This window comes from Equus przewalskii, chromosome 2, assembly GCF_037783145.1.
Source record: "Equus przewalskii isolate Varuska chromosome 2, EquPr2, whole genome shotgun sequence".
Taxonomy (NCBI): Eukaryota; Metazoa; Chordata; class Mammalia; order Perissodactyla; family Equidae; genus Equus; species Equus przewalskii.
Genome location: NC_091832.1, coordinates 92,506,000 through 92,578,088, shown reverse-complemented (window position 1 = coordinate 92,578,088; position 72,089 = coordinate 92,506,000). Strand labels below are relative to the sequence as shown.

At 38.1% G+C, this 72,089-nt stretch overlaps 1 long non-coding RNA gene across 11 annotated transcripts; it reads left to right on the top strand.

Annotated features, from left to right (window-relative positions):
* Window positions 1-21,194: 21,194 nt before the first annotated feature.
* On the top strand, window positions 21,195-43,531 carry LOC103549005 (uncharacterized). Of its 11 annotated transcripts, XR_011532032.1 has the most exons (9): window positions 21,210-21,382; window positions 24,768-24,933; window positions 25,129-25,308; window positions 27,083-27,204; window positions 31,050-31,234; window positions 35,380-35,486; window positions 36,503-36,746; window positions 37,624-37,730; window positions 43,357-43,530. It is a non-coding gene; the product is annotated as an uncharacterized lncRNA (long non-coding RNA). The 11 variants fall into 11 exon arrangements; XR_011532024.1 differs by lacking the exon at window positions 35,380-35,486; XR_011532028.1 differs by lacking the exons at window positions 25,129-25,308; window positions 27,083-27,204.
* The last annotated feature ends 28,558 nt before the right edge of the window (window positions 43,532-72,089 follow it).

Sequence of the window (72,089 nt, the reverse complement as noted above, 5' to 3'; positions counted from 1 at the left end):
CAGAAGAGGAAGAAGCCAACATAGTGTTTTATTAGCTTATGATATTATGAGATAAATGACACTGGACATTCCCTCCAATGTCTTTTGGGTGCCTGAGTTCAGATAGACAGAATTATTATTGATCTACTTATTTCTTGCTTTTCCATTACAAAATAGAATGACATGTGGGTTCCAGGAGGACAACACATCTGACAACACTGACTATAGACAGAAACAAGGAATCTGAAAAGAACACAAATAGACCCTCGTAAATAGAGTCAACTGATCTTTGACAAAGAAGCAAGGCAATAAAATGGAGCAAAGATAGTCTCTTCAACAAATTGTGTTGGAACAACTGGACATCTACACACACAAAAATGAATGTAGGGGCCAGCCCCGTGGCCGAGTGGTTAAGTTACACATTCTGCTTTGACAGCCCATGGTTTCCATGGTTCAGATCCTGGACATGGACATGAAACCACTCATCAGGCCATGTTGAGGCAGCCTCCCACATAGCACAAACAGAAGGACCTACAGCTAGAATGTACAACTATGTACTGGGAGGGGCTTTGGGGAGAAGCAGAAAAAAAAGAAGATTGGCAACAGATGTTAGCTCAGATGCCAATATTTAAAAAAAGAAAATGAATGTAGACACTGATCTTACATCCTTCACAAAAATTAACCCAAAATGGGGCTGGTCCCACACCATATTGGTTAAATTCAGTGCACTCCACTTCAGCAGTCTGGGTTCACGGGTTCAGATCCTAGGCATGGACCTATGCCACTCATCAACCATGCTGTGGAGTGACCTAATATAAATTAGAGGAGGATTGGCACAGATGTCAAGTCAGGGCTGGTCTTCCTCAAGCAAAGAAAGAGGAAGATTGGCAATGGATGTTAGCTCAGGGCAAATCTTCCTCAGCAACAACAACAACAAAATCAACCCAAAATGGGTCATAGACCTAAATGTAAAATTAAAAACTATAAAACTCCTAGAAGATAATATAGGAAGATATCTAGATGACGTTGGGTATGATGACTTTTTAGATACAACACCAAAGACATAATCCATGAAAGAAAGAACTGATAATGTAGACTTCGTTAAAATTAAAAGTTCTGCTCTCTAAAAGACAATGTCAAGAAAATTAGAAGACAAGCCACAGACTAGGAGAAAATATTTACAAAAGATGTATCTGATAAAGGACTGTTATCCAAAGTATGCAAAGAACACTTAAAACTCAGCAATAAGAAAACAAACCACCTGATAAAAATGGGGCAAAGACCTTAACAGACACTTCACCAAAGAAGATATGCAGATGGGAAATAAACACATGAAAAGATGTTCCACATCATTTGTCATCAGGGAAATGCAAATTAAAACAAGACACCACTACACATCTATTAGAATGGCCAAAATCCAGAACACTCACACCACCAAATGCTGGCAAGGTTGTGGAGCAACGGGAACTCTCATACACTGCTGACAGGAATGCAAAATCTTACAGCTACTTTGGAAGATAGTTGGCAATTTCTTAAAAACTAAACATACTCTTACCACAGGATCCAGCAATCATGAGCCTTGGTATTTACCCAAAGGAGTTGAAAACTTAAGTCTACACAAAACCCTGCACAAGGATGTTTATGGCAGCTTTATTCACAATTGCCCAAACTTGGAAGCAACCAAGATGCCCTTCAGTAGGTGAATGGATAAAAGCACTAAAAAAAAATGAGCTATCAAGGTATGAAAAGACATGGAGGAAGCTTAAATGCATATTACTAAGTGAAAGAAGCCAATCTGAAAGGCTACAAACTGTATGATTCCAACTATATGACATTCTAGAAAAGACAAAACTATGGAGACAACATAAAGATCAGTGGTTGCCAGGGCAGGAAGGGGAGAGGAATAGGCAGAGCACAGAGATTTTTAGGGCAGTGGAAACACTCTGTATGATACAGTAATGATGTGCACATGTCTTTATACCTTTTTCCAAACCTGTAGAATGTCCAACCCCAAGAGTCAACCCTAATGTAAACTATGGACTTTGGGTGATTGTGATGTGCCCATGTGGGTTCTTCCTTGTTAAAAAATGTACCACTCTGGTGAGTGATGTGGATAATGGGAGAAAGTGTGCATGTATAGGGACAGGAGGTATATGGGAAATCACTGAACCTTCCTCTCAATCTTATTGTAAACCTACAACTGTTTTTAAAAATAAAGTCTTTAATAAGAAAAAGAACATAAACATGACCAATCTACTCAGTTTGGTATACGGTTAACAAACTTACTACATATTTTAAACTCTCTTTATTAGACATTAGTGTTAGTATTTACCAAAATTTTTAAAAATAAAACTAATTAGAGGCTGGCCCAGTGGCATAGTGGTTGAGTTCCTACACTCTGCTTTGGCGGGTTTGGATCCCAGGTATGGACCTACACACTGTTCATCAAGCCATGCTGTGGCAGCACCCCACATACAAAATGGAGAAAGATTGGCACAGACGTTAGCACAGGGACACTATTCCTCAAGCAAAAAGAGGAAGATTGGTAACAGATGTTTTAACTCAGGGCCAATCTTCCTCACCAAAAACTAAAAATAAAATAAAACTAGTTGCTTTTTTTTTTAAATGAAATGACTGATAAATTATATTTAAATATGTAATATGAATGAAGAGGTCATGCAGGGCAGTGTCTTATTGAACCTATTTTCTTGACTTCCTATTCTAATTATCTCATCAGTTTTCACGCCACCCACTGATTTTTTGAATGCTATACATAGATAAGGCTGAATGCCATCTAGCGTCAGCACTGTTTGCAAAAGCCAAGATTGACCTGACAGTTTTGAGTCACCAGGGCAGAGACAGGGAGATTGTCTCAAGCCAACAAAACTAGAAAACTCATTGACGCATAACTCAATGTTCCTGAATGGAAAAGCCAACATAGGCTAGACTCCAACAGGGAACATGTGGATGAAAGACAGTGAGGCTTTCTTTCCGGCACCAAAATAGCCAGTTGATTCAGTCAACGAAGTGGTGGGAAAAGCCAATTGTTATCGTTCTCTTGATCTGGGACAGAGTTTAGTCAGTCAAAGCAATCAATCCTGTTAGTCCACACACTAAATGGCGAAAAGTGCAGAGTCAATTATTAGGGATTTTATATCAAAAACAAAACAAATTTTTGTTCTATAATGGATATTTGACATGTGCAAATATTTTTGGCCTGATCTATTCTAAAATATACAATAGTTCTCCAATTAAACTAGAATAAGATGCAATTAAACTCACCAGTGATCATATCTTACTCTCATCTAAATGAACTATGTTGGTTTTATACCCCTTTTTGTTTTTTTGAGGAAGATTAGCCCTGAGCTAACTACTGCCAATCCTCCTCTTTTTGCTGAGGAAGACTGGCCCCGAGCTAACATCCATGCCCATCTTCCTCTACTTTATTTGTGGGACATGTACCACAGCATGGCTTTTTGCCAAGCAGTGCCATGTGTGCACCCAGGATCCTAACTGGCGAACCCCAGGCCACTGAGAAGCAGAACGTGCAAACTTAACTGCTGTGCCACCGGGCCAGCCCCTATCCCCTCTTTCTATCACACACACACACACACACACACACACACACACACACTAGTCATCAACTGTGTCAGCCTGAGGAAAAATAAATCATTCAAACGGATTTTGTCAGTTCAACAAATTTTTATTCAACATCTCCATCAGGGACACTTACCTTCCTTTTGAGGGTTTTGATCCACTTTCAGAATCTCAAGAAATTTGATGGACCCTTTTCCTAGAAAAATGATGTATATACACACTCTCAAATGCATAAAATATCACATATCAATTGTAGGCACTTTGGAGATTCTCTGAATCATTAAGCCCAGGTTAAGAACACCCGTCTCATGTACCTGGAACTGAGCTAGACACTGAAGCCCTGAAGCAAGGAAGACACAGAGTCCCATGTATAAAATGATATGATGGGGGAGTAAGAGCTTGATAACCCCGAAACACAAAGTAGAAGGGGAAGGCAGAAGACAAACAGTGGGCAGGAGTCAGGGCATCGAAGGCTTTATATGTCATGCGGAGGAATTGAGACAGGAAGCTCTAGCCAGGTGTTTCTTACTGTGATCAAAGGACATTTGCAGAGAATGACCTTGGGTGATTTGCTGAATTAGAATCAGCAAGGGGCCCAGGGATATGCATTTTGAGGGTGCCATTCAGATTATGCTGATGCTTATTAAATTTTAGAACCATTTCACTGGGCTGGGGCAAGGGACGTGGTTGGTGAGAAGAAGGTAACAGCAGCACAAAGGGATCTCAGGGGGCTGGAGACCTTGATCTAATTTTTATTTTAGAGCACGCTGCAGGCTGCGGAGGACGGGTTTAACGAGGCCGGTTAGAAGGTTACTATTGTGGTCATCCTAAGGAGAGATGCTGTGACGTGAATTAAAGCAGGAGCTGTGAGGAAAGCACAGATGTGGAAGATTCTCGGGAACTAAAAATTGACAGACTGCATCACTAAGAAATGGAGAGAGGAAATCAATGACCACTCAGTTTTCAGGCTTGAGAGACTAGCTAGATGACAGGATTGCATGAAGAGCAGATTTAGGAGGAAAAATTTAAAAAATTAAAAGCTGAGATTTGGGTTTTGAGATGAGGATTAAGGAATATCTGGGTGGAGAAAACACACAGATCTGGATTTTGGTGGAGGTGTCAGTGCATGAAAGGCTTCAGATACCTGACTTGACAAGTCTTTTCTCCTGGGACCGTTCCTTCTGAGGAGGACACTCCAATCTCCTCTCTGGGCAGCAGGCATTCTGGGAACCTGGTTGGGGAGGTGGTAGGGATTTTGTCAGTCACTTAGTCTCCCCATGTTCAGTCCAGATCTCACCCCACCTTCCATTTTGCTTGGGTCCTCCAGTGTGGAACTGCTCTGGCTCAATTCTCTGGTGGTGACTCCTGAGCCTTTCCATTACTCAGCTTTCTTCTTGTCACCATTCTCTGTGCCAGCATTGCCTTCCTCATCTCTGGTGAGTCAGCTTCCACACCTCCATCACCTGTCCATCTTCATGTAGTATGGTTTATGTGCCAGCTGTCTCCTAGTTCCACAGAACAAAGTGTGTCTGTTTTTGTGTTCCATCTTCATTGTTATTTAGGAGGTGGTTTCTAGAAGGAAGCGTGGAGGGAGAGAGAAAGATCTTTACAATCTTAAATTTAATTAGAGTTGTCCTTAAAACACCATGGATAATTATTTCATTAGTAAAATAACATGAATATTTGTTTCATTGACTCAGCAATCCTATTTCTAGGAATCTATCCCAAAGAAATTCTCATTTTAAGTGCAGAATGATGTACGTACATTGATGATTATTTCATCACTGTTTGGAAAAGAGAGAAGAAAGCCAAAAAAGGAGAAAGAAGCAATTGTGACAACCACCAAAAAGGGAGCGATTAAGTGAATTATGAAACACTCATACCATGTGATGCTATATAGCAGATAAAAAGAATGAGGGGAACTTAAAAATTCAAGCTTAAGAAGCTACATTTTGTGAATTCTTCTTGCCTGAAATTTACCACCTAAAGAATAATTATTAATTCCTTAATATCTCAACCAATAAAAGACTCAGCCAGAGGGGAGCAAGAGGCCACTTATGCCCAGAAGTTCCAGCTTGACAAGTAGGAAAACAAGAAATAAGACCAGAGCCCAGTTGCTGAAACCCAGAAAGTCTGGTAATATTGAAAAAAACCAAAAATACTGTTTTGAGAATTAGGGTATAAAAGTATAATTAAATCAAGAGAAAGTCAAAGTTAATATCAAGCATCTGTAGATATTGCGCTACCAGATAGCAAATCATACTAAAATACTCTACTAATTAAGACTGTATGGTATCATGTAGAAATACAAAAACAAGCCAATATAATATAGTTTAGAAGCATACCCACATTTACAAGGGGCTTTTAGCTACAAAATTCATAGTAAAGTTGATATTTCAAATTAGTGGGGGAAATGGGCTATTCAGTAAATGGCATAGGGAAAATTAGTTATTGGTAAGGAAAATAAGTTCAGATCTCAGTCCCACAACTAGGGCTGCAGTATTGCATGCAGCATTTACAAACTGCAGATGGATTAAAGAATTAAATTTACGTGTGCATTTGTTAGAGGAAAATGCAGAGGACTATTTTATAATTTTGGAATGTAAAAGGCCTCTCTAAGCAAGCCATAAAACAGAAAAGTCCTTAAGGAAAAACTGACAATTTTGAGTTGATGAAAATTAAAAGCCTTTTCATTTTGTTGATTGTTTCCTTTGCTGTACAGAAGCTTTTTAGTTTGATGTAGTCCCACTTGTCTATTTTTTTGCTTTTGCTGCCTGTACTTTGGTGTCTTGTCCAAGAAATCATTGCCAAGATCAATATAATGAAACTTTTCCCCCATGCTTCTCTCTAGGAGTTTTATGGTTTCAGGTCTTACATTTAAGTCTTTAATTCTTTTTGAATTAATTTTTGTGTATGGTGTAAGGTAAGGGTCCAGTTTCAATGTTTTGCATATGGATATCCAGTTTTCCCAGCACCGTATCTTGAAGACACTATCACTAGCATCATTTCTTCATCATATATTCTTGGCACCTTTGTCGGTCGTCAGCTGACAGTATATGTTTATTTCTGGACTCTCTATTCTGTTCCATTGGTCTATATGTCTGCTTTTATGCCAGAACCATATTGTTTTGATTACTGTAGTTTTATGATATATTGTGAAATCAGGAAGTATGATGCTTCCAGCTTTGTTCTTCCTGCTCAAAATTGCTTTGGCCATTTAGAGTCTTTTGCAGTTCAATATGAATTCTAAGATTGGGTTTTTCATTTCTATAATGTCATTGAGATTTTGCTAGGGATTGCATGCATATGTGTTGTTCACTTTGAGTAGTACAGACATTTTAACAATATTAATTCTTCTCATCCATGATCATGGAATGTCTTTCCATTTACTTGTGTCTGCTTTAATTTCTTTCATGTTTTGTAGTTTTCAGTGTACAAGTCTTTCACTTCCTTGGTTAAGTTTATTCCAAAGTAATTTAAGTTTTCTATGCTATTGTAAATGGCATTGTTTTCCTAATTTCCTTTTTTGGATAGTTTGTTGGTGGTGTATAGATAGGCAACTGAAAAGCTTCTACACAGCAAAGGAAGCAATCAAGAGAAAGAAAAGGCAACCTACAGAACAAGAGAAAATATTTCTAAACCACATATCTAATAAAAGATTAATATCCAAAATATATAGGGAACTCCTATAACTCAATAGCAAAAAAATAACCAAATAACCCAAATAAAACATGGGCAAAGGACTTGAATAGATATTTTTCCAAAGAAGACGCACAAATGGTCAACAGGTACATGAAAATGTGCTTAACATTACTAATCATCAGAGAAATGAAAATCAAAACCACAATGAGATATCGCCTCACACCTTTTAGAATGGCTATTATCAAAAAAAGAAGGGATAACAAGTTTTGCGTAGATTTGGAGAAAGGGAACTCTAGTACATTGTTCATAGGAATGTAAATTGGTGCAGCCACTATGGAAAACAGCATGGATATTCCTCAAGAAATTGGAACTAGAACTATCATATGATCCAGCTATCCTACTTTTGGTTATATATCAAAAGGAATTGAAATCAGGATCTTAAAGAGATAATCTACATTTCCATGTTCACTGCAACATTATTCACAACAGCCAAGGTATGGAAGCAACCCAAATGTCCCTCTATGAATGAATGAATCAAGAAAATGCTTTATATAGTACAATGGAATGTTACTCAACCTTAAAAAAAGAAGGGTATGCCATTTGTGAGAGCACAGATGAATCTGGAGGACATAACGCTAACATGAAATAAGCCAGACACAGAAGCACAAATATACACGATACCGCTTAGATAAGGAATCTGCAATAATCAAACTCGTAGAAACACAGAGTTGAATGGTGGTTTTCAGGGGCTGGGAGCAGGGGAAAACAGGGAGGTATTAGTTAAAGGGTATGAAGTTTCAGTTACACAAGATGAACAAATCCTAGAGATGTACTGTACAGCATAGTGCCTATGGTTAACAACACTGTATTGTACTCTTAAAAATGTGCTAAGAGAATAAATCTTATGTTGTGTTCTTATCACTAATAATGAAAATGATAATAAAGAAGGCATATAAAAACTTTTAGAGTGATGGATATGTTGATGACATCAATTGTGATGGTTTCACAGGTGTATAATCTCCAAACTCATCCAGTTGTATACATTAAATATGTACAGCTTTTTGTATGCAATCCTATCTCAATAAAGTAGTTTTAAAAAAGTAAAGGTAACTTTACAACAAAAGACTCAAAAAACAAAGTTGGAGACGAGAGACAGAGAGAAAACACCCATAGCATATTCTACAAAGGCTTCATATGTGCAATATGTAAAAATGACTTGCCTATCAGTTAAGGAAAGTCGAACAACCCACTAGAAAATAAACATGGCAAATGAACAGGTAATTCCCAGAAGAACCACAAATGAGTGATGAACTTGTGAAAGGACACCACTTCCCTGGTAGTCAGGCAACTATAATGTTTTAAAATACAATATCATGTTTCCATTGTGGTAAGAACACTTAACACAAGATCTGACCCCTTAACAAAATCTTCAGTGAGCAATACAGTATTGTTAACTATTGGCGCAATGTTGTACAGCACATCTCTAGAACTTATTCATCTTGCAAAACTGAAATTTTATACCCATTGAGCAGCAACTCCCCATTTTTCTTCTCTTAGATTGGCAACAGTTAAAAAGACATATTAAGTGTGGGTGAGGAAGGCAAATACAGGTATTTTTGTACACTTTTGGGAAGAGTACACATAAATTAATGAAATCTTCCTGGAAGGCAATTTCAAGGATGAAACTCAAAGCATTTACATCCAAAGTGGCACAGGCCCTGGCTCATCAAAACAGGTGCCAGCTGTAACCAGTTGATAATGTTCTGCCAGTACACTCTTCCCAATACCTACCAGCTGAGTATCAACTCCAGCAAAAGTTATCCAGTCTTAACGTGTGCATGCCCTTTGACCTAGCAATTCCATTTCTAGAAATCTATCCCAAAGAAATTCTCTTTTACGTGCACAAAGATATATGTACATTCATGTTGATTTTGTCATTGTTTTAAATGGCTAAAAAAATGGAAGTGATTTTAATGATCACCAAAAATGGAGTGGCTAAATGAATTATGACACATTCACGCCATGGAATACTATGCAGCTACTAAAAAGAATGAGGTGAACCTAAATGGACCAATATAGAAACTTATGTTACAAGAGTAAGCGAAAAAAAGCAAGTTGCAAGTCATAGAACAACTTGTATATTTAATCCCATGTATTTTTAAAATATGTATATGTTTGTATGTGTAAGTATACATGCAGCATGATGTATGTGAACACATATTAATGTGTAGGAAAGAGGATGCCAGCATATGTAACACTAGCTATTGCAGTTGCCTCTAGGAAAGAATATAGGAAAGAAGGATACAAGACAGAAGAGGGTAATAGCATTTTGCTTTGTGTGCCCTGTATTGAAGTTTGTATCATCTGCAAAGAGAATACATATATTATAATTTTTTAAAGATATAAAAATATATATAGGAGGCCCTCAAAATACTAGGCGCATTCTTCAAAATCACTGCATGACTGGGGCCAGCCCGGTGGCACAGCCGTTAAGTTCACACATTCCACTTTGGCATCCCAGGGTTCGCCGGTTCAGATCCCGGGTGCAGATATGGCACCGCTTGGTAAGCCATGCTGTGGCAGGCATCCCACATCAAAATAGAGGAAGATGGGCACAGATGTTAGTTCAGGGCCAGTCTTCCTCAGCAAAAAGAGGAAGATTGGTGGCAGATGTTAGCTCAGGGCTAATCTTCCTCAAAAAATCACTGCATGACTGAAATACCCATTCACCTTTAGAAATGAAAGTCAAAATGACTTCTCAACATATAAACGGAAATATTCAAAGTGTGCAGAATAAGCCACATCTCAAGGGCAGCATTCTAAATGGAATTTATTGGACCGCTTTTAAATTAGCTAATTCTGAGTTTTACATATTTGACCTCTGGGTTTTACCTAGTGTCCTTAAACTCTCTTGGATTCCTAATTTTGTGTTTTCCTTTAAGGAGAATTCCTAGAAGCACTTAGGAAAAACAGGCAATCTCCCCTGTTAAACATGAATAGTCTGAACCAAAAGCCCAAATGCATAATTGTCTCCATATTTTTTAGAGCAGAACATCATTTGCAATTGATATGCCTCTCCACAGTTATGGTATTTTATTTCATATTCTGGATCACTAACTCTACAAGGTGAATGGCCAGACTTCGAGTTATAAAATGTCTAAGCCTAACTCTTTAAAGTCTGTTACATCTACTGCACAATGTGCCATAAATGTGAAACTCGGTTCTTAAAACATTAAACAGAACTTAAAGATAACTGTCAGAAAAAAAACCTGTATGCAAGCAAATCTATCCCTAGTAGTCAAGAATACAAGCACTGAGAGGATATTTTATTGGGTAGCCTTAATCAGGAAGGGAAAAGCCATATAGGGGAGGGAGGGGTCCTTGCCCCAGGAAGCCTAGAGCTACAAATCCTTACCATCTCTAGCCTGGTGAGGTGACACGAAATGACCAGAGTCTCCAGTGCTGGCATATTCTGAAGAGCTGTATTCTTCACAATTAAACATGTTCTATCTAATTCACAGTAGGTGCTGGAACATATTTCTCAGTTATATTTATTAAATCTATCACTTTCAACATCACGTATTCACCAAATTAACACTTTTAGCAGAGTTTCATCAAGGAGTAAAAGAACCACGAGACTTCCATCTCAATCCTACATCATATTCTCACTCAGAATGCCTGGAGAACAGAACAGTAATTTGAATAAATGGAGTATATTTTCCTTAGGTAATTAGATTGTGCTTTCATTTAACTTGTCTGATGTATATTCTTCTTAGATGCCTATGAGACAAATGAACCATTGTTCTCAAGGTGACTAGAATATTCAATGAATTTGGGGAAACCTCATGAAGTGATAGTTCAAGTCTAAATACGAGACAAGCAAACCTCTGTTATCCTGGCAGTAATTTTGGCCCGTTGATTTCACCTGTAGTTTTAATTGTAAATTTGACTTTTTGGTGGATTTATTGTGTGAGATTACAGTTATTCAAATAAAGAAGTTCAAATGGTGTTAATGCAGTCATCTTTATGTCCTTTAGGGAAGAACTTTTTCACCATCATTAACTTTGACATGGATCCACAAGGCAGAGTCCAATACTTCTCTTTCCCAGGCCACTAAAAATCACAGAAAAGTCAAATAACTGCATATTTTAAAACTAGAAATATTTACAATTTAGGTCAAATTTTTATTTTTTTTATTGTTCTATCTTAATCCTTAAGAGACCTTGTATAGCATCTAAGCTCATCAAATCTTCTGAGAACAAAACGTACTATTGCTGAATGCCATAGAGAGGCCTTTTGTTTCCAGCGCAGTTTAAAACATGATGTTCCCAAAATCAAAACTGTGTCACACAGCAAACGTTCACACATTCTCAGCTGTTTCAGGTTATTTCTTTCAAGAGGTCATGGCTTTCAAGGCTCACAGGCAAAAGCGAGATGCTTATTTGGGTGGCCAAAGGGAGAGAGAGACAAGGTACATAGAAAACAAGGCATGAACTCTGCCTTATCCTAATTATTCAGAAGAGAGAAATAAAAAAGGACATATGCACTGCTACACTGCTAAATCAAGGATTATTCCGTTTCAGAGCTGGTCCGCATCTGACCCCTGGAGGTCTATATTTTGTCAGGTGTCTAGGCAACAAACCTGGCAGGTAGCTAGCAAAATCGGGGGAAGTGAAGACTTACTGTTTAACCCACATTCTTGACATAGATAGGAAAATATAGCTTAACCGAGGTTATTCAGTCAGCCCTTGGGAGAGCTGGTCCCCCATTTCTCCTTCACCCAATCTTTCCAGGCTATTGCTCTGATACGGCATCAAAGCCAGTAAAAGCACATTTGAAAATGAAAGGTCTATCACATTCCACGCTTCTTTTGAAACATCAAAAAGCCACATAAAGAAGCGGTAGGACTAGAAAAAGCTGACAAGGAGCAGGACAGTGCCTGTTAGGACGGCAGGAATAGCTGGAGGTGAACCAATGTGAGGTCTATGAAAAGGCAAGTGAGAGAACCAGAAATTTGCTGCTGACAAGATGAAACAGCCCACAGCTGTGTCATGCTAATAAAAAGTTAATTTCAACTTTCAGACACTCTTCATGGTACTTTACAGTTCAACGGCACCAAGCTCATCCATTGTGCTATTTCATCTGCAGAGGCCAGGTGTATTTACAAGCTCTCAGAATCCAAATAGAATTTGAGGAAACTATTTTATTCCTGGAAGATGTCCCTGGGGATAAGAACATTTGTGATCAGGTTGGACAGCTACCCCAGCATCCTTGTAAACTCCAGCCTCAGTCTTAAAATAAGTCCTGAAACAAACACGGGTGGATCAGGAGCCTTTCCATAGCCATAGTTCATGCCATCACTGTCAAATCTGGGGATAAGCAAAGTTGCAGCTGAAATAAAAATTTTTAAATTTCTTGATAAATCTGTGGCCACTCTCATGACCTACTTCTTTCAGGTTGGAACAGACAACTTACAAAACTGTTTTTAAAGGCATGTTGCTAAGTTCCCTACTAAGTTACCTGAGACCATAAATCCAAGTTGTTATAGACACACAGAAGCTGCCTCTAGGAATTTTGTACTTGGTGATGTTTAAGAAATACAAGTAGAAAACAAAAATCCAATCATTCCTTACATGCACATCTTCTCGATGCTATTGTGTCCTGACTTCAGAAAAAGTCATAGTGACTATGTCACTTTATAAAGTAGGGTAAGCATTACATTTCTTATTGAAAAACCATGTGATTTAGAAGTGCTACGTATTTGAAATTAAAAATTTTGGATGTAAGTCTCAGCTTTGTCCCTAATTGTTTCATTGTAAGCCAAATATTTAACTCTATCCCGAGCCACAATTTCCTGATGTATAAAATGAGATATAATAAAGACTCCCCCATCCTGCTCACCTTATAGGGATGTTTTGAGGAGCAAATCAGAAAACACTTTCCAAATAGTATAGAAAAGGATGCCATTATTAGACTTAGCAACATCTAGGAGTGTCTGACACTGAGTACATTCAACATACTTGTTGAATTAATGAAAAAATTAACTACTCATAATACTAAGTTAAGAAAATTTACCACTTGATTTTATTTCAATACACATTTTAATTAAATATCTTTATGGTTCATGGTTGCGATATCCTTAATATTCCATTGCATATCCCTGAAGATATTGATTATACTTATTTTAATATCTTCTGTTTGCTATATTAACTCTTTTTCTTTGGATATAGTCATGCACCACATAATGACCTTTCAGTCAATAATGGACTACATATACGATGGTGGTCCCATAAGATTAATACCATACAGTCTAGGTGTGTAGCAGGCTATACAATCTAGGTTTGCGTAAGCACTGTAGGGGAAGAAGAAATTTTTCTCTACCTTTCTAGATTCTTCTCGCTGGTCTTAGAGTTAAATGGACATGAGACAAACTAACAGGAGAAAAACCAACAAAAGTTTTCATGGGAGAAACCCAGGAAAATGAAATAATTCACCAAAATGGCTGAAGACCATTATGTTTGGCCACACAGAAACAAAAGAACACAGAGGGAAGCCCAACAAACAGGCTTTTCTAGATTCTTCCCCGTCCACCACCTAGTTCATGTTATGCTCAGGTGATAGCTTGCTTCCTGAGACAAGTTCTTTTGTCTGAATTCTTTTAGGCAGTTAAAGGGGAGATAAGAAAAACTTTGAGTCTTTTGTTTCTTAAAAGTAGTCAGCCTAAAATAATCCTCATGCTAAAGAGACATATTTTAGGGTGGCAAATTTTGTTCCCCTTCAGTACACTCCATGATGTTTGACAATGACAAAAAGCCTATCAACGCATTTCTCAGGACGTAGCCCCATCATTAAGTGATGCATGACTGTAGTAACTCTTCTGCTCATTGGATTTAGCATCTCACCTTTATAGAGACGCTTGTTTTCATATTTGGTGAGTCTTTGCTATTTGAACAGCTTTGTTTTTAAGAAAGCCAGTTCTATGGCCTCCTCACTCTGGCCTGCTCAAGATTATTGTGAAGGAACAGTGAGACGTGAGGGTTGGTGGGATATACTGATAGATTCCTTTCTGTGAAGATGATTCCCAGACCTCTTGGTCATGGTAACGACCGAGGATACTGTTCCACCTCTGCAGATCCAAAACACACAGTGACTTCATCTGCTGTGGGCACATAACTCTATCGAGCCATTCTAGAAAAAGCAAGGGTCAGGGAAGAGGCAACCAGCCCAGCTGCTCCAATTGATGCTACAGGCTGATTGTTTGAAGGCCGACTCCTGCCTGCTCTCTGTTGACTGTGAGCTGAGAGGACTGACAAATAGCTCCAACTCACACAGGAGTCTCCTCCTCATGTGTATTTGGTCTAGCTCTTTGAATCCATCTGCTTCCTATTTTTCAGAAATGCTTCAATTTCTCTTCCTCGGAGAAGAATTCATTCTTGTGTTTGATTCAGTGGAATGAGGGAAGTGCTGAGTGTAGTATGGACAGAAGAAATTAGCTGGGAAAAATTCCTATGCAGTTGGCTTGCTTATCACTCCCTCTGTCCATCAATCTGTCCATTTACCATGAACATAACACATGCTTTTGGTCAGAGATTCAAATAGTACAAAAAAGTGTCCAAAGAAAAGTAAATCTCCTTCCCAGCCTAGTCCCTCTGAGTTACTCCCCAGAGGTAATCACAGTCAGCAGTCTCTTATATACCTTTCCAGAACTTTTCCATGCAAATACATATCTATAGACACTGTTAAATAGCTTCCTTTTGTTTACCTTAACAATATATCTTGAAGGTCTGTGAAAATCAGCACGTCGATACACTTTTTAATGGCTATATAATAATTTATTATATGACTGTATCAAAATATTGTAGTCAATCTCTTGTTGATGGACATGTAGGTTGTTTCCTGTTCTTTTTTTTTTAACTACTATAAATAACACTGCAATGAACAATTTTTGTTCAGATCTCTCTGCACAGATGTGCAAATAGAACCAGAAGACAAATTCCTAGAAGTAGGACTTGCAAGATTTGCACATTTTAAATTGCACATTTCTATAATGTTGTCCAGTTGCATTCCAAAGAGGTTGTACTAATTTTTACCATTCCTGCACTGTATGTATTCCTGTCCCCTCACACCATGATCCACTGTGAATTTCTAAATTTTGTAACTATCACCAAGATGATAGGTAAAAACTTGTCTTGTGGTCTGAATTTGCATTTCTTCAATTCTGAATGACTGAAGATTTTCATATGCTTAAAACATATTCTTCTCTCTCAAATTCTTTTTAATATCCGTTGCCTATTTTGTGAGATCTGTTCGTATTTTTCTCATTGGTACTTAAGAACCTTATGTGTGTGTATATATATATAGAGAGAGAGAGAGAATATAGGTCTATATATAGTGCAGGTGTGATAAAAATTGTACCACCTTGTTGGAATACAATTGGACACATACAGACATTTTTTTCAGTTTTGTCTTTTGCATTTAATTACTGTATTTTTCTATAGAGAAGTTTTAATATTTTATAGCAAAATTTATCTCTATCACTAGTTTTTAAATGTCTACTTAGGTTGTTTCTTACTTGAGAAGGTCTTACTCACTTTAAGAAAAAAGTTTTCCATGATGCCTTATAAAACTTTTATGGTTTTACATTTTCTTTTTAAAGCATAGAGATCCAATATTTTTCCTAAATGACTAAAAAGTTGTCTCAATACCATTTATTAAATAATCTATCTTTCTTCACTGATTTAAAATGTCACCCCTATCATACACTAAATTCCCTGGAGTATTTGGACCTACTTAAGATTCTATTCTGTTCCATTGATCTGTCTGCCTATGCAGATCTTTTGGAAATGAGTACATTTAAGGAGCTATAATTTAGCATATTTGGGTATATTTCCAGGCTTCAGTTATTTGTATTCTACGGTATGTTTATTTGTCACCGTGTTCCTCTGGTTTGACTTCCTCAAGGGCAAAGATTATGGATTCTCCTCCCTCTGTAATTCCCTGAAACACTAGTCTCTGCCAAGTTTGACATTTCAGAAACTGAAATCGAGTCGTGTCTTTAGGTAGAATCAATGATAGTCTGAGTGGTTTGAGCAAATGAAGCCCCAGCTCAAAACATTCGACCCCTAAACACAACATATAAAACACTACAACAATTAATTTCTTTTATTAAAGGGGGTTTCCTGTTAAAATGCAAATATTTTTGCATGTTACTGAGAATAAGTTTATCATATTGTCCCCTTGGTCTAGGTTTTGATAGAAAGGCAACATGAACCAACATTTAGAGAACCATGCAATCTGGTAAGAATAGTACATATTCCATCTCATTTAATATCACCAAATAGCCTAGGAAATTGGTATCGTTAATCTCACTTTAGAAAGAGCAAATAGACTCAGAGAAGTAAGTTAACTTGCCAAGTTAGTTAGTGGCAAAGCCTGGATTCAAACCCAAGCCTGTCTGATTCTGAATGTGACTGATTCAAACCTCAGTTACTTGATTTGATATATATTCTAGAATGTTCCTCTGCTTTCCCATACTGCCTCTCAGAGACAGAATTCCCTGAGCAAGAATGTGAGATAATTTCCACTTCTTGTGCCAGCTCTGTGGTGGCTGCCTTGTGCACTGAATGGAGAATAATTTTTAGCTGCAACCACGCTCAGCAGGAAAGAGGATCATGATAAATGACCAATGTCTACCATGGAAGCTGGAGGCAGGAATAGAAGTCTGGAACATTGTATTTGCCACTACTGCCTGAAGCACAACACTAGGGACCAAAGAAATGTTTTACCAACTTCACAGTTGTGTTTAGGAAAAACCCTTAAAATGAGGCAATCAATCAACAAAATCTTACTCCCTAAATAAAGCCTAAGGAGCCAATGATAAAAATAAATTTGGGGAAATATAGTAAATAGAAGACAGCATTATATATGGTATCCAAAGTAGACCAGGCCAGCCAACTTGACATGCTAAATGTTTAGCCTCATTTTTTAATAATCAATTTGGCTCCACCAGTCATAGGAAGACCCACTTGAACTTCTACCTATGCTTCACCAAGGCCACTACCTCAAACCACTTTTCCCCAGCAGAAGAGAGAGAAGAAATTCTAGACTGGTAGATAAATGTCACAGCATCTAATTCACCTTGTTTATAGCTCCATTCTAGAACTGTATACCAAACCAAGTAACTGAGCTTTGAATCAAGCTCTGTCCAGATTTACGAGTTCTAAGAAGTGGGCCCCTGGATTTATGTGATCATCATAGCTCTAAGACCAACATACAGCCTCTCTGGAGGAGCCATCGTGGGTGGCCACCCAGCTCTGACTCCTCTTCCTTTCCCTTAGAAATCTGCAATTTTACTTAAGTATCCAGTCATCTTTCCAACTTTGTGTGGCTCAGGAAAGTTTAGCCCCACCCCAGCTCCTGACAGCTCACATGTAATCCATGCCTTTACTCAGCAACTAGCTTAGCAAGCTGATGTGACTGTGTTGAGACTCCTGAGATGCAGGCAGAGGTTTGCTCTAAGCATTTGAGGAAGTCCATCCTTGTTCCTCTGGGACTGTACCAGAGAATAGCTATTTCTTTATTCCAGCCAGTGTTCTGTGCTGACATGAGGTCCAGAATTGCCGCAGCCACATCTCTACCCAGGCATTGCTCAGAGGAGGGCAGAGCTAAAAGAATCACAAGGAAATGAATCAGGACTCAGCTCAGATGACCACAATAACTCTGAACTTTCAGTTACTGAGTCAACAAATATGTTTAAATCATAAGCCGTTACTTGGCTCCAAATGCTTCCTAGCTGACCTCACTCATCCACCTGCACCATGAGTCTCTGAGGTAGTCACTCTCTAGACTGTAGACGAAGTCTCCTTGAAACTATTTGCCTACTTCAAAGACAGTGTAGGAGTTAAGAGCACAGGTTCAAACCTTGACCCTGGCACTAATTTCCTTTGCGATTTCAGGCAAGTTACTTAAACTCTCTAAGCCTCAGTTTCTTCATCTGTAAAGTGAGGACAATAGTCACATCCAAGAATTGTATGAGAATTAATGAGATAAACCATGTAAAGTGCTTAGAACTGGGCCTGGCATGTAATTACTATCATTATTACATGAATTTCATCAATGCTTACTGCCTGATTTCCTTCTTCCCAAAAGCGGGACCCCATTCCACACTCCTTGCATCTACTTGGATCACCACCTGTAGTCTCCAACCCTGAATCCAATCTAAGGGTCTGTTTAGCCACTGCACCTGCGTCATTCTGAATTTGGACTGACCATTTCACATCCAGCTCTAGACATTGGAATTTTCCCGTCAAGGACTCCCAGAGACAACATGGCTAAGATAAGCTGGTAACCTAAAGAAATACGTCTAATGCTAGAAGAGTACATTTTGACCAGTTGTTCTTGCCATACACTACTTCTTAAGGGCCTATTCTTGTGGGTTAATGTGTGCCGAAAAATAAGTGACTAATTACTATTCATATTTGGCTTTGTTTCTCCTGCTCCAGTAGCCCTCTCTTCCCATTTGGCCTCAGCTGTTTCATTCACTTGGCATTACATTTTTTTTTCTTTGCTATGGAACCACTGTGAGCTGTAAAGCTGAATTTCAAAAGAGAATGGTCAGGGAAATTTTCAAAGACTACATCTTTCCAATTTCTTTTCTCCTAGAAAATGAAGTTTAACCGTCCTTCCACCGTTAAGTGTGGCAGTTGAGTTGATGGGACAACTCCTTTAAAAGCACATACCTATGGCTCTTTTCCATACTCTGGTATCAGCTTGCCTGCCACTTTTCGTGCAGCTTCCCTAGGAACTGCGCCATACACAGCTATCATTTTCTGCTTATAAAAAGAAAGTGAGAGATCAGGATTGTTAGACTCTATAAACACTTGAATGCTTGAGAAACGCAAAGCAATGAGCTATTTTACAGGGCTGCTGGAGACAGGGAGTGGAGAGAGGAGAAAAGAAATTATATCTTAAAACTCCAATGCATACCATTCTTACATGATATCTAAAGAGACAGGAATCAAGTTGAGCATTTGAATGTTAAAACAAAATAGACAATGCAATGACCTTCACAGCAAGATAGCTGTACTGCCCTGAATGGAAAAAGGAAGAAAAAGAAGAAACAGAGATAACATGAGACACAGGGAAAAGAGAAAGATGGATGGTCCAGGGAGGGTGCAGTTAAGATTCCTGTAGTTTTACGTGAAAATAATTCTGTTACACAAAGGAAGTTAGAAGAGAAATAGGAAAAAATCAGGCTGAACTTCCCAATCTATGATTCCCTGATGTAGAATATTTCTTTATCTGATTCTAGCAATTTCAAGTGGCTAATTCAATGCTGTATAATCTCAAAAAACGATTCATGGGGCCAAAGAAGCAACTTTGGAGAATCTAAACTCCCTGGTTGAAATTCAAGAATATTATTTTCTTATTTTTCTTCAGCCGCTCCACAGTTCCAAGGCAAATTAATAGAAAGTCAATGAGATTTCAATGTGTGGGCTGCATTGTTCTTTTTAAATGTGGTCTGTATAAACTTTCCCCATCTGCACAGATACAGAGAGGCCTGTTTTGGTGTGCTTTTTCAATTTTCTGCTCTTCTATGAAATGGAATGCTTCTGAGAAACTAGAGTGGTAAAGAACTTAGAGCAGGTGATAAAATCTCGTTTTTGTACTGTCACTCAACGACATTGCCCTGCTGAAGCTGCCCGGCAGTAATGGCCATTGAAATTATGCTGGCCCACCAGCCCTTGCACAGGAAGAAAACTAACTGGAGAATGTGGATTTTATTGAAAATCAAAAGTCAGCTGACAAGATGCTTTCTGAACTCACCCAGGAAACTCCTACTCAGAGTCATCGGACGTAACAATACTCAGAGAAAGATCTAGAATCTAAATTTCAGAGAATTGTTTAAGAAATACACACACATACCCACATCAGGATGAATTTTATAAAAGCATATGAAAGGCTGCAGGAAAAGTGGATTTAAAGATGGTATACCATAGCCATCAAACGCCTAATGCATTTTTAAGTTCTATCAATTCCTAATAACCATAATTGAGCCTGAAAGCATAAAGTAGAAAAATGAGTGAAAAAAAAGAATAACTTTAAGGTTGAAAGATAGTCCTTTTCTAAATAAATGTAAGGAGGTATGGATGCATATAAAGGCACATATAACGAGTGTGATTATATAAAATAGTAATTCCTCACTTGTATTCCACACCTACTCTGGGCTACTGTCTGTTCCTTGTGCTGCAGATACAGCTCTGAATGAGACAACATTTCTACTCCTAGAGAACTTAGTTTTTCACTGGAGAAAAACAAAAATAAACAAATGTATTTATATAGCTATTTTCAGTGTCTGTAAATGATCAAGATCAACAACTTCAGATGACACTTATACCAGCTGTATTAAGGAAGAAATGTAAAAACCTATTTGGATCATGACACATTTTCATAGACACCAAAAACATAGCTTCTTTAAAAGTAGTATGATTATATTTATGAAATATGTACTATTTATTTTTTTTGACTTTTCTAAGTTGATACTCAGAAGCCATCTTAAGACCAATGAGTGTCTGGACCAAAGATATGCCACTTTCAGCAGATCAAAGAATTTCCATCTCTGGTTCATCATTACGTTTAACATTTTCAGATTTCTATTTTCAAATAATCTTTTTAAGTAAGCAAATAAAATGCAATCTAATATTCAAATAATGGAACAAAAAACCATACAAAAAGACAAAACTGCTGAAAGTGAATTATTGTCTAGCACATGGATTTACTATGCAAGAGCTTGAATTTTTGTCAGCTGATATAGGTAAGCCCAAATTTAATGAATGAAAAATGATTTAGAAGGGTGAAAGTATATTTTAAGAAAAGGGTGGACTGTATGGAAGTTGAATTTAAGGAAGTCTCTATACCAAGTCTGTCACACATGCTGTGATGCTGTAATTAACAATAGAGACTTCCATTGGAAGAATGTCCTGGGACCCAACATTCCAGTCTCGCCCTCTCTGAGGTGGGAAAGACCAGGGTTTGAGACTCTGAATGAGGTCCAAATGAACCATTAACATAACATCTGCCCAAAGAAAGTTCCATTCAAAGGATAAGGAAGACCAGGCGCATTAGTCTTCTACCCAGAATCAAGGGATGAGAGAAGGAGGACCAGGTGATTTGTGCCATTTCTCTTTCCCTTCACATCCACACTTAATCACACAGGTAGGCTAGTGAGAACTGAAATAGGCTATGCATTTTTAACGTAGTCCACAGAAGCCATTCTGCACCAGTGCCCTTCAGTGAGTCCCTTAACCTCTGTGAGGCTCAGTTTCCTCATCTCTAAAATAAAGAAGAATGATTAAATGAAGTAGCTCATAAAAACAACACACTGTTATGCAGGGACATAGAAAACACTCAATGTGGGTTACTGAAAAAATAAGCTAGTATCATCCTTAACAGGTGACCAAAACTGCTGACCTTGGTAAAAGTAAAAGTTCAACTAACCCTTGATACCTCTATTACCAATCACTAAAGCAACAGAATAATCAAGAATCATTTTTAAACTAACATTAGAGTTTAAGAACAAATTCCTATAAAATACATTGAAGTGGATGTAATTAGTGAATATAGGAATTTAAAATGTCCTGTGGAATATAGAATTCAATTTGTGATAAATCAATCAGATTTATATTTTTGGTTTGGTTTTTGAAAACATATTAATTTCTCATATTATTTATGTTTATTTTCTTAATCGAATTTGTTTTAGCAGAGAAATGATTGGTTATGAATCTACGATTTTGTCTCTCTCTCTGTATATATATTTCAATCAGCTATAGAATAATATTTTAAAGTATATAAAATACAAATTTTCTATCCAAGAAATAATTGAACAACATCTCAATTGTTTTCTAAATTCAGTAATATTTTTCTTACCCCATTAGTCTCTTAGTAGTCATGTTTTCTACTTCCTAGTTTTCAAAGGCTCTTTGTGAGAAACTTTCTTGTTTTCTTTAAAGTGGGTTGAATAGAGTTCAAAATACAGAAATCATTGCTGCATTCCACATATGTCACCTTCTCACATACCATAAATATGTAAAAATCAATAATAATTTTATATCTGATTGCTGGTTCAATGCCATTTTTGTAGGAAAGAATCTCTTTTTGTGAATTCTAATATTCTTCTATTTTCTCTTGGGAAAATTAGCCAGTAACTTTGCGGTCATTTGTCCTCAATCAGATAAATATTACTCAGGGTTCTTTAAAAGTAAATGGAATTGAGGATAGGATACAGAAACATATTCTACCTCAGTTCCTCTTCAATAATGTTAGACTTAACAAGGCAAGATTAATTTGCTAAAGTCATATGTTTATTTTTAAGACAATGAATGAATGACATTTTAATAAGTAATATTTATTATTTAGTACTAAATATACAAACTGGTTAATTTATTAATACAATATACAAATGTATAATGTTTTAAAAAATCAGGAAGTTATTATCTATAAGGAACGCCATACACTGACCATCACCAGAACACAGTCTGTGCCTCTCAGAGCATCTCTCAGAGCCAGCCCTGTGTATGCCCGCACAGACTTCTTGAAAAAACCAGCCTTGGCAAGTTATGCTGCAATGACAAGCTGTCTCTGAAATCTCAGTGGCTTGAGACCAAGCCGACAAAGCTTTATACACAGCTCATGCTATGTGTCCATCATAGGCCAGCAGGGCCCTCTGCTCCTCATAGACTCTCAGGGATCCAAGCTGCTGGCTGCTCCATCTGAGCTTGTGCTTAAGCAATCACTGAAGCAGGAGGGAGAAAGAGCCTAGTCCATCAAGCATTCAGCAGTGAAGATTCTTCCTAAACGTCACAAACATCACTCCCTCTCACACTTCATTAGCCAAGGCAAGCCCATGGCATCACCCAAGTTCATGTGGGCAGGGGAGTGTGATTCCTCCAAGTGCCAAGGGTAACCAGACATATTTGGTGGGCGGCACTCATGGCTATCACAACCCCCACGCACCTTGTCATCAAGGAAAGACATGAGAAGGCAGGGGTTTTAACAACTGGCCCAACAAATGCCCAAACTCCTTTCAATGACATTCATCCTATTCCTTTCTAACTCAGACCAAGGAGGTAGAGGGGTGAACAGAGTAAGAGTTACTCTTTTCTCTCATAGTATCGTCTACTTGTGAATGCACATATGCAGCTTAAAATGATCTCCTCCTCCTCTTGTGTTTCCACAATATTGCTAAATGTGAACTTGGCTAGCTTCAAAACTTCCCAGAAAAATTAGGAAAGGTTAGCACAGACTTGCGAAAATTAGATGAAAATGTGTGGTCTCTAACATTTATTTAGATTCTATGCCAAATGTTATTCTTCGTGGCTTGTAGGTATCATGTCATCTACTCTTCATAGCAACTGTGTGAAGTATGTAAAATCTATGACCATCCCCATGCTTTGAATGAGGAATGTTAAGAATATTACAGAACTCATCAGTGAAAGAGGATGCAATCTGTCCCAGCTGTGGACTCAGTAGTCCACATTCCCAAGCAATACATGGCAGTGAATAACATTGGTAAAATGTTTTATTATAAATGCCATTTGAACTTGTGTATTTACATCGGTGCCAGGTTACAACAGTAATTCTGAGAAGAGGGTTCCGAAACAGCATTTCAGCACATTCCCCAATTAAAAAAAAATAGACCTGGCTTTTAACTTTGTTGGATTCCTTTTATAAATCAAATGGCGGGATATGTAAAGAGCATTTCTGGAGCTGCTCTATAATTATAGACTTTAAAATATTACCAAAAATGAATAAGACTGGAGTTTATGAGGAGTGTATTGAGAACATGACAATATTCACAGCTGCTGCATTTTATAACTGTGGAATGATGCTCAGGGAGGCCACGTAAATGTCGCCCCCTGGAGTTGTGCAGTGCACAGTGTGTGTGATCATATGCTTTCTATGGGAAATCTGCTGTCACCTGAATTCCTATTCCAAGATGTCATGTCTTGACAGGGAGTCCTATTTGGGTTTTGGTTTTCCAAATACCCGTGAAGAATTTAATACCTTAAATTCTTCTCCAAACTGATAGTAGAGAACATTTTCACAGTGATATGATAAGCATTACAAAACCCAGTCTTAAATAAGCACATCTTATGTTGTCATTCCTTTTGCTAGAATAGTCAGTGTCTGGGTCTGCATGTGTAAATTGTATTAAATGAACTGGGAATCTGCAAAAACAGTTAAATTTAAGGAACAATGCTTACTTGAGTAGAGAACAACAGCTATTCAACTTTACTATTTTAAGACTTTGGAGCAGTCTTATGTTACATTGTAGACTTTGCATGTTTATTGCTATCTATGGGGGAAAATCATAATTATTTTCCTACAAGAAAGAAACACCACTTCAGTCCATCACCTTCAATGGCTTCCTATCCCAATCTCCAGAAAACTGCTGGTTTATACCTCTCCTTGCACAGGACCCCATTACAGGCTCCGCAGGATCTCTCCACGACTGCTATTGCGTCTTAATTTTGTTTAATCATTTTTTTCAGTCCCTCAACCCGCTCTAGTGTCAGCAAGCTGCTGTTGCTCTTGAGAAGTCCTTTGTTACAAAATCCCGTGGCACGGCTTTCTACAGAGAATTGCCCCCTTTGAAGATTTGCCCCAGTGGTCGTCGTGTTAGCTGCTTCGGTGAAGAAATAAAAAGGCATGCCTTAGGTAAGAATTTTTGCAATGCTTTCAAACGGTATTTGTACACTTTAGTAGTCATCACAGACTCTCTGCTGACCTAAGAGATTTGCAGCTTTATAAAGGCCGTGGCAGATGCTAAGAATATTCGTCAATCCTTTTCTTCTTTTGAAATGAGCCCAGAAACGAATGACTTGTGGCAAATATTGATTTCTTTTCCCGAAGATCAACTATTACTTATGAAAGGACACCTAGACATGAATTCGAAAGGTTTACATTGTCAAACCAGGGAAGGAGGCAGAGAAGGAAGATTGTATCCCTACCTCGGAACGCAGGGGCTAAGGAGCAAGCCAGAAACGTAAAGCCCGTGGCATTTCCTATGAGAGTCTTCTCTGCAAGCCAAAGGTAAATAAATGAAGCAATTTAGGGCTGTGCCTCTCAAACTTAAACCTTAGGTGCATATGAATCACCGAGGATCTTGTTAAAATGCAGATTCTGACTCACTGGGTCTGAGTTGGGACCTGGGATTCTGCATTTCTGACCCGCCTTCTGACTGATGCTGATTCTGTTGGTCCAGAGCCCATACTTTGAGTATCAAAGGTTTAGGCCATTTGCTAGGCACAACTGACCATAGTGTCCTAAACAACAAACATCTGAGTTCTTTACAGAAAAAAAGGCAAAAGCAGGCACTGTTGCTGCATCTGCACGGCCTGCCTCAGAGAATAAAGCAGCATGAGGAGCCCCCCAGCGGCACTCTCGGCCCATAAAAAGCATACATCCACATGGAAAAAGGATTGAGGGAGGCAAGGGGTTGGTGCAATGAGCTCAGCAATCCCTCTGCTGAGTGATGGGGCACTGAGTCTGGTTTTCACATTACCAGCCTCAGTGATGTGGAACAGAGGATTACAAAAGGATAAGTTAAATGGCAATTGCAAGTGTATTGTTGTGGTCACCAGCACCTTTTCATCAATATTTTCCATTTCTCCAAAGCCATATGGAACAGTTAATCTATTTAGGTGATTTCTTAAGAGAAAATGAACAATGCACATTCCCAAGCAACAAGTGTAGGGAAAGCTAAAAATGATATTTTCTTTTATCCCAAAGCCTCCAAAATGTTCTCAAATCTTACTATTACCATAAAAATAAATGACAAAAGGGATGTGGTTCAGTTAGAAATCATTCTGCTATTGGCCATGTAGAGACACTTAAAATAAAACACACTGCCTTCTAGGCTTCAGCACCCTCTAGCCTTCAGTGTTAGGATAAAAGTCCAATATGAAAGCTTCTAATGATCTATGATTTGACAAGCTGGCTGTTTTAATAGAGATCGTGGCCAAAGAGTTAGAAAAAGAGGGATTTCAGATCCAAGACTAAAAATAGTAGATTTATGCTTAGATGGGTTTGGTCCTTTAGAGAATGCTCCATTGATCTCACTGAAATTCTTCCAGGTGAGTTACTTGCTCCGTCCAGGAGCAGTTGCCATCTAAAAAATAATAAGGCATTTCTAAGCTAACAGTTCTCTCTAGCTGAGTCAGAGACTGACCAAATTTACAAAGAAATATTTTTCACTGACTTTCCAAAGACATATATCAATATTATAAGTAAAAATGTGAAAGAAATTAAACACAAATGTTTAAGAGCCAAGAATAATTGCACCAAATCTACAATGGTAGGGGTTTGGGTTGGACCCTCATTAGAAAGCAATGACCAATCAAAACCTGGCCTCATGTATAATATGACTCCCCATGCAAGGTCAATCTAAGGGCAACCTTAGGAGGTGGCCACCTATAGGAAATGAAAGGGTTCTGGGGACTCTCCCTCTGTCCCAGTCCCAAAATACCTTTTGCCTAAAATTCCAAATTAGACACCCTATTCCTATTAATCCATCCATGGGAAGTAGCACATTAAATTGTTTTTGGTTCCTTGGTTTATTTGCATTGATTGGATTATTAGAACCTCTTCTCATTATCCAGCCATGAATAGACTTTGTTTTCATAAAGGGAGTAAGAGGAAGAGCACAGGAAAGGATAGGTCCAGAGCCAACTCAAGGCTGATATAGCCAAGTCGTGGAGGAGTGATGATAAGGGTATTTGGATATCTGGTGCCTGAATACTGAGCTGGGCCTTTGCCAAGGGCAAACTTCATGTTCTTTATATTTTTGCCTACCATGGGATGGAAGCAATCACAGAATGACAGGCCAAAGCTGGTGCTGCACACCTCAAGCTCAACGTACATGGAAACCAAAGAGTGGCTCTTTTCAATTAGAAACATAAAATGACTGATGTTAACCGACAAAATTTGGTAAGAGAACCTAACTGAATGTTGCTCACCTTATCTGTAGTCAAGGTATTCATAACAGACAGGAAACAAAGTTCCTAACACCCAGGATCACTTATACACACTTAAGAAACATGTTTTCCCCTCCGGCAGGAGAGCACTTCTGGTATTAAACAGCTGTTTTCACCTCCCCCTTAAAAATGGCTGTGATTCACCCGAGTTCAAGTTATCTTCTCAAAACCTGTCAGGAGTTGCTTGAGGCTGAAAAGCATGCATGTTGCTTTTTATGTAAATAGGAAAGTAGCGGTGTAGCGGAATGGGTGCCGCAGGTAAGGCTGTCACACGAAAATGACTTTAAACGGATGCCGGACACAACTTCTCCTGGTCTTCTGAGACTCTTTTTCTGCTTAACCACCTTGTTCCCCCCTCAGGTGTCCTTGGTGCAACTCTGAACACCCTGAGAATGCTTTTCAAACCAAATATGTTTCCACAAGTGTGGAATGGATGCTCTGTGACATAAAGAGATGAGCTTGAAAGAAAAGATGAAATTTGCACATGTTCCTTTGCAACCAGGACTTTCTAGTGAATTGCTTGATTCAGAAGATAATTCTCCCTGTTAGTGTTTGAAGCAATGTACTCAAGCAGCGAATGGGTCTGCTTCTGGCCATGATGCCGTCTTTGGGATGCAACCCTTGTCGAGTGGGGGTCAGATTGAACTTTGCTTCTCAACTGCCCTTGATCTTGCTTCATACTGGTTTGTTCTTCCAGAAAGAGAAGAGGCATAAGGCTTAGGCAGCCCAGCACAAATCAAAGGGAAAGAGAAATAGATTTTTATTTTTCTTCAGGTAACTGACTAACTGAAGTGTCTCCAAGGCTTTAGAATCATTTATTCACATATTACATATTCATACACACAAGTGTGCACAATCACATATCACCTTGAGACTTCCTAGGCATAGGAGATAAAAGAGTAAGCAAGACAAAGCCTCTGCCCTTGGGAAACTTACACAATAAAGAAACCAAAAAATCCTGCATACGTGCAACGCAATGTTGTGTAGTAATAAGTACAGTGAGTTAAAATAAACCTGGATAATGGCACTGAGGTGAAGAGGGAGTGTGTACCCACAGGAAACTCATCTGAGAAGGCAATATCAGAACGAAGACTTGTATAACCTGGGGGAGGCGGTCCTTACAGATATCTAGGGGCAGAGCTTTCCAAGAAGAAGGAATAATTTGTTAAAAGGCCCTGAGGTGGGCAGCAAGCTCAGTATTTTTGATGACCATGAAGAGCCAGTGTGATATTACTGAGAGTGGCGGGAGATGAGACTGTGTGTACATGAGAGGGCGGATCAAACGGAACCTTGAAGACCATAGTAAGGAGCTGGGTCTTTATTCTGATTGAATAAATCCACTGGAGGATTCTGAGCAGAAAAGGGACTTACGTGACCTGACTTACATTTTAATCAGATAAGTCTGGAGCTCTTGACTTGGGAGTGGGCAAGATTAGAAGCAGAGAAACCAGTTAGGAGTCTAAATGGGGCTCTTGAACTAGGAAAACAGTGGTGAACATGGTGAAAGTGATTAAATGCTAGACATATTTTGAGGTTGGAGATGGCGATTTTCTGATATATTAAATGTGAGGTTTGTGGGCTAGAGAGGCATCAAGGATAACTCCCAGGTTTTGACTTGAACCTCTTAGTGAATGGTGGTGCTGTTTACTAAAATTACAGGAAGAAACAGTTGGGGAAAAGAGAATCAAGAGTTCTATTTTGAAGATGTTAAGTCTGAAAATACTTTTTAGACATCCAAGTGGAGATGTTAAGAAGGGAGGTAGACATATAAGTCTGGAGCCCAGAGAAAAGCAAAAGGCTAAAGATATAAATTCAGAACCATCTAGACACAGATGATATTTAAAGCCATGATAGTGAATGAAATCATCTAGGGAGAGAGCATAGAAAAAGTAGAAAAAACAACAAGGAGATTGAGCCCAGGAGCACCCCCAAAATCTTTAGGCTAGGGAGAGAAGGAGCCAGCAAAGAAGAATGGGAAGTCATAGCCATTACATAGGAAGAAAACAAGGGAAGGATAGAGTTACCCAAGCCAAGTAAAAAAAGTGCTTCCAGAGGGCAGAAGTGAACAACTGGGTCAAGTACTACTGATCAGTCAAGTAAGACCAAGATTGAGAAATGCGCATAGGATCCGGCAAGATAGGAATCATTGGAGGCTCCACAAGAAGAGTTTCAGTAGAGTATTGGGTATGAAAGCCTAAGTGAAATGAACCAAGGAATGAATATAAAACATAAAACCCCTGTTTCAAGAACAGAGAATATCTGAAAGAGGGTATGAAATCTGGGTTAGAGTGGGTGATTTTATCAAGGGAGATTTTGGAATATCTTGGAATGCTGGTAGGAATTATTGTATAGAGAAGGAGAAAATGATGCCGGAGAAAGAACATTGCAAGAGCAAAGTTCTTCAACAGGCATGAAGGGATGGGATCCAGAGCATGAGTGTATAGTTGGGCTTTGAAAGAAACAGGACTGTTCATTTCATTGTAACAAAAGGGAAGGCTGAGTGTATGGACTCAGGGAAAGGTGGATTTGTGATGGTGGGAACTGGCTGTTCTTTTGTATTTGTCTTTATTCTCTCAGTGAAATAACAGACAAGATCATCAGCTGAAAGTAAAGGGAAAGGGCCTCAGATGCTAAGGGAGCGAGAGAAGCTACGAAAGTGTCTCAGAGGTGGAGTGAGTCGACCAGAGGACCTAACAGCTGTCCAGGCAGTGCACGAGCCCACTTGAGATTTGTGGTCACAAGTTCAATGCCTCTCTGCCTCCCATTGCTTCACCAGTGTTGCTGGATGGGAAATTTGAATAGTATTTTTATATTCTAAGTGGGAATTTTTTTCTATTTTAACCTTAAGAGAATAAAACTAAATAAAATAAAAATCATGTTTTAATAGGCCAAAATACAGGAGTGGAAGAATGTTTAAAACCAAACTTTCCAAACTAACTTTAAAATCACCATGATCTTTATTCTCATTTTCCTCTATACATAAATTGTCCCCATTTAAGCCTAGAAGTTCATTTTCTTTGATTCAAAGAGCACTGTACCATCGGGAGACCTACTTTTAATCTCTGCCATTAGAAAATTGTGTGATCCTAAGCCATTATTTAATCTCACTGTAAAAGAGATAGGAGGTTCCCACCCCAATATCCTTTCTTCCCTCTTAGTCAGTAACAGGACTGTTGATTCTTAGTCGAGTAGATGACTCCTAGAATTAAGACTAATTTTCTCAACTTCCTTTGCAGCTATGTGTGGCCATGGAATTAAGTTTGAGCAAAATGTAAAGAAAAGTTTTATGAAGCAGTTTCTACGAAACTTCCTTTAGAAACGTGTCATGTATTCCTTATCTGCTTTTTAATCCCTTCCTCCATGTTAGGTAGAGTTCCAATCATTGTCTCGAACATCCTAAGAAAGGCGAAGCAGTGAGCTAGAGAGAGCCTGAGTCCCTGACAATTTTGTAGAGTGCCCACAGCCCCGGAATACAAAGTTCTAGCACTCAACAATTTAAGAGAGAACTATATCTCTATTGTGCCAAGTCGACTTGATCATGACTGATAGACTCCTTAAGTCTCAGTTTTCTCTCCTTTAAACTAAAACTATTGTCAAGTTTCCTGTGCAAATGTATAATTCTCAATTGCAATGCCATCTCTCTGTTCTAGAGGTCAAAGTAGTAGAATTTTCAATAGCTAGAATCCAAAACTTCTGGCTCCAACCCCTTAGTTTAATGCCATCCTGAAATCTGATGTATTGCTAAGGGGGTTGTTACCCAAAGTTTTAACACCTCTCTTCACACTTATATTTCCACAGAGGTGGGCATTTATGTTTGGTCTCTCTGGTTCAACAGAGTTCTGACACCAAGCTTAGTGTGGTACGTGGAGCAAAGAAGTTGCTGAATACTTTCTATGAGCCACTGGAACACTCACCCCACCCCACAACGATTCTGCTAGCTCGAGCAATCTATTGTTCTACGCAGAAAACAAGAAGTGAAAATGGTAACTCTTGTGAAAAGTTACTCCTTAAATTATGCTTTTCCTTTTTTTTCTATTCTGAATGAAATGAATGGTGTCTGCCCATAGAATTTATTGATTAACCTGGGGCACCTTTATTTCCATTTCTAAAGTGCTACCACAAAAAAGATGGAAGGAAATATGCCAGACAAAAACAATTGTTTGAAACAAGTTTTGTGGGAACCATGTCTTTAGGAAATGAGATGTTGAACTTATTTTGGCAATTTGTAAGTAACTTTTCAAAATTTTTTTCCACACTCCATTATTATTAAACTGGAGTAGAACTCTTTCCCTTGAGCTATCATTTACTAAAAATCTCCCTGGAATTTCAGGCAATTTAGGGAAATGTAACTTGCAGGAGAAAAAAAAACATAAAATGTAATGTTTTAACAAAATTCGTCTTTTGAAGAAGCAGTTGAGCCTTCCGCTCTCTTCAAATAGCATGGAGGCAACAGGAACTGCTGTAAAAGCCAGCAGTGGAAGTCTGCCTCTGTATTTTCTTTTGATCTCTCTCTGGATTTAATGCCCTCGTGAAGCTCGAATGGAATATATGCATGTCACAGCATGGCAGAGGGATAATATATTTCCCGCTGCTTCGCTGAGCATGAGTTGTGTATCTTGCCATCTTGAGAGACCACAGTGCGGTACATTTATCCCCATTAGAAAAGCTCACTCCAATAATATATGGATGCTGCAGCCATTTATGACAAATATGTGAAATCATAACCTTATACATTCTGGAGATGAAGTGCATATACATGGAATCTATTAACCATGCATTGACAGATCTTTGTTAAAACTTGATTTTCAAGTCCAAAGAATAAGAGGGCAAATGTATTGATTATATTTGTATATATATGTAGCCTCAAAAGGCTATAACTTTAATTTGAAGACAGAAAAAAAGAACAATGCTTCCCACTTGGGCCATATATGAATTCACTTTGCCCATCCTGAGCAAAAAGCTATTCGGAGCAGAGTGTATACTTGTACGTACTGTTTGATTAACTTGTGATAATATATTCAGCTCTTTCTAATCTCAATTTAGGGCCAAAGATCACAGCCATGAAAGAGTACATTTTTAAAACTGACCTCAAAATGAGAAAATATTTATGGTTCAAAACCCAACATTTAGGGGCTGGCCCCGTGGCCGAGTGGTTAAGTTCGTGCAGTCTGCTTCGGTGGCCCAGGGTTTTGCAGGTTCGGATCCTGGGCACCGACATGGCACCACTCATCAGGCCACATTGAGGCAGCGTCCCACATGCCACAACTAGAAGGACTCACAACTAGAATATGCAACTATGTACGGGGGGATTTGGGGAGAAAAAGAAAAAAAACAAAAAGAAGAAGAAGAAGAAGATTGGCAACAGTTGTTAGCTCAGGTGCCAATCTTTAAAAAAAAAAAAACCACCATCATTTGTTAGCATATAACCTTGGGCAAGTTAACTAAACCCGTCTCAGTTTACTCACCTATAAAATAGGAATAATATTAATACCTTTCAGAATTGTATGTAAAGTGCTTAGCACACCATCAGCACTCAGTAAATGTTGGCTGTCTTTACCGTACTGATTGTCTTCACCAGTAGGTCAGTAGGAAGGACTGAGCATAATATGTGAAATGCTGAGAACCACACAAAGGCCTGACAAACCCAAAAAAGTCTGGGTTCTGGAATCACAAGCTCTAAAATTTAAATCTGTGTCTACACCTAATTAGTACACAGAAAAACACCTTTCAGCAATAGCCAAGAGAATACTGGCCAGGGGGCACTTGAAGAGAGCAATAGGGTTAGTTTTCTCTCCTCTGTAACCCAAGGTTACAGCATTTGCATCTTTCTAATCTCAGGTTTAGCATTTCTTGGAACAAACTGTGTGAAGATCTGTCAATTATTTGATTTTCCACATTGATAAGGCTATAAATTCACTACTCAGATTCTTTGGTTTTGAGGACGAAATCCATGGCATTGAAAAATAATGTTTTACACCATTTTCCATAAAGTTAAGGATTCAGATACATTACCAGTGTTAAAATCTCATAGATATTCTTAATATACCTGTGTCTCCAATTAATGCAGCACAGTCATTAATGTACTATATTATGTTATGAAGTCATAATAGCAGCCAAGCAGAATATAATTATCGTCTATCAGCTTTCATGTTTTACAAAAGCAAAATTATTTTTCTTTTGTTTTAGAAGTTCCCCAGAACAAATAATAGTTTTACATTGGCAACCCTTTCATTTCCTGACCCAACTGCCACATGTCTCTATAAAGCTGTCATACATTCTTCTGGCTCAACTCACATGTAGCTGTTTCAATTTTAAAATCTAATCCAAGGGCAAATCCTCCTGATTCTATTGTGAACACCTGGTCCGAACAACAGAGAAAAATATTGAGTCTCTTTCAAATCTATCTCCGCGTGAAAACAAGTGATTTTACACACGGCTCAGATCAGACCTATAAAAAATTTATTGCAATTAATTTATGTCAGCAAACCTATAACAAACATCCACTCACACGTGCATTGTTGGGCACTACGCTCTTGGAGGTCCAGAGCCCTTGCCTTCAGGCAGCTCAGACATTATTGGAGAACAAAACAAGTAGGGGTACAAATATCTATAATGCAAGGTAGAATAAGGCTTGAAAGAAAGATAAAAATAATTATAAGACTCAGAGAAGGATAGCCCAAAGTCATCTAATTAGATAGATGGAGATCATTGAAAGGATGCAAAGTGAGGTTGGGAGAACTTCATCTAACAGAGATGGGGCTGGAGATTCCTGGCAGAGGGAACAGCATTATCAAAGACCCTAATGCAGGAAAGCACATGGTGTTGGAATCCACAAGTCGTCCTACTTGCTTGAGTCAAGAATAATCTCTGTAATGGACTTCTGTTGTTTCTGCTACCCAAGATACAGTTTAATATTTTAACAAATACATGAAGCCGTGTGATCACCACAATCAAAATATAGAATATTTCCATCACCCCAAAATTCTAGCTCATGCCCATTTACAGTCACTCACTCCCAGCCTCTGGCCCCAGGCAACCATGGAACTGCTTTCTGTCACTATCGATTGGTTTTGCCCATTCTAAAATGTTATATAAATGTGATCATACAGGATGTATGCTCCGTGTCTGGCTTCTTTCTCTCAGAATAATGTTTCTGAGATTCATCCATTCTGTCAGGTATGTAAGTAGCTTGTGTCTTTTTATTCCTGAGGAATATTTCATTATAAGGATGTGCTACAATTTGTTTATTCATTTTCCTACTGAGGGACATTTGGGTTATTTGAGGATTTTTTTTTTTTAAAGATTTTATTTTATTTTTTCTCCTTTTTCTCCCCAAAGCCCCCCAGTACACAGTTGTATATTCTTCGTTGTGGGTCCTTGTAGTTGTGGCATGTGGGACGCTGCCTCAGCGTGGTCTGATGAGCAGTGCCATGTCCGCGCCCAGGATTTGAACTGACGAAACACTGGGCCACCTGCTGCGGAGCGCGCGAACTTAACCACTCGGCCACGGGGCCAGCCCCTGAGGATTTTTGCTATTATGAATAAATCTGCTAGGAAAATGTACATACAAATCTTTGTGGGGACATATACTTTCATTTCTCTTTGGTGACTATCTAGGAGTGGAATGGCTGGTTCTTAGGGAAAGGATATGTTTAATCCTATAAAGAACTGCCAAGCTGTTTTCCAAAATGGCTGTACCATTTTGTATTCCCACCAGCAGTGTATGAGGGTTCCAGTTGCTCCACTTCCTTGCCAGCCAGCAGTTAGTATTTGAGTCTTTTTGGACTTAGCCATTCAAGTGGGTACAGAGAGGTATCCCACTGTGATTTCGATTTGCATTTTCCTCATGTCTAATAATGTTGAGCATCTTTTCATGTATTATTGGCCGTTCTTATATCTTCTTTCATGAAATATCTGTAAGCTATTTGTCTATTGGGTTGGCTTCTTATACTCTTCAAAAAGGAAATCTTTTGACCTTTCTGGTTTGTCCCATGTGATCCACTCTGCATTGGATGACCTTCTTCTCTGTCTCTATCTGAGAGACTTTTTTAAAGTCTGGCTCATAGGTCCCCTTCTCCATGCAGGTTTTCCCCCTTCTCCAATCACTCCTTTCTCTGTGTTTTCACAGGACCTTGTTCCCACATTCCTCTACAGTGGCACTTACCATATCACGTCCTAATTCAGAGTTACATATCTCTATCCGCCCCTAAACTTAGAGCTCCTTAAGAGTACAGGGTGAGTATTTTTCTTCTTTGAATCTGCCTGTGGCTAAATATGGTACCTACCATATTTAAGTACTCAGGCTCACTTAAATGTGATTTTAGATATATTACAGAAGGAATAGTAACCTATTGAGACTAAATCCATGGAGGGGTAAGGGTAGGTTCAGGATACTGGGAGAGTTACTTATTCATTCATTCACTTAACAAATATTTCTTGAGCTCCTACTATGTACCAGGCACCTTAGATGCTAGGATGCAGAGATAAACTATCTAAACAGAATCTCTGTCCTTGTGGAACTTAGCCTACAGCAAAGGAGACAGATCCATTAACTGAAAGTTAAAATACAATGTGACAAGTCCATGATGAGGGAAACCTAGGATGCTAAGGGAGCTCAGACCAGAATCCCTAACTCAGGCTTTGAAATCAGAGGAGAGTTTCTGAAGAAGTGAGATCTAAACTGAAACACAAAGGATGTGTCAAAGTGGCCCAAGTCAAGAGATAGAGGAACAGTAGTTCATGCAAAGTCCCAGAGATAAGAAAGAATGAAGCTCTTTCAGGGTACTACAATAAGTGGGCAGAGCTGAAGAACTAGTTATTGACTATAGGAAATGACTGCAGAGGAATGACAAATCTAAGAAAAAGTTTTTTACAAATTTTACTTTTGTTGTGTAAGAGGATCAATCATTTTTCCCCCAAAATCCCGCCTCTAACATTTACTTTTTGTGTGATCTTGAGAAAGTGGAACTTTCCTGTATCAGTTTCCTCATCTGTATCACGGAAATAATAACTTCATAAAGTTAATGTGAAATATGAGCTAAGGCAGGTGAAATGCCACGTCAGAGATGAAATAGATGTTCACCAAATGTTTTACTCCTCCTGGGCACAATTACAGCACATTTTGCAACAACGCTAGACGGGCCATGTAACTAGTTACCAACAATAAAATGTGAGCCCAAGGGTTGTGTGAGTTCTGGACTAAGGCAGTTAAGAGCATGTGTGTCTTTCTCATGATCTCTGCTTTCTTTTAGGGTAACTTTGGAGTCCACGTGTTGAACATTCCCTGGGAAGAAACCTGAGTCTCTGAATGACTCCATGGAGCAGAGCCCTTTCACACCACCACACACCTACTCTCTGCTCACCTGTTGGTCTGTGAAATGCAGCAGCAAAAGACCATAATGTGTTAAGACACCAAGGATTTGGGGTTGTTTGTTACAGAAGATATCCTATCCTGATTTATTCAAACATTTAGCCCACAGTAATGTTTATTAAATAGTAAGTACTCGATAAATGTTAGCTGAGGATGCTGTTAACTTATTAATTAACAATATTAACAATATTAGTAGTTAATAATATTAACATTAATTATTATTTGTTGTTTTGTTATTATTATTACATGAGACAATATGGCTCAGTAGTTCTAGCTCAAGCTCTAGAATCAGGCAAAATTGGATCTGACTCTTGACTCCACATTGACCAACTTTGTTTGCCAGTTCCTTAGTGTCCTGTGCCTTACTTCACTCATCTATAAAATACACATAATAACAGTGCCTTCCTCAGAAGCTCACTGTGAGCATTGAATGAGATAAGGCACGTGAACCTTTTGGCACACTCGTACACAGTAAGTGCTCAGTAAGTGGAGGCTGCCGTTACTGCACGAAGGGCATGATCTGCTCACCACAAGACAACAGTCAATCCATCAAGAGGCAAGATGGTGGCAGAGAAAGGGCATTTTATTAAGTGATGAGCTAGCTGATTGGAAGATGATGGACTAGCATCCTAAAGAACCATCTTAAAGGGGCACAGTATCTTGAAGCCATTATATAGGGCTAGTGGGCTCTAGAGGAGGGGATCAGGAACATTGACACTCTGTTGTTGCAGACCGGGTTTCTCCCGGAGGGTACATATCCAACTGGGTTAGTTAATCAGACGTCATTCAAAGTTACAATATGGCTTCTTTTCTATAATAGGACTTCCCTGATGCCAGCTTTGTATCACTATTAATAATATCATCTTAGAGTAGAATCTGATATTGGGGAAGTTTGAAGATTTGCCGCTGTATAATTTTTGGAGAAACCTCCAGGGAAGTATATCTCCCTTGTGTTTTAACATCTCATCCAGAAAGTTCAGCATTTCTTCCTTGCTGCTCCAGGACCTGTGCAAGAATGGACTGGTCACTTTGGCAACCTGGAAACTGTACTTCATGCAAGCACCCCAGGAATGTTTGTTACTCCGAATGTGTATCCATAATATTGTCAGGTCAGTAATTACTCCAACTGACAAAGATAATAATGTGTTAACAGATCAGGCCTCTAGCGCTCATAAATTATTCTTTCTCTCCTTTCTCAGGGAGTATCTTAGGGATCCAGGGGATTTGAGTTGTTATTGGCCTCAGAGGTTTTCTGATGGCTGGTTCTCTCACTGCTAATGCTCCTGGCATGCTCCATTTTCCCAGCACCACAAGTTGCAATCAATTTGTGCTGCCAGTTGACATCTTTTAATATTTGTTGCTCTCTTTCTGCCTAGCACTTGTGGCTCCATCTTGACATGAAGCTGTTTCTGTTATTGCCATTACTAACTAAATAGCCCTTGGACTCTAGCTGGGAAACAGTGCCATAAATTGCTTAGAGTTATCCTATTTCCTGCAAACAAAAATCCCAGCAGCTTCAGGCCCATTTTTACTTTATTATTTATATGGCCAGGCCATTTGTTGCAAGATACTGCCTCTCTCTGGGTTGCAGTAGGCAAATTATTCCATTTTCTATTGTAAGTGGTGCAACTCCTGATTCAGCAGCCTCGACAGGAGGCGTACTTGGGATGGAAGTATTTGCACATTTGTTTCTGAGAGCAGGAAATCATTATCTGTACCCTGTTCTTCTTTGGCACTTAAAACAGAGTGGGATTGAAGAGATGGATTTTCATATCTCTTCAGCCATTGGGTCAAGTTATTGCTGGAGAGAGAAAGATGGAGAGAGAGAGAGCTTGGACAGCACAAATTCATTTTAATGGTCTATTGGTTCCACTTAGCGAAGGCCTATTAATTGCATAACATGCATCTGTATCTGTGTCTTTCAAATAACATTTCTAACCACCTGGGGAATTGCTAAGAAGGCACAGAGGGATATATAAAGAATGGGTGAAATCAGGCAATTACGATCAAGGATGGAGAAAGGTTTGAAGGGAGAAAAGGGAAAGATGCTCCTGCTTCAAAGATGTAGGATTTTTCTATAGAAAAAAATCTGTTTAATTATGAGGTCTTTCTTTTGTAAATTGCTACAAAGGTAACACAGGCTGAGGGAGGTAAATTGATCAGTGAAGGGATCAGGCGTATTGTGAAAAGTAGGAGAGCTAAGAGATTTCTGATTGACTGAAAAAAACCTTTTTTTTATTTTGATAAACACTGTAAAATTATATTTTTAATTCCCCTTTATTATTTCCCCATGAAATTCCATTTTCATGAAATCTGTGAGTTAATAACTACTTGGTATGTTTTTGACCCTACCTAGTATCTTGTGCCCACTGAGGGACCCCAAAGTGCGTCACCGAGGAAGAGGAAGCATCTTGATCCCCCTATGGGAAGAACCGTCAACTAGTGGGATACTTGTCATTTCCTGACAGTACCTTTCATCTAGCATTTATCACAGAGTGCTGTCTCACTTAAGAGACCATAAACTATTAGGGGACAAGGGAATTTCTTTAAGTATACTGTTGTGACTATCTCACCTTAGGAAAAAGAAAAAATTAGTACCTTAAAAAATGTGAAAATATTTAGATTTGTTATCTATTTATTTGAAAGAAGGAAATGAGTAACAACAGATCCTTTCTCTTTTTACTTGAGAGTTAACAAACACAAAGCATCCAACAAGAGGTGCCCCTGCTTCTAGAACATTCTCTGATGGAAGGAATAAGCCAGTTAGGAGTGAGCCCCCTTCCGATGTGGCCTCCTTAGGAGAGGTGGATTAGCAAGGATCAGGTTCTCACCTCTGATGCCAGGGGAACCTGGAAATCATTGTAAGAGGCCTGGAAACTGGTCTCTGGCTGTAGCACACACTTTGCTTCTCTGAAAATCAATTCAACTCCTTGGCTTTTGAATAGGAGCCCAGCAATAGACAAGACGCAGTCCAGGAGGCATGACTGATATGGTGCCCAGTGCTAGGCTGTCTCAGCCCAGAGAAGGGCACCTGGACAGTGAACTTATCTTGGGCCTCCAGGTGGCTGTTAAAGGGATAATTGATTGGTACCTCTACTTTAATCTTGGTCCACTACATGCCCCAAAAATGAGCCTCTACTGTAAAAGTCAAAGTACTAAAAGAAGTAACTAATTTTATTTTCTCTCCTAACAGGTAGGGCATTACAATGAGCTATTTCTCTGCTCAGATTGGCCTTCTAATGAGTCTAGAACTAGACCTAGGAGTTAAACTGTGAGAATCCCAGGGAGGAAAAATGGTACTGTCTTGAGCTCCATCAAAAGCAATTAGGAACAGCAAAAATCTGTGACGTTCAGGGTACCAGCAGTAGTGCACAAGACTTAAAATTTAGACTAGGTTTTGTTAAAGGTATCATATAGAGACTTCCAAGTGTCTCCTTTAGCCTACACTACAAAGATTTTGATTAAGCCTAAATGCACTATCAGCCACATAGCACCTCTCTTAGACTACAATGTAATTTTAGACCACTGATAAAATAGTCATATATGACTTTATCATCCCTACACTACCAAGCTGAGTATCTTCTGGTTGGCAATTCAGAAGCACCTGTTAAATAAAATAAAATGGAATGGAATAGACTTCTTAAAGAGACTAGAAATTCAACAGTTTAGTGTATTTCCCCCCATATAACCCTGCTTTGTGTGACCTTGTTACAAAGGAACGGTGTACTTAATCAGAAAAGAAATATGCTTTGTACTCCATCTACTGCAGGGGCGATAAAAATTGTCACGTTTAAGAAACAACTTTTCAAAGGCGGGTTGGCTCTGCTTATACGCAAGACTAAATGGGGAATCACAGCCAAGTCATATAGCACCATTGATTGAACAAATATTTTTCATGGGTACTAAAGAAGCATGCTGGATGGTAGGCCAGCTTAAACAAATCTTATAAGATATAAATGACTAGGTTTTAACTTCTTCTCACTTGGACCCATTACTGATGAGATAGTTTACGTATGTTGTCTGCTTGTTCTTAACATACGAAAATGGACATGAAAGAAAGAATAGTCTTCTACAACCCTGCTCTCAAAATCTCAGATTGCTTTGGTCACTGACTAGAGGGATCCACCCCCAATTGGCTAAAGGGCACGGAAAAAGAAAAGAACGAATGCTGTTTAAATATAAAGTAGTGTCCAAAAAAATCTTTACCAGGGAAAAGATAAACCCAAACAACGTGGGATGAAAAATATTGTGAAGGAATATTCCCAAATATTCCATAAGGAATTGCATCATTCACTATCACTTAACATATTAGGAAATGCAAGGTCAGCTCTACAACAGCTGAATCACGCTCCTAAGGGAGGGCTTTTCCACTTTTTCATGGTATGGAACACATAGTAAATAATAATAACAACTACAACAGCAAAGCTGCAAAGTACACTGTAGTAAATACTTCTTGTGGACGGGGATGACCTGCAGGGTTGAGATGCAAGGCCAAGAAGATGTGCCTCTCAAACACTGTCTCTTCTAGAAGAGTGATTGGCAAACTTTTTCTGTAAAGGGTCAGATAGTAAATATTTTATTTAGATTTCTGCTTAAATAGGTCTCTGTCTCAATTACTCAACTCTGATGGTGTAGCGCCAAAGCAGCCATAGATAATGCACAAATAAATGGGCATGGATGTCTTCAATAAAACTTGATTTGCAAAAATGGGAAGTGGTAAGATTTGGCCTATGGGCCATAGTTTACTGCCCTTTACTCTAGGAGGATGAGATAGGAACTGAATGAGTAGGCCCTGGGCCTCACTGCCCCCAACACACACACACACACACACACACACACACTCTTCAACCAAGGAAGTTTTATTTTTATCTATTGTACATATTGAATTTCCATATGAGGTATTGTTTTAAAATAGTTTTACCATTGAAAAACAGATAAATAAAACTTTGAAAACTAGTTCAATAAATACTTATTATAAAAATATATATCTTTATTAAAATTATAGTATTATTTAACTAAATTTTACTACTTTTTTAAGAATGTAAGTCAAGATTTAAGAGAGAGTAAAACTTGAAGAAATACTAACACCTAGGCACAGGAAAGTATTTTACTCATTAAATTTAAAATGGCGTCTATTCTTCTTTTGCTAAGTCTAGATCCTTTTTAGTTTCAAAGGAAAATAAAGTTTGTTTCCTTGTTTTTGTACTATTTATGTACTTATGGAAAAATTCTAAGACCTTTGAGATGTTTATGAGCTCTGAATGAGTTGCTCATAACTTAAGCATGAAAAGAAGTTTCAAGGCATTTTATTTACTGTCCTAACTAATTGATAAATTTGGAAGCAAACCTTGCTGGGACACCTGAGTACAGGAAAAGTTTTTGGAAATTTAGGGTGTGAAGAATAGATAGATGACACTTTCAACTCATTTTTACCTACCATGCTTGAAAGAGCTTCTTTGCTAACCCCAGAGAAAGCTTCGTGCAGACTTTTTTCTCTGCCGTAGCTTGCTAGTAGCTTTCAAACTTAAGTTGTATAATATTTTATTAGGCATGCTTATTGAAAATGCAGAATCCAGAGCTTCTCATTAAGAAGATCTGAGGTTAGGCCCAGGGATCTGCATTTGTGACAAATATCCCAAGTTAGCGCACCACAATTTGAGAAACACCACTGTAGAGTGAAGTAATGGCATAAACTTAACTGATTGACAGCAGTAGGCTCTTACCATCCCGAAAGGTGGAGGAAAAGGGTAACAGTATATTTTTTAGACAAGTGTTCTCTTTATTGTGGTTTTTTTCAATGACATGTGTTTGCCCTAGGTGTCTGAAGAATATTTTAGTTTTTTTGTTGTTCCATTCACTGACGTTCACTCATGTCTACTCCTAAAGGAAATGTTTTTAAAGGGTACAGGAACACAACTACACACAGATATGATCTATATTTTAAAACAGCACTTGGTTTGAGACCTTCCTCAGATGTCTTTGGGGAGTTGAGTTCATATTCAGTTCTAAAAGTACCATCCCTCAGTAGACACCAGTGTTGCAGTCAGTCAAGTTGAAATCATTGCACAAGGATGTATTTTTAGCCAGTTCCACATTTCATTTAAATGGTTTAAAAGTTTCCTGTCTTTCTTTTCCATGAGAAGCAGCTGCTATAACTTATAAGAAAAAAAAAATGATCAGAGGAACTAGAAGTATTGATCTCTGATTAAAAATGTAAAAAAAAGGAAAACAAGAGAAAAAGAGCAAAGTATGTTTAGTATGCCAAGTGCAAGCACAGTAACAATCTGTAAACATTTAGAAAATGTAATAAACACTTCCTTAAGAAGGAGAGTCATCACTTGGTTGGGTCGAGTGTGCGAGGACAAAGAGAAATGGATCTTGATTTCCACTGTCAAATGCAAAGTTGCTGATTACATAGTTTCAGCCATTTTTGAAAAATTATTTTTGGCATATACAAGTAGAGCTCTTAACTAGTCCAGGACTGCTGATGCGAATACAGTAAGAGTTTATTTACAATTAGGCCTCACATTCCCAAAGGTAAATACATTTTTAAAAATCTTTAGGAAACTTACTTCTGCAAAAAACTCTACTGTCCCTGCCACCAAGGATATCAACTTGGGATGGGTGAATCAAATAATAAACTTGCTGAGGAGCACAAATATTAGTAAAAAGTTTGCAACTCTCACAATTTCTGCTACCTTTTAAAAGCTTACAAGTTGTATGCTTTCCTTTCAGTAAGCCACATTTGCCAAGAAACCCAGGAAAACACTGAAGTTTGCCAGCCTGGAAGATAATTCACATCCCCAGAGTAAAAAATGCTACTTATCCGTTCTCATCTCCAGGCCGCATGCTATATCTGTATTCACGTTTCAATATTGATTCAAAATATCACTTACCTCTTTCATTGTGGTTTCCTCTCCAAGATTTATTTCCTCAGAAAGGTTGGTTCCTCACCATAGTTACATATTTCTGAGATTAAGTCTTTCTACCTTGCCCTGCTATTTTTTTCCTTGTTATTTTACCACATTATGTCTTATCAGTAAGAATTGACAGCCCCCTGGGAAAGAACTGGTTTGAAATGATGTGCACAGTAATCAGGTGCTTGTCTAAGGATATTTCCGTGCAATGGGAGTTCCTTCAGTGTGGTCTGCAGCCCAGGATCATCAGCATTACCCAGAGAAATAAAGCAATGCAGACTCTCAGGACCTATCCCAGACCTACAGAATCTAAATCTTCATCTTAACTAGATCTCAATGTGGTTCCTATTGTTGAAAGAACTTTCTAGGCCCAAGATGGAGCCACTCCTGCCCAGGGTGCCACGTCAGCAAACTGAAACTTAGATAACTTTAGTAACCCCCTCAATGTCAACTTAACTACAAACGCAGTACATTCCAGTCAGCCAATCCCCAAAAGCCAGGCCACCTCTGGGCTCTGTACTCACTTCCTCACTCCTTCTCACCCCAAGGCTGACTATGTGTCCTAGCCAATCAGATATTTTCTATTTTCCTCTTCCTTGTTGGTTATTCTTTATCCTTTAAAAGCTTCCTGCCTCCAACCCATCTTTCAGTTCTCCAAATGGAGACTATCTGCCTCACAAAATGTTAAATCAAGTTTGTTTGTGTCATCTAAATTGGCTTCTTTAGTCACTTTTTAACAGTACATACTTTAAAGCTTGAGAAGCAGAAGTTCTTTCATGGGCAAGGAGCATGGGGAGGAGGAGGAGGAGGGAATCGGAATCACCAAAGAGGACGTTTTATGCACGCGTCAGGCTCACCCTGCTCCCCGGATTCTGATTCTGCTGTGCCTGAAGAGGCTGCCCAGCATGGATTGGGTGGAAGACGTGCTAGAGATTTGTCTCTCGTGTTTCCCCTCAGTGGGAAGAGTAGTAGGGTGTCATTTAGTGCTCTGTCTAAGGTGGACCACACAGATGATCAAACTCTAGATAAACAATTAGCTATTCTCGACCATCGTATCTCCAGTGCAGAAGGCAGTTCTTAGCATATAAAAGGAGCTCACTAATAAATCGCAAATGGGATCCAAAGAGCACCAAAATCATGGATGAAATAGATAAACATGTCAACACCTAGAACAAGCCTTTTTGGTGTGATCAACATGAGATTACCTCCCCTCATAGTTTCATTGCTACTGACCAAGCCAAAACTATTGTTTTTTGGAGTTTATGGTCTGTTCCAAATCCAAATGTCAACAAAAGTATAGTAGAATTTGGTTAGGCCAGTGATTCAAAGCTGCTTGCTGACATCATAGAGCACGTATTCTAAACTTTTGAGGGCTTGTTTAAACCCAATTATATGGCATGTGAACGGTGGGAACTCTGTAACTGCTGCTGATAGACTGACAAGATTCACTCACCACTGGCTTGAGTCTTTGTGATTCCGTTCAACCTCAAAGGAAAGGAATTCACAGTCTTCACGATCCATTCTGAAGCTGGGCAACCTTTTACCAATGCAAAGAACTAATTGCTTCTTTGTCTCTGGATTGCATATTGCTTATTACTGGCATGACATTCCAGTACCCAAGAAGCATAAATAGTGATCCCTGAAGCTGTTGTAACCTTTTCAGACTATAGCAGCTTGATCATTCGCCTCATTACACTCTCCAGAACTTCTCCTGGATGACAGCCCGAAACGAAGGGTTCCGCTGGCATCCTTCATTAGCACTTTCTTCACCATTTCCCAGCACAGCAAATGTCCCGGGAGCACACGCAGAAAACTTCAGCAACCATCCCTCAGTATTTTAGTCCTTCAAGTCCCTGGGCACATTTCCTAACTATTAAATCATGTGTGTGCTTTCAAAACCGTAAGCTTAATGAGCTTTGCCCACCCCAGCTGGCCCCAAGACAAACCTTTCACCAGAATATTCCTCTCGATGTGATTTTCCTATCACAAATCAGGAACACCAGTGAAAACTCAAAAGCTCACAAAACTAAGATAAGGCATATGAAAATGAAAACAGTTTGAAAAAGGCTGGAAATTACTCTGAAATTACAATTACTGTCATATTTGGTATCAGATATGAAGCCCCTGCTGATCTGATCCCAGCTGCTCCCTTTACCATCCACAGACCCTTGTTCCAATCTATACACCACATCCCCAGCTGGCTATGTGTCCTTCAAAGGCACACCATAGATTTGCACTTTTGGCTCCTCCACTCTACTCGGTAAATGTCTACTTGTCTGTGATGGCCTTGTTCAAATAACTTCTCCATCAACCTTACTTAAACCCAGGTCATTTTCTATCCTGCAAGCAAGCTATAACTTTATATAAACCTTATTTTAGTGCATATCACATTTATGGTGATTATTTCCATACGTCTCAACCTTAGAATATAGATACTTTAGAGCAAGGATGGGGCTTCATCGGCAGTACACATCCAGTGCCCAGCTAAGCACTTGACTTTGTGCAAACAAGAAAACTAAAAGCAATTAATAGTTTATGCCCCAAATTAGAGACATTTTAAGAAACATTTAAGCACTATTAACGTGCCTCTACGTGTTGGGAAAAATCTATTGATAAGGTAAATGTAAAAACATATACTGCAATGAAAAGCCTAATACCGCAACTGTGTAAAACCAATGGGCCACTCTCCTTTGAGGAGTTTAAAAAGAAGAAAACTACCGGTACTGCTCCTAAACAGCAGGAGTTAATTAATTCTTTTTATCTAAACTAGAAGCAATAATCTCATTAATTTGAATGACTGAGAAGCATCTTAATCTTTACATGGGCCAATTCCGTCACATAGTTCCATAGCTATATTATTTTGTTGAAAATGCTGTTTAAATGCTAATGTGAAAGCATCCCAAAGCCAGCCAAAAGTGATATACTTTTATTATCTTTCAATTTAACAATGTAGTTTAAAAACAAGAAGAAATAAAATTAGGGTCTGGAAAAACACTTTGAGGAGATAAAAATTCATCTTCAAAAACTACCATTCTATTGATTATTTTAATTTCAAATATTTTCTATGAGAAAAACCTGTGCTGTGCTAACTAGCCATGAGTTTTGAGTTCTAAGAATACCCTTCACATAGCAGTGCACATTACAGGGAATATTTTCAGTCTGAGAAATGCGTAGCGTATCCTTTGCTAAACAGGGATAAAGAAAGGCAGAGGGAAGTGTTACTCCCTTATGTACTTTAACTTCTAATTAAACAGCCACAAGAGCATCGAAGAAAAAGCCCTCCTTTTCATAGAAAAATATGATTCTATAACATTTAAAATGTTTCTGGCAAAAACATGATGAGAGGAACCAAATATAGGATGCCGAGTTCCTGAACACTTGCATTTCTTCCTTTTTTTCTATACTTAAGAAATCTATTCTGGTTCTCTATCCTTATATACGAAATTTCCTCCCTGACATAATAATATACATAACGACATTATTTATATACCAGACTATCATAATCTTCTGGAAGGGGTCAAGTTCAGGGGTTGAGAGTACAGGCTCTATATCCCAGCTCTCCCACTTAACAAATTTAGACAAGTAGCTTCTCCTCTCTGTCTCATCTTCCTCATCTGTAGAATGGAGCTGATAAAAATACTCTATTTCATTCATTGGAAGACAGAAGCTTCCAGGTTTTAACATTCTAAATTAGGAGGTGTCTTACATTTTCCATCAATCTAAACAGAAATGAAGTTCTGCCAGAGAGGATTTTCATGTTCTCCTGATGGGAGAATTTTCTACCCTCCCTGCACACAGTGCCAAGACTGAGCCATGCAAGTTTTCTTTCTTCACTCTTCTGGGTGATGAATCTATTTTCATTTACCCTTACCCTGAGGGTGGAGGCCCCGATTTATATGAAGGCCTCCTGTCTTATGATTTTACAATTGAAGACATCTTAGACTTGATGAACTACTTGAGAGAGCAGAGCTGAGGAGTAAATGAGATAACACACGGAAAGAGCCTAGAACAGTGCAGGGCACATGATAAGCATCTTACACCTGCTAACTATTATATCATGCTATCAATATCTAGTTGTCACTAAACAGATCAACATGTTAATTACTTAATTCTCTTAAATCGATGCTGAAAATGCAAGCATCAAAGTAAAGAAAGAAAGCCATTTGAAATAGCCCGATGAAAGCAGGGCCCTTTGCATGGCCAGGGTAGCCGGGGCCTATGGCCAGCTGTGGCCTCAATGGAGCAAGACGCAAGACTCAGCCTATTTTCAGAAAGGATCTTGCCAAGTGTTTCAAATCCCTCTGCTGGTTCAGACTGGCCTTCTAGAAAGTGTTCCCTTTTTTGTTAATGGAAAAAGGGATTTAATCTCGAAGAGTTCCTTCTTAACACACTCAAACTGGACTCCCCAGAGCTCTGCAGATGCTGCATCAGCAGGGCAGGCGGGTGGGCTGGCAGGCTGGCAAAGATGCAATTCTCCTGGTATCCCAAAGACTAGCTCAAAGGTCATGCTACTTTGCTAATTCAGTGAAACATAATTACACTGCAAAAAGCTGGTTCCTTTTTAATTCCTCTTACTGATACACAGAGTTATTGCAGTTTAAATTGTTAAATGCCAGGATAGTCACACACGCATTCAGTGGCAACGTGTCCACGTCCACTCAAAGCCTCTGGACTTGGGTGTTAGACTGGAGAAGAAGCCTGTCAATATGCGCAATCTATAGCCAGTTGCAATAATTTCTCCCCCTTTCCTGGGACCAAGCCTTTTTCCTCTGCTGCTCAAGTATGCAAGAAGCAGACAAGTGATGGCTGACTAAGTATCCTTTTCAGAGCTGCTTCATTGCATAACAAAGGGGCCCTTTTCACATTTTGTGAACGGTGTCCCATGGGATTATGAAGGGCACAATTCCTGCAGACATAAATGGCAGCCCTGGTCCCAATAATTGGAATCAAGGCAAGGTCTCATGAATTCCTTTTTTTTTTTTGGTAAGGAAAATTATCCCTGAGCTAACATCTGTTGCCAATCTTCCTTTTTGCTTGAGAAAGATTGTTGCTAAGCTAAAATCTGTGCCCATCTTCCTCTATTTTGTATATGGGATGCTGCTACAGCATGGCTTGATGAGCAGTGTGTAGGTCTGCGTCCGGGATCTAAACCTGCAAACCCCGGGCCTCGGAAGCAGAGCATGCCAACTTAACCATTACACCACTAGGTCGGCCCCTCATGAATTCTTTTTAATCAAAACATTCCTTTTGCTTATTTTGATGATGACTCAACTAACAAAATATCATACCTTAAAAACTAGTAAATAACTTGCAAATACTATAACTATGGTTTTATAATTATTGTCTTTATCAAAATCCATTACTTATCTATATAGCAAATAATCTAATGAATAACATATATGAGGCTTCCAGTGTTTAAAATAAACAGCTTTTTTGTTTATAAGCACTAACCTGGTGTCAGCTTAAGTGGTGGAAAATACCAGAGGGTACCTTGGGCCTCCAGCTTATTCCCCTGAGTCCTATCTCTTTCCAAAAATCTTCATAGAAGATCTTTACCTTCTGTGGTTACCCATTCCAATAAGTCACATTTCTTAAGGTCACAGTTTCTTCCCATTCTTTGACAAAATCCATCCTTTTACCACAAAAGTCATTTTCTGAAGGTGAATCTTTAAGGGAGATAAGGAGGGTTCTTCTTGTTAGCATAAGCAGTTCACACTTCTAAATTTTAAGGCCCACTTAAAGAAATCTGATATTATGAAATACCTTCTGCCCCAAGTAAGAGTTTCTAAGACCCCTGAATGGCAATGTTTTCTCTATAATCCTAAATCAGATGAAGACTTTTCAAAGTTATAATAAACTTAGAAATATTGCTCAAATACAATGAAATTTTCTCCATCAAGCATAGGCAATTCAAACTTATACATAATTTTAAGTAATCGTTATTTCTCCAGGTTATTTGATATTCTATGGTTGATTTTTTTAACAGTCTTTATTTAATGTTCTCTCCCCTCCCCAATCTTGAGTTTGGAATGAATAAAGTTTATACTACCTAGTATACTTTCTTCAATGTTAAATTGCAAGGACTAGAAAGGAGAACTTTTTGCTTTTTGGCAGAACAAGTAGGCACCCGTGTCAAGGTAGGAGCAGTGCCCATGGCCCAGAAAGAGTTGCCAGAGCTTGAGCGGGGAGAGGAGGGTATCCTCACAAGGGTCACTCCCATGAGGGAATGTCAGAGCTCAAGCAGTGTGAGCTGAGCCTCACCTGAGGATCAGCCCAGGATGGGGGGTCAGAGCCTGAGAAGTGTGAAGAGCTCGTCCACAGTGGGAGATGACCCCATGAGAAGTGTCTGAGCCCTAGCAAGGAAAGCAGGGGATCCACATAGGGAACAGCCTGGTGCAGGTATCAGACATGAGCAGGGTAATAAGGGCTTCCACAGGGTGGGGGAGAGAGGGAGTGGTGTGGTGTGAGGTGTTAGAGCCCAAGCAGGGTGAGGAAGGTCTCAGGGTGGGAGACGAAATGGCAGCAGAAGTGGGAAATTGGTTGATGCAGGGGGTGTGATGAAAGACGTGAGCAGATGAGAATAAAGGGTACATGTTTCTCGCTACTGGAGAAATGGGCTACAAATTTGGAAAATAAGAAGACTAGAATGACTCTATGGTGTTGTTGTATTGAGTAAAAATTGGAGGTATCAGTGTGAACTCGTGTTTTTCAATAGATGGAGAGAGAGACAGAGATTTGTAAATAGGTGTTTGAATATTTGAATATACATGTGGGTTGTTGGCGTAGGGGAGGAAGACATTTCCTCTACCCACTCTAGGTCCTTCTGGCCAGACAATGAATTAAATTCACATGAGACAGAATAACAGGAGAGAATCAAACAAAGCTTTATAACATGTATACATGGGAGAGATCCAGAAAAACTGAGCAACTCACCAAAATGGCAGAGGTTCTCATCTTAAATACCCTCCTGAGCTAAAGGCAAAAGAGAATGTTGGGGTTGGGGGGAGTCAGTTATGGGAGATTAATAGAAAAGCATAGTAAAAACAAGAGTAAGGTTATTATGCAGATTTAAGTCCTTGCCTTCTGTATTGATAAGAGTTTTTAGAGGTAAGGTCATCCCCCTCTTCTTTGTGGTACAGAGAGGGAGACACCTTTACAGATGGAGATTTCCTTTACAAATGTAAATGCGTCTTAGTAAATTCTACTTTTCAGAGTTTCTCTCATGTCTGCAGTTTTTGAAAGTAACCAGCTCAAAATAATCCTCATGCCAAAGAGACATATCTTGGAATGGCCAATTCCACTCCCTCACAGTGGGGATCTGGTATTTGTGTATACATATCAAACTCACACATATATATGTATGTGCATATATATATGCATGTATACACACACAGACACACATACTCCCTAGGACTGGTAGCAGTGATGTGCCAATAGCAATGAGCACATCTATTACCCACATCTGCACTCCTGAATATCATTTTCCAATAGAAGGAACCAGGACTTCTTGAAGAGCTGTCTGAATCCAGGGCTGAGAAGAAAAAGTACAAAATGATCCTAGAACATCTTTTTATACCAGACAGCAAGGAAGTACTCAAAGAATAATAGGGACATATGTCAAAGCTTCATGCAGCTTCTACTGCCAAATCAGGAAAATTCAAGTATCAGAATAATGATGGTAATGGATTATAACCCACTGAATAAAATAGGAAACCATAAGTCCATGAATGAATAAACTGAATGTCTGATGATGAGTGAGACATTTATATAGTTTCAAAGTAGCTCCCCTCAAAATACTCATTAATTACGAAAGGAGAAAGAGTAATTTTGCAGTGAAGAAGCCTGGAAGGTACCACCTTCATCAAGTGATCCAAGTGAAGATTATCAGTAATAAGTGATGAATAAATGAAAAGCAATAGGATATGTTGGAGTATACGAGGAAGCCATTTCATTTAACTCTAACTCAGCCTGACCTTGTTTTTCCAAAAGGCCTGACAGGGCCTGTTGAGCATACATTGTACATCTGCTTTAAACATTTACAATGTCCCAAAGCCAAGAACGATGTCCTTACAGATAGAGATGTTGCCTCTTTCCATATCAGCATTTCTTTAGGGATAAGCATTTCTTCCCAGAAACTCAGGATTAATTACTGACCTTCTTTAACTCATCTTGTGACCACTCACCTGCTGACCACTGACTTGCTGTGTTCACCTTGTGACCCCTGACCTGCTGTAGCAAAGCATCTTGTGACAGTAGTAAGAGAGATATTCCTGTCATATGTGATGTATGCTCTTTGTTCCAAAGTGGTATATAACTGCTCTCTATACCCTACTTCTTCAGAAAGCTTGCTTCCTTGGTGGGAAAGTTCTCCTGGTCTAGTCTTCAAATTGGCTCATTATAAATTCACCCCAATTTTGATTTATAGATTGGTTATGAATTATTTGAATTGATATAAGATATGTCAAAATAATGTGCCACCTAATAAGATGCAATGAGAAGAACACAGTATCATATCTTCAGTATCCATGATAACCATGCATAACCTGAGTCACGAGGAAACATCAAACAGACCTATACTGAAGGGCATTCTACAAAATAAATGCCCTGCAATCTTCAAAAATATCAAGGTCATGAAAGTCAAAGAAAGTCTAAGAACCTATTTCAGACTGAGGGAGACTAAATAGATATGACAACTAAATGTAACACATGATTCTGAACTGGATATTTTTCTATCAAGTATATTATTGAGCCAATTGGCAAAACTGCGGACTGGCTACCAGCAATGTATCAATGTTAATTTCCTCTACTTGATGACTGTTCTGTGGTTATGCAGGAGAAAGTTTTTGTAGGGAATACACACTGGAGTGTTGGGGGGACATGACCATAGATCACCAGATTGGCAATTTACTCTCAAATGGTTCAGGAATAAAATTCTTTGTACTGTACTTTCAACTTTTCTATAATTTTGTGAGCATTTCAAAAATTTTAAATGTATTTAAAAATCAACTAGATATAAAGAACAGCATAGGAAAAATTGCTAATTTTTTAAAATAGATAGTCTACTAGATAACAATAATGAACCAATGTTAAATTTCCTGAATTTGATCTTTGATAATGATTATAAAAGAGAATATCTTTGTTCTAAGGAGATGCATGCTGAAGTATTTTGAGGTGAAGTACCATGATGTCTGCAATTTCCTTTCAAATGGTTCAGAAATAAATATTAATAATAAAATGCATATATATACAGAGATAGAGAACACAAGTGTGATAATGTTCAAGATTGGTGAGTCTTGTTGAAGAATACATGGGAATTCTTTGTACTGTTTTGGAACTTTTTTAGGTTTGAGATTTTTTTCAAAAGAACTTTAAAAATAAAATAAAACAGGGGCTGGCCCAGTGGCATAGTGGCTAAGTTTGCACACTCTGCTTCAGCAGTTCAGGGTTCATAGGTTCAGATCCCGGGTGCAGACCTACACACCACTCATCAAGCCATGCTGTGGCAGCATCCCACATACAAAGTGCAGGAAGGTTGGCACAAATGCCAGTTCAGCAAAAATCTTCCCTAAGCAAAAAGAGGAAGATTGGCAACAGACATTAGCTCAGGACCAATCTGCCTCACAAAAATTAATTCATTAATTAAATTAATTAATTAAATACAACAGAACAAAATAAAAATCACCTGGACCATGGTTCCCAATGTTAGATGTATATCTGAATCCCCAGGAGAGCTTCACAAACTAAAGATTCCTACATAACTCCCGTCTTACAAATCAAAATCTCTAAGAGTTCTGCTTGCCAAGTTTTCAAAGTTTCCGGGGATTCGAATGCATCTCATCCACTGACCAGCATCTGGGCCCCACTAATCTGTTCTGTCACCCTCATTTTACCAATGAAGAAACTGAGGCTCCAAGAGGTTAAGAGACTTGCCACGCTGATAGGTAGTGGCAGAGAGAAGACCAGAATCTAGCTCTCCCAACTCCCAGTTCAGTGTTCTTTGATCACAATTCATAAATGGATGACTCTCAGTGGGATTGTTTTTTTAAAAAAATCTTGATCTTAAAAGCTTTCTCAACTTAAAATGCTGTTGTGTTCAACCCTGAAGCTTCCTGTGGAGCTCCGCCATGCAGCTACGAGTGTCCTCAGAGCTCAAGGCTAAATTGGAGACCTGGTCTTTGAAAATGCTGACACTGGCTCATAATCATCCTTTTCAAGTCAAAAAGTCAAGTCTCTTAATGTTGCTGGAGTTTATGGGTTTCAACCCTAAAGGAAATAAAAGCAGTTGGAAGAAAGAATTGGGGGAAGCAGATAAAGAGCCTTTGTTGATGGAGATGATTTCTGATGAAGTCTCAACCAGCTTGACTGAAGCGTTGCCCTCTGCCTCATCTCTAGAATGTAGAAGCAGTTCTATAAAACAAAGAAATCATATGGATTTGCACTGGTGCAATATGGTGAAATCTGTGCATTTCCTATCAATCCTTTCTGCTTAAATGTAAAAGGGGAAGGATAAATTATATCAGGTTATTCTTTTGATTCCCTTTGCTGAGCCAGTTCCTGCCGCAGTGAAGGAAACCTTATAATCAGATTTGTGCAAGTATTTCTGTCGATGCTTGCTGAGCTTTGTCAGCACAAAATGTTTATAAACTGCTAACATACGGTGGATTTTTTTTCAATTTGTTTGGTTTCATTTAATTTTACTTTTCCTCACCTATAAACCAAATATTTCATTCCAAGACAGAGAAAAGGAAAAACTGCTCACCTTGGAAACCCACTATCTTCCCATTAAATAAAAAAATTGGGAGACCAGAGAATGTCATTAACACAAGCACAGCGAAAGGAATCAAACTCTGTTTCCAGACAGTCTAAGAATAAGTATGGAATTCACAACATGAGAAGATTTCTACCTAGCTTGGATGCCTTTTGTGTAATGTACTAAATAGGGTTGTTAACCATTACCTTTGAGCCAGAAGTAAGTCCACCAGCCCATTCCACTGCCTACTTACCAGCCATGCCACAATCTTGGGTTCTCCTAGATACCACCATAAGTTAGGATATCCACAGTACAAGAATCGGGCAATGACAGGCCTGTAGCCAGTGAGAACCTATATTTCCAAGACAGTTTTGTAAATACAACCAAATATCCTCCTAATGATCCAGTTTAGAAGGCTAGGATTTATCTTCAATTCCCTCTCCCTCCTCTGTCCTAAGCAATAAGTCTCCAAGCAATGTAAAGTCTGTCTTTTCTTTTTCTCTTGGATCGTCTTCCTTCTATTTCCAATGCTTAGGCCAGTCTCTCAACTCTCTTTGTCTTAGACATTTTCAATAGCATTCTAATTTGTTTCAATGTCACTGATCTCTCAGTGTTCTATTCATTCCTTACAGTGCTACCAAGTTGGTTTCTTAAAACTATAGAATTTATTATGTTATACACTTACTCAAAAGTCTTCTGTGGCTCCCCATGGCCTACAGAATAAAGCCTATCTCTTTGCATGGCTTCTTCAGCTCCACACTACCTTTCTAGCCACATAATTCTCTCTACCCCTTTACATAACATGTTCCATCCACATGAGAAATCGTTCACTTCATACTTCCATGCTTTGAGACTCCTGGTAAAATGATAGACTGGGATGGTGTAACTGGCTACACCTCCTTCAAGAAGCACACGGAAATTCTGGATAAAATAAAGCACACCAAAAGATTTAAATACATAGCTACCTCAAAAGAAGGAAGAGTAAGATCCAGGTTATAGAAACAAGTGACAGTAAGGTCAATATAATAAGCGGAGTATGATGTCCTTAAGGGTTTCAGCCCCAGACAAGGACCCAGGAGGATGGGGGCTGAGGTTCTAACATATGTACACGGAGAAAATATGTAGTCTTTGAACTATCAAAAAGGAAACCAGGGACCGGCCCTGTACCTGAGTGGTTAAGTTTGTATGCTCCACTTGGGCAGCCCGGTTTTCGCCAGTTCAGATCCTGGGCACAGACCTGCACACCACTCCTCAAGCCATGCAGTAGTGGCATCCCACATAGAAGAACTAGAATAACCTGTAACTAGGATATACAACTATGTACTGGGGCTTTGGGAAGAAAAAAAAAAAGAGTAAGATTGGCAACAGATGTTAGCTCAAGGCCAATCTTCCTCACCAAAAAGCATACTTTAAAAAAAAAGGAAACCAGATCTAAAACCCTGAATAAACCCAACAGCCTCAAAGATCTTGTCCATCTATGAAAATGAGACTACAAAAGTTCCAATCATTAGGCCAGAAAAAGCTCCAAGGAACACAGCCATTTGACTGGGCCTGTTGGGGTTGGGGGCAGCAGAGGAGAGGTCAATCAGAAGTCAAAACCTAGGTTCATGTCAGAATGAGTTTGGATCTAAATTTGCATGACCTGTGCTATAAAGAAACACCAAAATAAAAAATTGGTCTATGCTGTTAAATCTATAGAGCCAGGAAGAAGCAAATGGAAATCTATTCAGTGAGGATACTTCCACAGTTCCATACCCATGGACAATTCCCAGAACAAAACAACATCCACAGAATATGATTTTACAATAAAAAATTACAAACCCCGGGAATAAAACTTGCAGCATGACCCTAGAAAATGCAACAAACAAGAGAACAGTTGACCAAAACTAGAGATAGCTGAATAATCTGAGAAATATTGGAAGGAGAGGATACGGAGTTCAAGTGCGCCTTGTGGGACTAGACTGGGAAACTGAAAACTGTCAAAACACAGGCAACTATTCTTTGCAAAGCTGTCTCTTTTAGGAGCCACATGCTGCCTTGATGTGACGTCTCATTGTACATTTCTTTAATTCTCTGTTCTTTTCAGATTAACCTTTATCCACTTACATGCTAAATACTATACTTACATAATGAATAATAAATTCTTACTTCCATTGGGAAGTTTCTTCCATATCCTATGTGAAAGCCAGTAGAGCTTAGTGCTTGTAAGATTAAATTCTGTAATGAAAAGTCCTGACTTCATTCCGATTCTTCCACTCACTGGCCATAGGACCTTAAACTTATCTTCTTTTTCCAAGTTCTTCATTAGTAAAATGAGAATGATAGCTTTTATCTAGCAGGATTGATGAAGAGATCCAGTGAGATAGCACTGTAAAGCTCTCAGTCTAGGACCTGGCACAGGGAACTGTTAAATAAATGTTATTTATTATTTTTCACGCTAATTACCTTGCACACATTATTATCTATCCTTACCACAATCTCCTAAAAGAATATTATTTCCTCCCTGTTACACATTAGGAAGAGGATTCATAGTGGTTAAGTAACTTGCCCAAGGTAACGCTGCTAGTAAGTGGTGGGGCTAGAGCATGAACCCAAATGTCTTTGACTCTAAAACTTCATGGTCAGCCTCTACGTGATACTGCGAAACTTACTCAGGACCCCAAAATGGTCACCACAACCAAGAACTGTATTATCTGCTAATTCTAGGCCTCCCCACTGATGGACCATTTCTATGTGTCTTAATAAATTCACTTATTTACTGAACATGCCATTGTGCTTCTTATATGGGTCTAAGCTCTGTGTAAGGCACAGGATCTACATAGGGAATAACACTGTGTGCAGTTTAGTGCTACGATCAGACAGTACCTAAGTAAGAATATGTGTGTATTTGTGTGTGTGTGTGTGTGTGTGTGTGTATAGTTGAAATTGTAAAACAAATCATGAAGAAAATCACAGGATGCAGGGAGCATAACAAGTGGAACCCAACTAAGCTAGGATGTTGTGGAAAGGCATCTGCTAGAAAATAAAATTTAAGTTGAGACTGAAAGTATTCAAAGGAGCCAGCCTGTGAAGAATGAACGGAAGAGTAACACATGAGGAAAGGCATCGTGTGCAGAGGCCCTAATGTAGAAGTCACCTTAGTATATTGGAGGAATTGAAACAAAGTCAGAGTGGCTGGAGGATAGAGAGCAAGCTGATGAGAGGAGTGACAAGGACACAGGAGTCCAGGGCTGATCATGGGGGGCCATGTTGTGAAGTTATCCTCAAGTCAATGGGAAACCACTGAAATTCTTTAAGAGGAAGAATGACATAATCTGATAATGTCTTTAAAACATCACTCTAACAAGAATGGACTTAACAGATAAGATGCTGCAAATGAAGAAACCAAGTAGGAGGCTATGGCAACATGTTGACCGTGATAGCATGGTAGCACAGGGAAGGAGAAGATTTGCGATATATTCTTGAGAGAAAATGAAGAACATTGCTGATAGACTGGAGATATTCTGATAATCGCTCACTCATTCAAGATTAGACCTTATGCACCTTGAGTCACTGCTTAGTCAATACACTGGCTTCTTCTGGCTCTGTGTCTTATTCCTAACCAACCAGCTATGATCAGAAACAGGCACCAGGGGCAAAGTGAGGGCTCAGCCTTGGAAAGACTGTGGATGAGGTTGGTGCTAAGAAACATGCTGATTACATTCTCTCTATCCAACCTCCCACACTAGAGAATGAACTCCTTAATGGCATAGATCTTCATCTAGTCTAATTTGTACCCAACATCAATTAGAAATGTCTATTATATAGTACATGTTCAATAATATATTTTCAATTAAACCAAATTACTCAAGACTCAAATCGATGCCATATGAAATTGAAAAGCTGTCTCTTTTTTCTCCCTCATCTCTTTGTTTGCTCCCTTTCCATCTCCTCGTTCCTCTCTCTTCCACATAACTAGTATTTTTTTACTTGCTGTCAGACTTTACCATGCAGAGACGACAAAAACAAAAGGAAAAAATGGTACAAAGAGAAAATCAGCACTTCTGTTCAATAATAGCCAATTGTTTCCCTGACAGCATCCAGACAAATAGTCTAAATCACAAATGCATTTGTGACCCTCATTTTGGAAGGGCTGCTCTAATCTTAGTGACTGGAATTGAACTTCAAAAACGGGTATCAAGGTCCTTGGGGGCCCCTCAATTTGCTGTTCCAACACCCCAGTGGCTGAACTGCTACCATCCTTTTTCATTCGCTTAATAAAAATAACAAGAAAAACCATAATAGCCAAATTTTTCTCTCAAATGCCAATGTAGAGAGCAATCATTCCCAAACTCCAAGGCAGTAAAAAGGCTACTTTGAACAATGATTTATTTTTACCTCATTTATTTCTCAATTTTTACTCCCAGATTAGATATAAAGCTATAGAAGAAGAGACAATTCCTTGAGCTGCAAAGCAAATTAAGCAAAGAATTATATGTAATCACCATTGGATCCCTATGTCCATCATCCTTCTCTCATGCCTTTGTGTAAGAAAGTCAAAAGGTAGCCTAGATTTACAATGAAAAAAGTCGCAGCATGACTGGAGATGGGTTCCAGAAGCTCCTTTTTAGGAAACAGCAGATCATGAAGCAGCCCTCATTGGATAAAATAAAATTTGGGGAAAAACCAACAAAAATAGTTCAGAGACTTAAAAGTATTATCTATTGATTCCACACTACGATTGCTTTCAGATCTGTGCTAGACAAAATTTTCAAAAATAAGCAAATTTCTTAGCTCTCCATACACACATAAGCACAAATATATGCATGAATACAGGATGTGGATATTTTATAAAAGGGCTAAGAATATATTTCTGTAAATATTCCCCCTCAGGAATATTTTATACAACTGAGTTTGAATGACTTATATGATTAGACAACTAAATTCTTCAACTAAAAATGCTTACATGTTTATTGTCTGAATAATATTAAAATATTTTAATGGCATAATCTTTGGTTAGTGAATGTTCCAATGAGTAATATATCTACTTCTTTCAAAGGAAAAGATTCTCACAGACTAACAGTATGGATTTAAATTTATTTTATTCCAATGTCAATTTAATATGCACACATGAAAACAAAATATAAATAAAATATGTAAACACATACTGTTCTGATTCAATATAAAACTGACATTAATTTCAAATGGGAAATAATTTTTTCTGTTAAAACTAAATACAGGTTCAATGAAAAAGATATATTTTAGGTTTAGTTTCCATTTTGCGTCTACAATTTATCTTCAATGACGATAAAGTGGAGACTGACTTTCAAATAAGTATGTTTTCTAAAAAAACTATTAATAACCTCAAATCTCTGTCTCCTATTTCAGGATAATCAGATCACACACTTATCCAAAACAACAAATAAGAATAGAGGTTTCTCTTGATATTTCTATAAAGGTATCTTGTTTCCTTGAACGTAAGATTAGACTTGTGGCATTGTTAAAACTTGAGTTGAAATTGGTGTCTGGTCCAATTATACCAGGAAGCAGGAAAAGGAAGTTCTTTATTTATATACATACTATTATATTTAATAAACTGTTGTGGAATAATGTGAACAAAAGTGTGATTCACGCAATACATTCCCTCCAAATTATAATATATCACTAACTTCTATGGCACAGATGCTTTTGAATTTTCATACCTATACTGAAGTGTGCCACATTATAGCTATTTGTCCGCTGTTTTCCTGTATTTGAAGGATTATGAAAAATCTTCGTGTGTACAGTGTGCTAAGGTACTAGTTAGCCTTTACATGGTATGAAATAAGTATAAATACACAAAGATGCACCAAAACCACATGAAATACAGCTCATCCAGAATGTTTATACCAATTTTCAGGGTACAATCCAAATAAAACACTAAATTTAAAATATCTCCTACATAACACAGATCCCTAAGAATCCATACAGACACACACACACACACACACACACGTTTGATACACACTAGTCTTTTAGAACAATGATGGTCACCACTTTTTGCCCCTTCACACACAAGCAGGACACTTAAATTCCTATTTATAACTCCACTCATTTCTCTCCCACTCAGTACAAGTCACATGAATGCTTAGAGAGAACCCAGAATATGATCTAATTTATTTACAAAGTAAGGCATTTGCCAAATTAAATATTTAAACCATAAGTAACAGTAAGTTATTTGTGGTACATTTTAGAATACTGGGAATATCATTGATTTCACTACAGTCACAATCAAAAATCAGACAAAATTTAGGGGAGTCCTGGAGGGAAAGATGATGTTCACCATTAATTTAGATATATATTTTATCTCAGAATCATCATTTTATAAATGTCAGAGATAATTTTAAATAAAATATTCATTGCATTGTAAGTTCTTTATGCCATTGAAAGATATAGGCTACAGTCGTCCTCCCTTATCCATGGGGGATATGTTTCAAGATGCCCAGTGGATGCCTGAAATCACAGACAGTACCAAACCCTACTTATACTATGCTTTTTCCTATACATTCATACCTATGATAAAGTTTAATTTATAAATTAGGAACAGTAAGAGATTAAAAATAATAACTTCTCTTTGGCATATCTGAATTGCCAGCATCACTATTCTTGCGCTTTGGGGCCATTATTGAGTAAAATAAGGGTTATTGAACACAAGTGCTGCAATCTGATATCGAGAGGGCTACTAGGTGCCTAATGGGCAGGTAGTGTACTCAGCATGGATACACTGGACAAAGGGATGATTCACATCTTGGGCAGGACAAAGCGGGCTGATGCAAGATTTCATCACGCTGCTCAGAACAGTGAGCAATTTGCAATTATGAATTGTTTATTTCTGGAACTTTCCACGTAATATTTTCAGGCCATGGTTGACCACAAGTAACTGAAACCGAGAATAGGGAAACCACACATAAGGGGGAACTGCTGTATTTGGTTTCACTCACGGTTCATTTGATCTTTTTAACACGAATTTCCAATACCTTTTTGACCCTAGACATGTTTTTCTAAACACAGACTACATGCAAACATATAACTCAGTTCTAAACGGGCTAATATTAAATTTACAAGTTAGATGTCACATGATACGTACTCAATGAATTATTTATCTTAATTAACAAAAATCCTTGTTTATTTAAAGAAACAATTTTTTAATTATTTTGCTTTTTCTGCTGGCTCATATGTCCCCTTAGGAATCATTCTTACAATTGGATTCAGTTTAGAGGCAGGTATAAGAACTAAGAGCACAATAATTGGAGTTGGAGAGACATGAGTTCAAATCCTAACTCAGCAGCTTACTAGCTGTGTGGCTTTGGACAAATCACTGACTTCTCTATGCCTCAGTTTCCTCCTTTGTAAAATAAGCATCATTATACTTAATCATACAATGTGAGTGTTCATACAAGAACTAAATGAGATAATACAATATAAATTACTTCATATACTGCCTGGCACATAATTAGCACTCAGTAAACATTACCATTCATTGTATAATTATTCAAATTTAGTTAAATCAAACTTCCAATATACTAGTGTCTATCTCACTATTTGATGAAAAGTCTAAAACCAGATGGCTTTCCTTGCTCCAAAATATAATCATCTCTCCTGTATGTTTGCATAGTAATTAGTCTAAATTTTTCTTTATATCAAAAATATCTGGCTAATATTAATCTTTAAAAATTAATTTCTGAATGTCAAGCTTTTGCTTAAAAATCAAATAAACTTTGCCACACTGTAATTTTTAAAGTAACAATTGAGCGTCAATAATTATTAGCATATTGAGGCTTAGTACTAGCTTTAAAAGCAAAACTCTCATTTGTAAGATTAGAACTAGTACAATTACTCACATTTTATTAATGAGAATACTGAAATTCAGAGGTCAAATCACTTGCCCCAGAATCAAGCAAATCGAAAGTATCAAAATCTTAATCAAATCCTAAGTCAATGTGATTCCAAAGTATGTGTTCTTCCCATCCTACCTTGAAGCTTCCAGACATCAGAGGAGCAGCAGGCCCTAGAACGAGCCCTGGTTTGCTTCAGCAAGATGGTAGGGCTCAGTAGACAAAGATTCGCTCCTGCCACCACCGGAGTACCCAAGTTCCCTTCCTCCTCCTGCCAGATGCTGGCTGTGTGACCGTAGAAGAGTTGTTTTATGTCACTGTGCCTCTATTTCCTCATCTGTTAACCAGAGACCATACTTTATCTATCTCATAGAATTCTTGAAAGGATTAAATGAAGGAAAGCATATAAAAATCTTAAAACAGTGCCTACCATTACCATAAGCACTCAGGAACAATTTATGATATTATATAGTGTTGTTACCATTATTACTGTTACAATTGTTTTGTAGGGCCAGTAGGATAATGGAACGGTAGTGTTCTAAAAAGGTTAGTGAATGATTAAATTATTTTCCTATGGTTTAAAAAAACTAGTTGCAGAGAGAACTGCCCTCTGCAAAATCTCCTGCAGCGCCCCAATGACATCTCAAACTTGAGGCACAATTATCAAAGGCATAAAGGGGACCATTTTTCTAGTAACCATGCATGCCTGAGCCATTAGAATTGAGAATTTCTTCCAAGTTTTCAATTCACGGACATATATTCTTTGTAGTAAAGTCCAGTCCTTCTTAGTCAGAAAAGCCACATGCTCCTACCAAGAATTTAGAACCAGAGGGACATACAGGAAAAGGGAGAGGATGCCCACCTACCGAGCTTCAGCATCCATTGTGGATGAGAACTGTCAAACCTAGGTCATCTCCAAATCAAACTAGAATAGTCAGCCAAGGCCTCCTGCCAGGGAATCCCAGAAAGTCCATAGGGAAGATCAATACAGTTTCTTTCTTTGTGAAATTCTCCAAGTGTTATCATTAAGGCTCCAGAGGAGAGATTCATACCTAAGGTATTTATTTTCTTAAAAGAGCTTAGGTGTGAGATGCCTGAGTACTGAGGATGAAACTTATAATTACATAAGTTGTGGAAATTTTCTCTCATTCAGAGGTTGGCCACGAGTGTGGATGAAAAGCTAAGATGAACTTTTCTATCCAGAGGTTATTTAATTCCTCCGGCCACCACCTGCCTCCCCCCATAGCTTTATAAATTCCCAAATTAGAGAGTCTTAAAACAGAACCTTCTATTTTGGCAAAGATTCATTAAAATTCGTTTTATATCCAATTTCTCATACCTGAGTTAGTTGTACATAATGTTGTCATTTTGGCTTGTAAAAAATATTTTAAAAGACACATTCCTTGTATTTGTATCATGTAGGATATAATTATAGACTACAGGGTACTTTTTTTGTACATCAGGTACAGAGTGCTGTCTTAATCATACTGTTCAGTTCATAGCACATTATTAGCACTGGTCTGTACATGGCACTATCTTGTTTTATTGACTCCCTTTTAATTCTATAACCCACTCTCATTCTCCCTCCCCTTAGCCAAGAATTATAATTTTGCTGTCTATCTTTCTGTTTGCATGTGCTCTTGCAACATGCACATTGTTTGGGGGTTTTTTTATGCATGCATGCATTTTATTTTATAAAGTAGCATACATTTCACTCTGGCTATTTCCTTTTTGACCAAGCAACATGTTTTTAAGATTAATCTATGTTACGAACATCTGATCACTTGATTCTGATTGCTGCTCAGAACTTACTCTGTGTATTTCACCGTGTTTTCCCTACTCCCTCTCCCAATGAAGGATCCACCACTGCAATGTACATCCTCATACATGAGCACTTAGGGGTTAGATGACCACATTGTCCAAGCCAGGTAATCTCTGAGAGTGAATGGGGGTACTATTACGGGGCCTGCTCTGGGAAACCAGGTTTTGTGGTCACCCTAGTTATGGATCTATGTGGGACCCTTTGGGATCTATATCAAGGAGTAGCATTCAAATATTCTAATCTAACTATAACCAGATTGCTCACTAGAATACAGTACTAGTCTACATTCCTATCAGCGCAGTTTCCATTTTTATATTAGTTTATTGTAATATTTGCCTGCATATATGTTAAGATGTTTTTAAATTTATAAAATGTTTTTTTAAAGCCATGTCAAGCAAAACTAAGCCAAATACCTAAACAATTTTAGTCATAAAAGTGGAACAGTCTAAGGTATATCCAGGAGCCAAATGCATTCTCAGGGCCATATATTCATTTCTCTGTACAATTGATACTCTCTGCACAAAGGCATATTGGTAAAATCTTATTTATCAACATTCCCAAATCTTTTCTTCCACAGAGATAGATTTGACAACATTCACATTTGGTAGTACTAAAATTATTTGTCTAGGGCTCATGATAATGTGTCCACAAGCCGTAAAACCACCTCTTTATCTCCCACTGAACATCACCCAACAGTGTTAGAACACTAGCTTTGAGAGCAATTGAGATTTATTTCAATATGTAAATATACTATGCATAATCCATTCTATGTAAGGAAACCTTCCAAATTGCTAAAGCTTAGTTCTCTAAGTGCCCAAACTTCATTTTAATTCTAATCATACTTGCCCATGGGATTCAAAAGCATAGCCAAATATAGAAACAAGTGCTTTACTTGTACCACCCAAGATACAATATTTTCCTTGTACCATCTACCCCACCCCAACCTCTATTTTTATGGCTCCTTGGATAAGATTTTGTTTTCCACTGTTTATTGCATGAAATCTATGAAATATAGGACTTTTGAAGTGCAAATCCAAGACAATATATTATGAAGTTGCCAGGAAATCTGGAATCACTGGAAATTATGACTTGCTCATTGAAGGTGTTATAGACAATGATCATCAGAAAAAATCAGAAGACCCAGCAATATAAACATTAAAGTGCCTCCCCATCCCCTGAACATTTTAGTATATGGCAGGTTATGACAATGAGAAGAAGCAGAATAGGAGAATGTGAGAGCAGGTGTTGAATTATTAGGATGCATGTCACCTTGGTGGATGCTTCCTTCTTTGAGACCAGCCTGGAACATGATATATTATGTTTGCTTGGTGCATGAACTATCATGAGGAAAATGAACTCTCTTAAGAGTCTATGAGCCAGACCAGCCTATGTGTTCTCTATGCTACTCAGAACATTAAAGGGCCATAACAACTACTATAAGAAGGTATGAGTACAAAAAATAAGTACAATCATAATATTTGGCAATAGCAGGAAAGATAAAAAAATTTGTTCCTGCTTTGTGACCCTAAAAAAACATGTGACCCTAAACAAAACATTAAATTTTGATATTTTTATATTATCAAGTAATGTGTCACAAACACCCTCACTCCATACTTCCCCCCTCACTCTAGTTTACATATCTTTGACAACCACTGTATCTTTCATATTTTTCATTTTGATTAGCCCAAATCACGATGCCACCTTTCAAGAAGAGCAATTTGTCTGAATGCAGCTGTTGTCGATAACAGAAAATCAGGTCTTAGTGAATGGACCATTTTTGCTATTTCCATTTCTAGTTGTTAAATGCTAATATAAGTAATGATTTTTCATTTTGTATCCAGTCACTTCACCAAATTTTCTTATTAATTCTACCAGTTTTTGCTTTGGCTTAGTTTGGATTTGCTTTATTTCATGGTGTTATTATCGTACTATTTATACTTTGTCTTGATTTTGTTTGTTTGTTTTAATAGAGTACCTTGATTTCTCTAGACATATTATATTATTTGCCCCAAAAGATGTGTTTTCCAATTTGCACTAATTTTTTAACATTGTTATTTTTCTACATTTGCAAGCCTCTCCAAAAGACTGTTGAGTAATGATGATGATAGCAGCAACCTCTGTTAGTTCTTCATTGTAATTGAAATTATTATAGTGGTGCCATATTTAAAATTGTGCTTATTTGGTGGTCTTAGCAAATATGATTTATCATACATAAGTAATAGCCCTCCATTACCTGTCTAGGAATGGCTGCTGACTTTCCAAATGCCTTCTCAGCTTCTATCCATAGGTCAGCGGCATGCCTGAGCCAGCTCCCCCAGGCTGTGGAGACCAACTGTACAAATCCTTTCCCAGCTCCATTCAGTGGTATCATGTTGGCTAACGGTTGCTGTTTTAAAATGGCCCTGATAGAAGTATTTGCACCATAGAAATCAGCAAATGCAACAAATCAGAGTTATTGGGGGTTTTTTGAGAGTTGGTTGGTAAACATTTACCACATGCCACTGGATATAATCGTATGCTAGTCTTTCCTTTGATTTAATTAACACAATCCATTCACTCACCAAATACTTATTGAAAAGACACTATATGATAGGTGTTGTTTGAGGTACTAGGGATATAGCAGTGAGGTAAATATGCAATATTCTTTTCCTCATGCAGCTTAGCATCTAGCAGAGTTTGTATTCTATGATGTGATTATGTTGATAGATTTCCTGATATTCAACTATTTTTTCCTTATGCAGTAAACCATAATTGCTCAAGGGTATATTATTTTGATATACTACTGAATTGAATTTGCTTATTTTATTTAGAATGTTTGCATCTATATTCATCAATGATAGTCTTTAGCTGGGGGTTATTTTTGCATTATATTGATCAAGTTTTGCTACTAATGTTAATTTGATTACATAAAATTGATTGAGGAACTTTCAGTCTAATTCTGAGGTCTGGAATAGTTTGAATACCATTGGAATCGTCTGTTCTTTAAAGGTTGGCTAGAAACTCAGCTGTGAAACCATCTGGACCTGGGCACCTGTTTTAATGGCGTATCTTTAATTGTCCTGACAATCCCTTCTATGGCAATGCATCTATTCAAACTTCTTATTCTCTGGTATAACATACCTTTTGATTGAAAACATCGATATTGTCTAGATTTTCAAATTTATTACCAAGGAGCATCACTAAGTATTATTTTACAATTTTTAAAGCCCTTCCACTTCTGTGCTTTATCTGCTCTGTTTTCTCTCTTACTCTTCATGAGGCTTGTGGAAGATTTTATCTATTTTGTTAGTCTTTTCAAGAGATGAGCCCTTGGATTTGTTTTCCTTTCCACTCTTTTTATTGTTGTTTCTACATCAGTTTCGACCTCCATCTTCATTATGTTTCTACTCATATCTTTTGGTTAATTTCTTTGCTCCTTTTTCTAATTTCTAAAGCTGTATATCAAGTTCCTTTATTTTGAGTGTTCTTCTTTAATAATGGTGGCATTCAGTCTTATATGTTTTCCTCTTAATATAATTTTAACTGCAAACATAGATTTTTATATCAAGTGATATTTTTATTTCAAGCCAGTTTATAATATCAGTTTGAATTTCTTTTTTGACGTAGATTAATTATGGAAATATATCTTAATTTTCAAGTAGTTGATACTCTTTGGTCAACTTATTATTTTTTTAATTGAATTATCATGAAAATTTTGGCGCTCTATTTTTTTTTTGTCTTTGAATTTGTTGAAGTTTCCTTTGTGGTCAAGTACACAATCAACTTTTATAAATATTCCATGAAAATAAAACTGTAGATATTCCAGTTGTGGATTTAAAGTGTGAGAGTGTTATGGACTGGATTTTCTGTCCCTAAAAGTCACAGGCTAAAGTTCTAACCCTCAATGTGACTGTACTTGGAGATATGGCCATTGAGAAGATAATTAAGGTTAAGTAAGGTCATAAGGGTGGGACCCTAACTCAACAGAATTAATGTCCTTGTAAGAAGAGGAAGAGATACCAGGAGCGCACAAGAACAGAGAAAAGGCCATGGAGGCAATCATTTGCTACCAGGAGAGAGGCCCCTGGGGAAACAAAACTTGCCAAGATCTTAGCCTTGGACTTCCAGCCTCCAGAACTGTGAAAAAATAAATTTCTGTTGTTTAAGTCACCCACTGGTATTTTGTTATGGCAACCCTAGCAGTTTAATACAGAGAGATAGGGAAAAAAGGTAAAATCAAATTTATTAGTCATATTATTCCTATTTTATATTTTCTTGCTTACTTTGGGGCTGCTAGATTCGCCCATTTGGATGATGTGTATGGAAATTACCCATTATGATTGTATATTTATCAGATTTTCCTTGTATTTTTAACAGTTTTTCTTTCTTTATTTTAATGTTCTGATGTTTAATACATACGGGTTTATCATTTACTCATAAATTTTGCCTCCCATAATTGCATAATATCCCTATTTATCCTGTTAATGTTTTTTATCTTGTTAAGTGTTTTCAACTTTAGTTTTATTAATTATGGTCTTATATAAACATTGCCGCTATTGCTTTCTGTTTGCTTTTTCCTTTATCCAACTTACATTTTCAAACATTTTTCCTATCATTCTGCTTTAAGTGTTTCTTGTAAACAATATATTTTTGGATTTTGTTTGTAACCTGATTCAATCATCTTTGACAGCCTATTCACATTTAATATGCTAGGTTTTCTTTTTTCCACGACATTTAATATTCATCTAATTTTGTTGTTTCTTTTCTTTCTCTGTTGTTTTCTTTTTATTTGGAATTTTACTGCACTCTTTACTTCTAATAGGGGCAACTTTTCTTCCTGAAACTCACAATATACCAATTATTTTCACCATGAGATGTTCTATGTCCCAATTGCTTTCTACTCTAACCCAGTTCAATTAAACCTTTAGAATACTTCGGCTTCCCCACTCTCCCAACCAGACGAAATCTTTAAGTTGATTTTCCTTCACCTCTCCCACCATACCTGACAAACAAATTCCTAAGCTTTGCTTAGTTCAGTTTTGTAATTTTAGACTATTCTTGATTCCATCACAACATGATTCTTGTATTTCAATAATTTTTGTTTCATAATTTGTTTTCAGGTATTCTAGCATATTCAATTTAACCATATATATTACGGCTTTCATTGACCACCGCTTGCCTCTTCATCTTCCCCTATAATAAAGTTTCTCTTCCATTTATTTGTTGTCTGAGTATCGGTCTTCCTGTAGTCTTTTCTTTAGATGAGGCAAGTGGATAGCACATTTTCTAAACCCTTCTCTATATGTGAGTAGATTTCTTTCATCCTGAGAGATGATTATCAGCTCTTTTCCCTCAGGCATCTCATGTTTTCTAGCTTCCCGTTTGCAAATGACAAGTCTGATGTCAGTCTGATTCTTTCTTATTTTATAAGCAACTTGTTTTTGCTACCTAGAAGATTAAAAAATAGTCTCTTTATTCTTGGAATTCAGGAATATTTCCAGGATATAGTGTATAAGTTTTGTCTTTAACTTTGTGAGCTCCTTTACTGAGCAGACTCAATCTTTTTTTCAGATCAGGGAAATTTTCATCTATCATTATCTCCCGTCTATCTGTTGGTATTTTTTTTTTTCTCCTTCTGAAATCCTATAATTTGCTTGTTGTGAAATACAAATGTGTCAACCAAATCTGTTACATTTTTCCTTGTCATTTCCAATTCTTTTTATTTTTACTCTAGTGTTCAGATTATTTCTTCCATTTGATCTTCCAGGTCTCCAATCTGGTCTCAACAATTTCCGTTTAATTTATCTACCAAATTTCAAATTGAGAGATCATGGTTTGTTTACTTGTTTGTCTTAGATCAAATGTGTCTTTTATTCAGTAGCTGAATGTCTTTCATGCTCTATTATTTTTTAGTTTATGTCATTATCTGTCTCCTTCAGCAGTCCTGCTTCATGAGATTTTTGTTCTGGGTGTGCATTCATTGTTTATTCATTGATCTATTCAACAAACATGTGTTGTATGCCTACTATGTGTCAGGTGCTTTTTTAGATGCTGGGGATACAATGGTGGAAAAGACAGAAAAATCTCCCTGCCCTCCTGGAGAGATGAAATAGGTAAATGAAGAACGCAGTGTTTCAGAGTGATAAGTGACCTAGAGGAAATAAAGTAGGAAAGTGGACTAAGGAATTCAGGGTAAATGGTGGATTGCAATTCATATAGACAGTCAAGGAAAAATTCGCTAAAAAAGTAAAAGTAGAGCAAAGACCTGTAAGAGATGAAAGCCCTGAGAGATGAGCATTCCAGGCAGAGGAAACTCAAGGTCAGGGTGGTAAGAGCAAGTGAGTGAAGGGAGTGGAGCAGGAGATAAAATGAGAGAAGGTAGCAGCAGGCAGATCTTGTAAGCCTATCTCAGGGCCATCACCTTGCACAACTTTAGAGGAAGTCTTTACATTAGAGTCATTGTAAATGAGAACCCCTGCAGTATAAAAATGTATGAACACAAAGAGGTCAATTAGGAAGCCATTGCAATATTTGGCCAAGAAACGATGATAGCTTGTACCAAGTTGGTAGTGGTAGAGGTGATGAACATAGTCAGATTATGTGGGTAATTGGGAAGTAAATCCCCTGTTCATTCATTCATTCAGCCAGATCTGGCTTCATGGGTATGCAGCCCATGCAGGAGCACAGGGCCCTATGCTTAGAAGTGCCCTATGCTTGGTTTGATGCTCTGCTGTAGCCATCTTGAAATTCAGAATTTTTGAACAAGGGGACCTGAATTTTCACTTTGTACTGGACCCACAAATTATGTAGCCCGTCTTGAATACAGCAAATATTTATTGAGAGTTTATTATTATAGAATCTGACATTACATCAGGGAAAAAAGAACAGAAAAAATATTACTCTCACGGTGCTTACATGGGTGAAGCAGCTAATGATCAATAAACAGAATAATAAGCCAATTAATTAGTATGTTGAAGTTTATTGGTGCGATGGAGAAAAAAGTAGAAGCTGGTAAAGGGACTTAGGGAAGGTGCAGAGCTCAAATTACATAATTAAATGTGGTGGTCAAGACAGGCCTCACTGAGAAGGTGAGGTGTCTGAAGGTACTTAAAGGAGTTAAGGGAGTTGATGAAGGGAATTCCTGTGGAATGAGGCTCTTTGGGATCAGCTAGCAAAAGACCCTATGATGGGAGCGTGTCCACTGTGTTGCAAGAGTAGCACAAGCAAACAAGGAAGTTGGATATGAAGGGGAACTACCTTGGGGGGCAGATACCATAGGGTTTTGTAGGCCATTGAAGCAATTTGACTTTTACTGAGTGAAATGGGAGCTATTGCAGGGATTTGCACAGGAGAGTCACATCTGACAATGTTTAACAGGGTCACGCTGTGTAGAAAATCAACTATGGGAAGTCAAGAATCTAACCAGTTTGAAAACTATTACCATAATCCAGATGAGAAATGATGGTAGTTCAGATCAGTGTGATAGCAGTGATAGCAAGGAAAGTGGTAAAAAGTGGTCAGATTTTAGATGTATGTTGCAGGTAGAGCAACAGAATTTCCTAATGGATTGAATGTGGGGGATGAGATGGCTCCAAGGATTTCCTGATGGAATCAGATTTCCTAATGGATTGGATGAGGAGTCTAGAATGGCTCCAAGGTTTTGGTCTGGAGAAACTGAAAGAATGACGTTTCTGAGAAACTGGAAGGATGAAAAGGAACAAGTCTGGAGAAGAAGACCCTGAGTTCAGTTCTAGACTTGAGTTTGAAGTGTCTCTTAAACATCCAAGGGGAGGTGGGGTAGAATTGTGTCTAGAGATCAGACTAAATGCCTGTGCTGGAGATATAAATACAGAGCCTTGGAATATAGATGTTATTTAAAGTGTGAGGATGTATGAGATGTGCAAAGGAATGAGAGTAGTTAGAGAAAAGGGCCAAGCACTGAGCCTTGGGGCACTCCAACATCAAAGGATTGGGAAGAGGAGGATTCGGCAAAGGAGACAGAATCAGCCAGCAGTGAAGTAGGAAGTAGAGTCACAAAATAATGGGAGAACAGGAATTCAAGACAGTGAATGGAGACAACTCTTTCAAGAATTATCACTCCAAAGTGGAAGAAAAAAAATGGGCAGGAGCTGGCAAGGGAGTGAGAT